This window comes from Raphanus sativus, chromosome 2, assembly GCF_000801105.2.
Source record: "Raphanus sativus cultivar WK10039 chromosome 2, ASM80110v3, whole genome shotgun sequence".
Classification (NCBI taxonomy): Eukaryota; Viridiplantae; Streptophyta; class Magnoliopsida; order Brassicales; family Brassicaceae; genus Raphanus; species Raphanus sativus.
Window position 1 is genome coordinate 14957932 of NC_079512.1, and position 72089 is coordinate 15030020.

General features: G+C 35.1%; 2 protein-coding genes and 3 long non-coding RNA genes across 6 annotated transcripts; 1 reads left to right on the top strand and 4 right to left on the bottom strand.

Moving 5' to 3' along the window:
- Positions 1-2285: 2285 nt before the first annotated feature.
- LOC130498941 (uncharacterized) lies at positions 2286-3377 on the bottom strand. Of its 2 annotated transcripts, XR_008937961.1 has the most exons (3): positions 3260-3377; positions 3085-3160; positions 2286-2631 (listed from the first exon to the last, which is right to left on the bottom strand). It is a non-coding gene; the product is annotated as an uncharacterized LOC130498941 (long non-coding RNA). The 2 variants fall into 2 exon arrangements; XR_008937960.1 differs by lacking the exon at positions 3085-3160.
- Positions 3378-3473: 96 nt separating this feature from the next.
- On the bottom strand, positions 3474-4163 carry LOC130498939 (uncharacterized). Its single transcript, XR_008937959.1, has 3 exons — positions 3938-4163; positions 3680-3848; positions 3474-3539 (listed from the first exon to the last, which is right to left on the bottom strand). It is a non-coding gene; the product is annotated as an uncharacterized LOC130498939 (long non-coding RNA).
- A 34828-nt stretch (positions 4164-38991) lies between these two features.
- Positions 38992-40532, bottom strand: LOC130499862 (uncharacterized). The gene is made up of 2 exons (XR_008938718.1): positions 40086-40532; positions 38992-39516 (listed from the first exon to the last, which is right to left on the bottom strand). It is a non-coding gene; the product is annotated as an uncharacterized LOC130499862 (long non-coding RNA).
- A 15298-nt stretch (positions 40533-55830) lies between these two features.
- Positions 55831-60027, top strand: LOC108840036 (2-oxoglutarate-dependent dioxygenase citB). The gene is given in 9 exon segments (XM_056999940.1): positions 55831-55872; positions 55874-55999; positions 56084-56279; positions 56354-56452; positions 59076-59127; positions 59249-59370; positions 59454-59551; positions 59638-59696; positions 59807-60027. Coding segments are annotated over 9 exon segments (855 nt in total). The 3' UTR covers positions 59868-60027.
- A 6353-nt stretch (positions 60028-66380) lies between these two features.
- LOC108842881 (U-box domain-containing protein 13) lies at positions 66381-69138 on the bottom strand. Its single transcript, XM_018615927.2, has 4 exons — positions 68690-69138; positions 68433-68549; positions 67918-68364; positions 66381-67835 (listed from the first exon to the last, which is right to left on the bottom strand). Exons 1-4 carry the CDS (start codon positions 68960-68962, stop codon positions 66687-66689), a joined length of 1986 nt encoding a protein of 661 aa, XP_018471429.2. The 5' UTR covers positions 68963-69138; the 3' UTR covers positions 66381-66686.
- Positions 69139-72089: the final 2951 nt, after the last annotated feature.

Sequence of the window (72089 nt, forward strand, 5' to 3'; positions counted from 1 at the left end):
GTAAAAACCCCTAAACTAAAGATTTACCAGTAGTACTGGTAATTATGACCTGACATGGTTTAATTCAATAGATAAAGTTAGTTTAAGGGTTATTTTGCTAAATACTTAGTTTGGGAGTTTTTATCCAAAACAAACTTAGTTGAGGGTTTTTTACGTTAAAAATCCTATAATTCATGAATTAGTTTATTTAAGATTTTGTATGTACACTCTTATATAACTCTCTCTTAAGTATGCATATGTATCTAACCCGAAAAAACAAACTGAAATCGACCTGGAAATATAGGCGCAGTTTGGATCCAAGTCCATGGTAAAGTACATATAATTTTTTTTTGGACTCGTAGATCTCTTTTCGAGTCAAGATCATACTCGAGACCTAATCGGGTACCCAAGTACCTGAAATGTTTTATTATACTGGGTATATTGAGTGCTTTAGATATGTCTTTGGTATTAAAAATACTTCTAAAGTTTCGGGTTCAGATTTTCGATTTTAATTTCGGGTTTCAGGTAAAATTTAATTTAAAAACAAAATATTTTGGGTATTTGGAAAATTGGCTTTTTAATTTTCTCGGATCAGAACGAATTGTTCATTTTGGGTTATAGATTTAAACTGACCCATATCCAAAAGAAATCAACCAAAGTTGAACCAAAAAAAATTCAAAATACCTAGTTATATTAAAAAAAATTGAAACCACAATTAATCAATCTGTACGTGAACCGAAAATCCAGATACTCAGACCTACTCTCTTTTATTATATCTTGTGTGCATTTTGTTAAATTTATATTTGTTGAGCTGATGAGACTTAAGATTTACTTGATATAAATTTGGCTAATTCAATAGTATAAATTTGTAATGTTTTTAGTAGTTTTAAACTTATCTTAAATAACAAATTCTGTAATAAATACTTTTTACAAAAATTAATTTAAAAAAAAATATATATATATATATATAGATGGTTTGATTTATTAAATTTAATTATGTACATTTTTGGAACTATGTAATTCAAGATGACATTGTGTAATATGACGTATGAGTATATTAAATTTTAGATGAGTTTTGAAGTCTATTAAAGTTAATAAAGTAAGTGGATTTAAATAGCATATATACAGTATACTCCCTTTTTAAAAAAATATTTTGTAACAACATATGCTGTATCTTGATTTTTTTAAAATAAGGTAAAATATAAAAATATTCAATTTTTTAAAAAATAGATTCCTTTAAAAATAAGGTTCTTAGAAGACATAAGAAAATTAGGATTGTGCTTTTTTTTTATATATTCGTTGTTGCAAATTAACAACATGATAAAATATACAATCACGACTTCAAATATCTTTTGAAATTATATAAAACGTTTCAATATCAATCTACATATATTCAAAATAACTAATATATGTAAGTTTATTAAAATGTTGTGACGAAAATGCTAAGTTTTTTTATATTGTTGTGATGAATATGCTGACTCATTTAAATAATAAATATCTAATACATAGTTCGTCAAAGTCTTGTTATTATGAGGTATAGTGTTGGTTTATATTTAATTTTTTTTTTTGAACTTGGTTTATATTTAATTTCACACCATCATTCGTTACAAACATTTTATATAAACACTATCCCGCCCTACGGGCGGGATATACTCTACTTGTTATCTAGATTTTTATGTTTTGTATAATTTTATGATTTTTGTGTTGCGGATTACATTTGCAAGAGATGTGTATCATAATGATTTTTGTCTTTTATAGAATTTTAAGTGATAAGAGATATCATGTTCATTTTACCTAATATTCATTTCAACTTACCACCACTTTGTTGGTTATTAAATTTAGGGTTAAATTTATTCATACAGTTATTTATTTAGGTAATCCGAATTATGTAAATGCATTACGGTAAAATACTTTTGACTCACCGAAAGAAAAAGAAAAATATGAGAACTGATAACTACTTTCTGTAAATGTACAGTTTGCAAATTTGTTCTCAGCGAACATAACCAAGGGATATTATATGTAGAACTAAATAGAATGAAAAGAAATACTACACAAAATATAAAGTTCATAGAATACTTATAAGAAATTCACAACATTGGATTTGATGGTTTGGGTTCTTGAGCCCAACACATGGACGTCGGATCGCCCGGATAATGGGTGTGATTGGTTGGGTTGTAGGAGGTGGTTTTAACTTTAATTTTTACCTACAACCTTTGAAATCATCAATCATGCTTTATATTTGTTTTTAAAGCTACAGCAAAAATGTAGAGAAAATGACTGTAACTACCTTATTTTCTAAAGCTCCATTATTTTTGCTGTAGGAAATATGTTGCTGCAGCAATATATTTTAAATCTACATCACTTAAAGCTAAATCAAAAAATTCTACAGCTTAAATCTTACAGTAAATTTTCTACAGTTACAACCAAACCAATCACCCCCAATAGCTAGGACAACTTCGTTTTGGCCAATAACTGTTCTATGAAGTCTCTGCACCGTATCCAGTTCACAAAAAAGTCTTTGCACCGTATTGGGAGACGTATAGATTCATCAGACTTAATCAACCAGGATTCATGTCCAGGTGGAGACAATGTAGATGTCTGATTCAGTGGCCGTATGTCCTCTTTATTCGCCAGCTTAAGTATCTGAATTAACTAAAAAGGAAAAAAAAAATACATTTACTGATGATGTGAGAAACATGTAACTATGAACCTGAACATGGCAAAATCGAACAAAAGACCCATCTTCATCAATAAAGTAGATCACTTTGTCAGGAAGAAACCGATAACTATTCAATAAGGAGAAGAAACTGATTTGAGTAAATGCTACAACTTTAGCTAAAAATCATGTGTTGGCAAGGGACTATATGACCTTAAAGCATATTGAGAATTTTTTATCTGTCTTAAGACAAAACACATATGCTTAATCTCTTATCTGCCTACCAACCAAGTAGCCTTCATGCATGTGCTTAAAACTTCCTGCTTTATGGTTTCATTTTCTTTGAAATATTAGAATGTGTAAGGATGTCAGCGAGAGTATTGTACGGGTTTGTAGATTTTCAACATACGGTCAAGCTTTGAGCATTGAACTAAGAAACTGGAGAATACCCTTATCAAGTAAGCTTTCGAGTCCTCTCTCAAGTACTGTATTAGGTTCTACCTATTCATGAGCACTGCACCAAATCTAAAAAAAATAAAATATTAACCAGACCCAAATAGTAATTAATCTAGAGCAAATTAAGAGACATATAATGCAATGTATTAGAGAAGACAAACAAATTACCTTTAAAAATGACAGAAAAATCGTGAGCTACATGCTTCCTACAAAACTCCAAATGTCTGAATACTTCTATTTCACATCTGCTTGAGCAACATTCTTTTAAAAGTTTGTAATCCAAGCCTGCAAGGATAAGACAAAACCAACAGTTCCATTTGATAATTTTAGTTTGTCTCCAATCTGAAGTTTTAATTTAAAAATATATGATGGAAATTCACTTGCCATAGCTGTTGACCCTGACCAAAAGCTCTGATCTTATGACACGTTCAAGATTTGCAGTCTTGGCCTGCAAGGATAAATAAAACACCAAAAAAATATAAAGAGGTTTAACAAAAATTGATAAACAACAAAAACTCAAGAAAGTAATTGAACAATAATAAAAAAGGAAGTATGAACGATTAGACCAAAAACCATAAAGAAACATACAAAGAAGCCACCGTCAACGGTTATTCGCCGCAAGAAATATTCGGTGGCACAAAACCACCACCGAGAGGCAAGAAGAGGCTCGAGCTTCCAACTTCATAGAGAGATATCAGAACAGACCAGAAAACCTTCAACACGGGTAGAGAGTACCACCACAGAATCACCGAGGCATCTGACACAGAGAGATCCGAGTAAGACCACATCGGCGAGAGATATAAGAGATAACAAAGAGTAGATGAAATCAAGGAGAGGAATACTCACACATATTTATACAGAACAAACACCACTTTTCAGATCAAAGGGATTAAACACGAAGCCTTTACTCGGAACGTTTCAGATCATGGGAAGAAACGCAAACGGCATCAAATCACCGTCGCACGAAGTGGAAGAGACGACCGTATTAGGGTCAGAGACATCATCCATTCTATCGGGCCGGACACAGTTTAAATTTTCACAGCCCAATCTCACATCACACGAATGAAACCCACGACGGTATAGAATAAATGAAACGGGGAGTTTCACTCATCTGGACAGGTGTCAGCACGACATCAACTGAATTAGTGACCTGGCATCCGACGTGTCGCGCTATGAGAGATACACCGTACTTTATAGTAATAGATTAGTGATAAGTGGTTGATACAAAACGTACTACATATTTTAAAGGTAATAGATCGCCGGTTTAGATTATAACATTTAGTCAATAAAGAGTAATAGGTTTTATTTAGATGTAGGAGAATTTTATTTGGTTGCTATAAAATAGGTTAGTTATAAGATTTAGTTATATATAATAGGTTGGACTAAAAAAATGAAAAGATCCAACAATTTTGTTTAAGTAGATTTTTTTAATACTTCTTCCAATTTAATAGTATTAACTAGATTTTGATCCGCGCTTAGAAAGCGCGGCTTATTTTGGGTCATAAAAAAAGTTGGATATGAATTAGTATTTTGGGTTTATTGTATATTATCATGTTATAAAGTGGAAATTTGTTTAAAATATATAATTTTATAAATTAGTTTATTTGAGATTTTGTACTCACATTCTTATATGAATTTTTCTTAGACTTGTACATTTTATCCGGTCCCAAAATAATGTTGAGAAACAACGCAAAATACGGTTTGGGTCCAAGATCAAGGCAAAATACATATTGGATTTTTAGACACGCGTGTTTCTGTTAGAGTCCAAGTATCCAAAATACCTAAAATGTTTTGTGTATTTTTTTGTTGTCATCGACTTGTATACACTTATATGGACTCTGTAAAAATAAATACAGAAAACATTTTAGATATTTCGGCAATTCAAATACATTTTCAGTATTAGAGATAGTTTTTTTAAAAAATTGGGTTCGTGTTTTGCAGTATAGTTTCAGGTTTACGTAAAATTTCGAATTTTTAAAAATATATTTCGGGTATTTTGAATAAAACTTTGGATATTTTGTGTTCTTCGGGTAAGGTTTTGGGTAAAGGTCTGTGTCCCTTTGGGTATTTAGATATTTTCGGATATTTATTTGATTATCGGATATTTTTGTTTCAAATTTTTCAGATTTTGGGGTAGTCTGAATCTTTTTGGTCCTAAATACGTGAACCAGTTCAGACCTATTACGTATCCAAATTACATGTATTTTACAGGTACTTGAATTATGGACTCGAACTGACCTATATCCCAAAGAAACCGACTTGAGTTCGAAATATTTTTTTCTTAAATATCTAGTTGGGTCCAAATGTCATGGACCCGAAAAAATCTGATCCAAAGGAAACCTATTTGTACTCGATCCAAAGACCTGAATCCACAAACCTATTATTTCTCAATATATTTTGTATCAATTTTATAAGATTTATATTTGTTGAGTTGGTGACACTTAATATTGACTTGGGAGATTTTCCGCTAATTTAATATTATTGATTTGTGTAGTTTTTTTTTCTTGAACAAAAAAATATTTGTAAGATTTTAATAATTTTAAAACTTATCTTACTAAAAATTGTTATTATAGATAATTTTTATAAATAATAATTTAATATAATATATATTTTTGTTTTAACAGATGGTTTACTAAAGTGATTATCAAATTTGATTTGTAAATATTATGAAATTATATAATGTAAGATGACATGGTACTAATTAATGTTGTATGATATATGTTAATTTATTTTTATAATTAATATCTGAATATTGTAGGTCCATATTGAACATAAGAGATGGTGTATAACGTATTTCTAATTGTATAGTTATTAGAAATTATTTATTTATTTAGATACTTATAAAGTTTTTATGTTTCTAAAGAACTTTATATTTATGTTTACCGATTTGATGCATTGTAGTTCACATTATAGGAGATGTACGTCTCATAAAATCACTTGGCTAAAATTGCTAAATGATGCATTAATTATAGAAAAAGACTTGGCTATGTAAGATATAAAATAACTTGTGGCAGGAGATAGTTATGTAAAATAATTTTGGTACATAAAATATATTTGTCACATAATATATAAATGGTGCGATATTTGAGATTCAAGATTTCTTAATTAGTGGGATTCAGAAAGATATGAAATAAGTCATTGTTTAATTACATGCTAGTATATCAAATTCAAATACGTTATTATATTAGTAATGACCAAAACACTATTAAATAGTTAATGAAAGAGTCCAACAACCTTTTAAAATAGATTTTTCAGAATGTTTTTGTTTTAATAGTAGAGATTATGTACCTAAATTGTCTCAGATATACTGCTATGAAACCGCGTCATAATATAGTAGCAAATAAGCGACTGTTTTCTTTTACAAAAAAAAAAAATAAGCGACTGTTTTGAGATTAAACGAATTTGCAACTGTTAATTTTAGTTGCAACATAGTCGCAAGTACAGTATTTGTGAATTTTTGTGACATTTTTAGGGGTGGCAAAAAGTATGTTTTCTTGTAGTGGCAAAGCCCGACTTGATTCTCAGCCGACTTAAAGCCCAAGTCTCATGTATTTACAAGAATATCTCTGGCCGAATTTAATCTAATATTTAAGTGTTCTGTCGTTGTTCTAAGCAACACACGCTTTCATACTTTCTTAGAGTTTTTATTAGTTTGGAGAGAAGATCCAAGATTCCTTAAGAGTTGTGTTGGAACTCCAGTTTTTATACCTTATTCGATTTATGCAATTTATATTTATGATTACTTTGTTTTACTTTGCTATGTCTAAGTAGTTCATCCTGGTAGATTTAGGGTTCAAGTAGGTTATGAATGATTAGCCCAACTATAGAATTTCTAAGGTAATAGACATCTTTCAAGGAATTGCTTGTAATTCTTGTGTTTAGTAACTAACTAGAACTTTGAACTTACGATTGTGGACGACTACGACGGTAGGTTCTACATCAGAATAGATTTTCTTGAGTTAGGATTACTAGAAACAAGCGACAATTGATTTAGTTAAGCCTAGTGAACCTATCGTTAAACTCAGTAACACTTGTCTAAGAGACCATCAATCGACGCTCATACCATAGCATCGATCGATGCTCGATCCATATCAACAAGAGATAGCTGAGATATCAGAATTACTCAATAGGATTGATTCACATGCGGAAGATGGAATAAATCATCATTAGAATTTGAGTTCTAGGATTGTCACCCTAAGTATTCTATATCTCTATAATCCTGATTACCTGAATAGAAACCCAAGATCTAACACTTTATCATAACTGTTACAAACCTAAATCAATCAACTGAACAACTACCTTTGTTGACCCTGCTGTTTACTATTCTCATAATTTACCTACCTTAATCAGTGCTGATTTGGATTTATTGTATGCCATAGCTCATTGTGAATTCGATCCCTAAGTACTACCACTGAACCTCTTATTTGAGAGAGTAAATGTCACTCATTAGGGTAATTTGACTGATATCAAATTTGATGCTGTTTCCGGGGATAATTGATCGACATTAGATATATATATATATATATATATATATATATATATATATAATGTTTTAGAGGCTTTTTAGCATATTTACAAGTTCATGTATGATTTAGAGTAAGGTGGTGATTTTGGAGCATTTTGGAGATAAAAATAGAAAAACTAGTAGCTGACCCTCGAACTAGCCAAAAGGCCGACATTCAGAGTCAATCATGTATCGATGGACATCATCTGTCGTCGATCGACGATGAAGCGCAGAAAGCCCGACATGATTCTCAGCCGACTTAAAGCCCAAATCTCTGACATTAACAAGAATGCCCCTGACCGACTTTAATCTAATATTTAAGTGCTCTACTATTGTTTTGTTCTAGGAAACATACGCTTTAATACTTTCTTATTTTCAATGCAAACATATCTAGGGTTTTTAGTAGTTTTAGAGAGAAGACCCAAGAGTCCTTCAGAGCTTGTGTTGGAACTCCAATTTTTCTACTTTATTCTATTTATGCAAATTATATTTATGATTATGGTGTTTTACTTTGCTATGTATGAGTAGTTCACATAATTAGATTTATGGTTCAAATATGTTATGAAGGATTAGTCCCAACTATAGAATTGCTAAGGTGATAGACATCTTTCAAGGAATTTCTTGTAATGCTTGTGTTCTAGAGTAGCTAACTAGAACCTTGAACTTAGGATTGTGGACGACTACGATGGTAGGTTCTACACCATAATAGAATTCCTTGAGATATGATTGCTAGAAACAAGAGACATCTGATTAAATTAAGACTAGTAATGTAAGACCCAAACCTGGATCCCTTGATCCAACCAGTCCGGACTCTTACCTAAATGTCTAAGTGTAATTCAGCCGGTTAGGTCCATTAGTTTCTAAGTCATTTTTCAACATTTGAGGTTCATAAATAAACAAGTACATTGCGGAAGCATAGAAGAAAATATCATTTCATATATATATGTCAATGTGATCCATACAAATCATTCTTAACACACAAGTTGCACAATAGGCTATCATAAGTTCAATCTAACTAGACACACATCACACATCCATCCATGGCCAGGTCTTCAAGACTCCTTGGCTTTGCCACGATCACTGCTTGTTCCTGAAACCAAACCCACAACACATGAATACATTTATCAACCGATATCCTAACATCAGTTCTAACAATACATGGTTCCGGACCCTAAATCACATCTCTGTCCCAAAAGTGACCACTCTAAATACTCGACCAAAAACTAAATAAAATTCATGATAAATCATGGTAATTCTAAACTAAGAGAATGGTCCAATTGGATTTCCCAGAACCGGCCTCAATCATGGTGATCTCGGCCATGAACAGCCAAACCGTGCCATAAGGGACCATCTCTAAATCAATGATATAAATTCATTCTTTCACTTTGATAATTCATTATAAATCCCCATTAAGAGATATCAGTCGCCAAATCCCCATAAATCCCTTGGGAACTATAAGATCGGTTCACACATGCCCAACCAAGGCCATGGAGAGATTACTCTGATCTAACCAAGGCCTGGGGGTTTTCCCACGAGTATAAACCCACGGAATACACCAGAATATAGTAGGAAAGAGATTGACAAAGAGAAAAGAAGTAAAAGATGCAACCAACACAACATGGTTCAATCGGCCGGACCATATAAACCCATGGTCTTGGGCGATAACCATCCGGAGTGCATCACTAACCTTAGGCGTGCGTTCCTCTGCAGCCCTTCCTTCTCTGATTCCTTCCTCTTGTCCTTCTCACTTTGCTCGCCTGCCATAGCCTTGCCTGAATCTTCCCACTGCCTGAATCCCACCGAAATGACCGCCGGTTCTTCTCTCTTTTCTTTCTTCCGATTGCCTTACCGCCGGTTCTTCTCTCTTTTCTTTCTGGTGTAATTTTGGCAGAGGTTTGCCTGGTATTTCTCGTCCTTAAATCGATGTGCAGAGACTCCTATTTATAGGGAATGCCATCGCCAACCACCTTTGGGCGAACGGTTGCAAGGTTTTGGGCGAATGGGCGCATGTGCTTTCATTCACATCCCTTCGGCCAAACCGTCCCCAACTGCTCCCAACCGCTCCCCTTGATCGATCTTCACCTGCCAGCACTTGATCAAGTGCCTGGCCTACTTGCCAAGCTCCATGGTCACACCGGCCCATGTCACCACCGAGCCGGACCCATAACCGCTCATGGTCCGGTCCAACCGCCCAAGTGCCAAACACTCCATCCAGCTGAGATGAGCTGATCACTAGCTTCTCCAGCTGAGTGAGCTGAATCTCCAGCTACTGGAGCTGTCCTGGTCTTGCCTGAGCTACTGTGAGCTTGCCCCACTCCTTTCCTAGCTGCCCGAGCTTCCATACTTCAACGGCCAGCTACCAAAACACTTGCCCAACTCCTTTGAGCTTGCCTTTCCTCCTTTCTGGTTAAGTCTCAGCTTCCTGATGCACTTAACCACCATTTTGGACCATGATACGCTTGCCCTTAGGTCTCATGACCTGGCTGGTGCTTGTCCTCGCACCATGGTCCGTTCTGATGGCACTATCTAGAACTTCGAACATGACAAGTAAACCTATCGATTAACTCGCTAACGCTTGTCTAAGAGACCATCGATCGACGCTCATACCATACCATCAATCGACGCTCGATCCATATCAACAAGTGACATATGAGATATCAGAGTTAGCCAGTAGGATTGATTCATATGTGGAAGTTGGAATAAATCATCATTAGAATTCGAGTCATAGGATTGTCACCCTAAGTATTCTATATCTCTATAATCCTGATTACATGAGTAGAAAACCTAGATCTAGCACTTTATCATAACTGTTTACAAACCTAAATCAATCAACTGAACAACTACCTTGTTCACCCTGGTGTTTACTATTCTCATAATTTACCTAGCTTAATCATTGCTGATTAGGATCTATTGTGTGCCCTAGCTCATTGTGGATTCGATCCCTAAGTACTACAACTGAACATCTTATTTGAGAGAGTAAAAGTCATTCATTAGGATAATTTGAGTGATATCACTCTCGTCCATTCTTTTGATTCTCTTGCTTCTCCATAGTGTAATGGCTCATTATTGAGACATAGCAACAATCTCTCTTGTTCTTTTATTGCTACTAGAAGGTAATCATCCAAGTATTTAGAGCGGGCCGTGATACTTCTTCCTCTATTTCAGGTTTGTAGCTCTGTTTTTTCTGTATCATCTTCTTCTACCTCCGTTTGCGAACCTTTGATCCCTTCAAGTATGTTCATCGCAGGATCCGTATCGTTTGTATCACGGCTGTCTGAAATCCCATGATAACCATATATACCAAGTGTGAGAGAGAAGCCTCATCGTGACTCTGTTCGTGGCTAGTTGATATCTTTTGTTTTTGACACATTCTAACAATGTTTTCTATAACCGTTTTTGAGTATTTATCGAGTCTTTATAGTACTTTTCGAATCATTACAGGTATGGATTTTAATTGGATGGGAGGTTGACAAGTTGAAGTAAAAGAGGCAGAAAAGAGTGCAATTTGGAAATTTTCATGCAGAACAGCCTTATGGCTATTCTCGATCGAGCAGATCACCCCGAGTGCATGTTCCAGCGGTATAGATTTTTATGGAAACTTCAAATATTTCTAGATTTTACCTAGGGATCCTCCTTTTTCCTTCTGTAGCCGCCAGAAACGTGCAAGATTTTTTTCTTATTATTCTTTACAAACTACACTAGTTTTAAGAGAGAAAAACTCATTGGAGACTTTGGTGCTGTTGGCGGTTTGCTACTTGATAGGAAGAAGACTCCATCTTTCTCATCATAGAGAAGATTATCATGAACCCTCTTTTTGTTTTTGTTATTATTATGCAATATTATTCACTACCAATGTCTTTGATATCTTGTGATATGGCTGAGTAGTCGGCTTGCTTAGTCTAAGGTGTTAGGGTGTTATATTCGTGATCTTGACATAAATAAGTTATAAATCGATTGAATTCATTCGCTGGTTTTCTTAAGGCTTGCATTAAACTAATCACTTAGTGCATGAACCTAGGTTTAATCTATTCATCAAAAGTGTTATAGGTTGCTAGACATAACTTGAATGAGCATCATATCTCTAACTAGCGAAACTAGATGTTAGGGTGTTATGTGAACATATCGGACTTGATCTTAATGTTTGTCATCGTGTCTCATTCCAAACGACAGTTTAGGTACTGAGAGCGATTGACAAAAGGTGAAGCACCATGACAGTGGGCTGACCTATCTTGAGTGATACGAGTTCTAGACTAGTGCTAAATTGAACTTGGATAATTTTTTAGCTCACAACTGTTTAACAAACGATCAAACCCCCTTGGATAGTATTCTTAATAATCTGAAAACCCCAATTCAAATTGTTACTTGCTTTCTAAGCTTCAATCAATTTTAAAACACCCAAATTGTTTTAGCTTAATATTGATCCAATAAAGATAAAGTGTAAAGTTAGTCTCTGTGAATTCAATTTTAAATTGCTACATCGACATACCATTCGATTGTGGTAGTGTGCACATTAGGTTAATCGTGTGCGTATACATGTAATATCAATTTGGCGCCGTTGCGACGGGGACCAACTTTTTACCTTTATTTTTTGGTTATTATTTAATCTAACTACTCTAACTTGCTTTACCCTTTTTGTTGCAGCTAATACTCCAGGTGTATGACCAGTATACATACTAGGAGAAACACACAAGGAGAATTAGTTACGCTTATCAACCAGGAGCTAGCAAGGCTAGAAAGATAGAAAAGTCAACAGACAAATGACAAGGAGTTCTTACAATCCTTATGCCCAAGTAGTATAAGAGAGTGTCAATCCAATCCTAAGTCATCTTGAAGCTATGAGAATGAAAATCAATACTTAATCTAAGTGCAACAAGTTTAGTGAAGTGATATGATTCAAGAACTAGACTAAAATGCAATAAATTAACGAGCTTTCTTTCAGTAAGTAACAATATGACCTATGGGACTAGGTGTTTGACTTTAGATGATCAAGATCCAATCTAAAGGTGGCAAGCTATCAATCAAACAATTTCCTTATACCTAGACAATAATGCTAAACAAGTTCTTTGTCAAGATAAATGCTCACTTGCTTTAGTAAATCAAACATCACATGTCTTTGGTTCAATTAACTCAAGCAATCATTAAGAATGAGTCTGCTAGCAATCTAAGCTTCCAACATCAAATGTCTTTGTTTAAGCAAGCAAAGATCTATGAAGAGCTGGTTCAGACATTTCAACATACACCTTGTGGGCAGAAAATGTCTAATGCTCTAGATTAGAGAGACCAACTATAATCTAGCATTAAGATAACTCAACAAGCAAGGAAATAGATAGATCTAACACTAAACACCTTAGATATTTACTTAATCACCCTAATAAATCTAACCCATGAATCAAAAATGGATCTACTCACTAATAGACATGATAAACCCAAAACCAATGGATGAATAAAGGTTAATCATGCTTAGTGATGAAGAGATCTCAACAAACACAAGAGATAAAAGATGAAAAGACCTAAAGATTCAATCTTTCTTCAAGATCTCCAACTGTTTAGAGAGAAAACAAGATATCCCCCAAGAAACCGCTCCGGACATCATGTGAACTACAACCGGTTCCCTTGACTCGCTGCACTTACCCGCTCCAGCACTTGGCTTCAAGACTTATTCAGGTGGAGAAGGTGAGCGGCTTGGTGTTATCGATGTGTGGCCCCGCTCTAATGTTTGTTGTAGATACAACGACGTGTTGACGTCGCTGTACTAGACTTGTTGCAATACTTTGTGATGATCTGGATGTTCAGACGATGGTGTCCTGTTCAGAGCGATGTAACCAACCCACAGTGAATGACCGTGTAACGCCCCGACCCACCCACAGCTAATGGGCCACCCACGCCCGCTCTCGGCCCGTGGGCCCCATCCCATCCGACGGTCGTTAATTTTCCGAAGGCTCGAAATCATTGTTTACTGACCCTGCAATCACCACCCGACCTTTCCCCTTGCTTTGGCCTCACTCGCACGGTATCGCGAATCACTTCCCGATAGATCCCCCATCCTTTCCTTTCACTACTCCAGTCCAAGCACGCTTAACTATGTAGTTCTAAACGGATGTGTGACGGAAAAGGTAAGTCAACTTTGGTGACATAAGTAGCAGCCAAATCAATTCTCGTAAGCCTTTTCACATATCACAACTCGGGATGTTACAATTTTCAAAGCAACATCCTCGTTGCACCCCACGACAGGTCTCAAGGCGCCTATCAGGTCAGAACTGAGATCACTAACCAGCTCTGATACCAATTGTAACGCCCCAACCGCCCACGGCTAATGGGCCACCCACGCCCACGGCTAATGGGCCATCCACGCTTAACTTTGGAGTTTTAAATGGATGTGTGACGGAAAAGGTAAGTCAACTTTGGTGACATAGGTACCCAAATCAATTCTCATAAGCCTTCTCACATATCACAACTCGGGATGTTACTGACCGCTCCAAGGTGCGTCAAGGTTACAGCTACGTCTTCAACCCACAACCTACAGTCGCTCCTGGTTCAACTTCCTCAAGGGCTTAGATAGTGTCCAACGTTGTGCACCTAGCGATTGCGGCTCATCCTCCATGGCGTCTAGTCTCAAATTTCCGCCGCTCATCCGCTGCGGCTCCTTCTCCACGAGTCTGCAGCTTCTCTCAGTTACGGCAAGACCAATCCCGAGCTCAATTGCCGTCGTAAGCTCTCACCAGTCCTTATCCTCACCGTCTTGCTCTGAAACTGCCGTGGTAGCTGCCGGAATCGCGTCAACCAATCCGGCGAGAAGAAACACGAGCAACAATGGTGGGATTTAGACTATTTTCACATTAGGTCCTACATCTTCTGAATCTTTCACTTCGGCCAGATACTTTCATTAGTTGCAGAAAATACCTCTCTAATTGACCCCCAGACTTTTGATTGTGCAACTAGACCCAAGCGAATATTTTGTATTTGCAACACTGATCCCTGCAGTCTTGTAAGTTTTTGTTTCTACCCCAAATAGTCTTGATTTGCAAATATATCCTTTCAAACTGACCCCAAACCTCCAATTGGTAACTCCAACACCTAATAAAGACTTATGTTGCAAACAAAACTATTAAAGTCTAAATAAAATTATAAATTATAATATATACACTAAATGATAGTTAAAACCATGCAAATTCATAAGATATCACCAAAGCCGACAAACACCACATGGGTGATCATAACCATTGATATTGCTCAAATTATCCTATAGCAATATTACTTTCATTAAAAGAGGTCAATTGTAGTATTTAGGGATCGAATCCACATAGACTCTTGGATTACACAATAGATTTTATAGTTTTCGAAATAAAGCTAGATTGAAAGGTTTTTAGAATAGTAACTTAAATGTAAGCAGGAAAATCGATCGATATCCGGAAGTGTATATCGATCGACGAACAGGACAATTGCTCGATTTCAGATTAGGGGTTTGTTATCAATTCAGGAAAGTAGCTAGATCAAGGTAAACCTTTAGGTATGACAAGTACGTTGTTTTTAAGGATTTAAAAGGGTTTTAAATAAGATTGTTCTCGAACTCAACTCTTAGGAACAATCTAATGATTGTCTAATAGCTGGATCTCAAGACAGCCAGCTGTCACTTTCTCCATCATGAGAAAACATCGATCGATGTAACTTATGACAATTATCCTTTCAGTAAGCGTTACCGAGCAGGTTGATAGGTTCTCAGATTAATTAGGGCAATTTTCGTTTTTAGCTAATTAATAAGATCAGTCTAGTTTATTTTCAGGCAATTCACCATGATGTTGCTTGCGCAAATTAAACAAAGATCTAAGTCAAGGGTGATCAGTTCCTTTACTTAGCATTAAGTGCGACTAGAATGAAAGAACTATTAGAACACCCTAACAATCATATTATGATCAGCAATACATAAATCAACATTTGGTAAATCTAAATCTAACAGTAAGACTACTCAGACATTTTCATAAGAAGCATAATTATGATGGTCTGAATAAAACTTTTAATAAAAATAGAGTAAGAAAACAAAAGGAGTTCAAGATCTTCTCTGTTTATGCAGCTCAGATCTCTCTCTCCAGGATAGTTACCTTTTTCTCAGCTATTACTTCTCTCCTTGGTGATTACTTTGGTGACTTGCTTGTAGCCTCCTTTATTTCTTAGATTTTTCTCTTCTTAGTACTCCTCTATTTAAATGGTACAAAAACGCTAAAACATGACCTAACAGGCGGCCAGGGCATATTATGCAATTATGATATATTTTTGGGTAAAACTCGTAAATCTTCTAATCGTCATTAATCGCGATCAGTTCGGTATCGATCGATATGGTCGATGGCCAATCGATCGATTCTTGTGATTCTCCATCGATCGACATTGATGTTGAAACATCGGTTGATACTCTCTTCAGTGGTCAGGGTGCGAGTATGATGAAATATCTCCAAAAAGGTGTCCAAATGCTCCATAATCATCATTTTATTCCAATGAGTACCTAAACCTGAATATCTCTAAAAGAGCTACAAAATGCATATAAAACCTTTGAAAATATATGAAATTTATGGGTTAAATAGGGTAAAATATAGAGTATATCAACCATCAGGATGATCATGCTGCAACAATGCAACTGATGCAACAGAAAATGCAGTAAATGTAGCAGACCATCCAAGCTCAGCAAGCAGCTGCACAACAAACTTCTCTATTCGTCGCACTGCAGCAGCGGGAATAGCATGCACAATCTGTTCTAATCAGGCAGAGAAACGTTCTGCGAAAATTTTATACTATGCACTCTGCCATTGTTCCTCTACCCTATCTGAGGCAAGACTTTGAGAACAATGGAGAATTCATGACTCGGACCACTGTTGGAGCGTTTAAGCTGATTGAGAATATGGTTGCAGCTCAGATAACATGAGCAAAGAGAACAATCGCTCCAAGGAAGTCAACAATGTCGACACCCAGAAGATTGATGTACTGGCAGCCAAGGTTGATCAGCTACTAAATACAACCAAGGGAAAATCTTCATCATGGAGGAATCTACTGTTGAGAAGATTCATAACATTCAAGAGGTTGCTCCTGAGGCTGAAAATAAAGGGAACAATCAACAAGAAGTCATCTACATCAACATACATGGGTATGTGCAGAACAACCACACACAAGGGATGGGGTATCAGCAAAGCTTACCGCAGAACTTTCAGGGTAAAACCTTTATTTTCAGTCAGGCACATAACCAACAGCCGAAGAGCAACCAGCAATATGTGCTCCAGCTGCTGCGATTGGTCCGCAAGATGAGCTGAAAAAATCTCAATATCATGATGCAATAGATGCTCCAGAGCTAGCAGGTTCAGGTGAAGGTTGTGAATCAGGTTACCACAGATGTTGGGGTCGAAAACGGTTATATCAAAATCAACGGTTACGGCTACTATCTCGGAAAAGTTTATTAGTAGAAATCGTCGACCGGTCAGGACACAAAGACGGATCGACGTAAGTCAATCGATCCGTCTCGAAACAACTAGAACAATGCACTTTCGTCTAACCTTCAGTACAATCTCTTATAAACCACGGCTATACTGCCTCTTACTCTATCTCAATCAAAGTTATCTCAATCAGAATTATCATCGGTACTTTACGATTAAAACCGCGAAAGATCTATTTTTACGTAAAAATCGTAATAAACGCGATTAGTCGCAATACGCCCCAAAGGGGCCTAAAACGAGACTAAGAGCCCACTTACGATTCTACCAGGAAATAGCCCATCAACACTATGACGGTTTATGCCTTATCCGCATGAGAAGATAAATGTGAAGTTTCCGAAGATAATCATGAAGATCGAGAAAAATGGAATATTTCCTAGATATGGCAAAGTCGGCTAAGGGCATAATGGGCAAGCGTAAACCGACCTTCGAGGGAGTATATAAGGAGTTGTAGGCAAGAGCCATCAAGAAGGACATCCAGAGCAAACTTAGCACTTAGAGCATTAGGCAACTTTCTGTTTTTGTTATACGAGCTGCGACTCAACTAGTTTCTGTAGTCTTAGGTTATTATAACTAGAAATCTCTCCGACAGCTCTCGTAGCCGAGGCTTCTACCTTTGTTGTAAACGCCCATACGCAGATTCGGAAAACCACACCTTTCGCTCTTTTTACGATTTCTTATACTTTTCTCGTCTTTACTTTCATTTTCTGATTGCTTGGCGTGTGGTTTAGCAAATATCCGGGACCTCTGAGAAATTTGAGTTTTCTTAACTTTCCTAATTTAAAAGGAAATTGACAGTGCGAAATTCGATTCCAACAACAGACATTGACACCATGATGGACAGCATATTCACCGAGCTGAATACAAAATATAATATTTTGAACAACCATATAAAGAGGTTTGATGTTCAGCTTGCTCAAACTGCTGGAACTGTTAAAATGCATCAAGAAACTCTTTGTGGAAAGAGTGTGATGAATCATAGGGTTGAGCACTGCAATGCAACAGAGCTGAGTTGCGAGAAAGCTGAGGGGAAATAAACGGAGCAGCTATTCGCTGAGACTGCTTTAGACGCATAATACTACAAGAAATAAAGGCTTTGATAGCAATAGAGGATAACGTTTTTACCTTTCTGCTATAGTTGATATCCGCTTTAGGTTTAGATAGCGTTCGTATATTTTGAAACACTATCATAAAGTGGTATTTTTGGAAACTTATGATAGCAAATCTTTAATAGCAAAACATAATTAAAATGCTATGTTTAGCTCTTCGAATCCCTAAGCCCTAAATAAGTTTTTAAACCTTAAACTCTAAATATGAACCTTAAAACTATAATACATTCATACTATAACTTCAATTCAAAATTTATTACTTTAATTTTAATATATAACTTTTTGACAATTTTTTTTTTAATATATAACTTCCAAACACACAAACCTTAATTCTTTAATCGAACTCTATACCCTAAATCCTAACATATCAAACATATATAAAACATACATTTATTAAATAAACGTCAAAACTTATTTTTAATAACCTCACAGATTTCAAATCTAAATCTTAATCACAAAATTATATATAAAAATTCTAACCTTTAAACTCTCAATTCTCAAAACTACGAACCTCCAAATCTTAAACATAATCATTTACACAAACTACTTATACAAACCCTATTATGAAGTTTATATAATCATATAATCAAAATTTATATTTCAAATGTTAAATTATAATATCTAACTTTTAAATTTAAGAAATTTCTAAAACAATTAAAAATAAATGTAAAAACAATTTTTTTACATTTTTATGGCCGTTGATTGATTCTAATCCAAGGGATAAAATTATTCTTGTATCTATCTTAAACCTTCTCTCTCATTGGTTAATTTTTATTTTTTTTAAGGATCACACTCTTTAGCCATTGATAGTTTTTAATCTGAAGGCCTAAAATCATTCTCTCTCTCCTTACTCCCGATAGATCTGCGATCTCATATTTTTATGGAAAAAAGTTTCGAAGCTACACGACGTTTACACTAATATGGTGGAAACCATCTGATGTATTAAAATGTGTTAATAACTACACGAAGTTTATGTTAATACATGCCACATTTACGAAGTTTATGTTAATATGGTGCCAACATCACAGTCGGGTTAAATTGATCTAAATTTAAGTTAATGGAGTCAATCCGTAATTTATTAAGTTTAATAAATTTAATAATTTTTTCAAAAAACTGATTTATTAAGATTAATAAACCTAATTGATTTTATTAATGAACTTAATAAACTTAATAATTTATTGAATTTAATAATTAATTAAAATTAATAATTTACTAATTTTATAAATTTAATAAATTTGTTAAACTTATTAAAACTATTACACTTATTAAACTTAAAATTAATAAAACCAATAAATTATATATTTTAATAAGTTATTAAGTTTATTAAGTTAAGTTTTAAAATTTTATTAAGTTCAATAAATCATCAAGTTTATTATGTTTCTAAATTTATTAATTTTAATAAATTTATGAAGTTTAATTAATTTATTATGTTTAATAAATTATTATGTTTATTATTTTATTAAGTTTAATAAATTTATTAAGTTTAATAAATTTATTAAGTTTAATAAATTTAATAATTTTAATAAATAATTAATTTTATTAAGATTATTAATTTGATTAAGTTTTATAAATTATTAACTTTATTATTTTTTAAAAAATATTTGTTTATTAAATTTATTTAATTTAATAAATTTTTAATTTTATTAATTTATTTAAGTTTAATAATTTTATTAATATGTTTAATAAGTTTAATCATTTTAATAATTAAATTTATATATTTAATTTTCATAAATTATAAAGTTTATTAATAGGTGTAATAAGTTTAATAATTTTAGTAAGTTTATAAATTTATTAAATTTGTTAAGTTTAGTAAATTATTAATTTTAATTAATTTATTAAATTTAATAAATCATTAAGTTTAGGAATTTCTTAAGTTTATTAAGTTCATTAATAAAATCAATTAGGTTTATTAATCTTAATAAATCAGTTTTTTGAAAAAAATATTAAATTTATTAAACTTAATAAATTACGGATTGACCCCATTAACTTAAATTTAGATCAATTTAACCCGACTGTGATGTTGGCACCAGATTAACATAAACTTCGTACATGTGGCATGTATTAACATAAACTTCGTGTAGTTATTGACACATTCTAATACATCAGATGGTTTCCACCGTATTAGTGTAAACGTCGTGGTTTCCACCGTATTAGTTGTAAAGGTCGTGTAGCTAGGAAACTTTTTTCCTATTTTTATTCTTTTTTGTTCTACAATCTTCTTCGTCTACAATTTTACGCCTCTTTCAATATACTTGTCTCTGTACATTCATGGAAATAACACGAATACAAATAATTTTGATTTGAGTTTGGGTCCAGGATTTGAGGGAAGAAGAATATTGGACTGAAGACGATGACGACGCCTCTGTACAAATAGTCTTGGAAACGAAACATCTCTGCACCTGGCCTCTGTACGCCTCCTCTCAAGTTCCGACCAGGAAGACAATAAGCAAGCTTCGTGGAGAGGAGACGATGACGACGAAGGTGGCTGGATGCAATGACGAGTACGCATCCTTTCTGCAACTTGACTATAAAATCCCACAATGAAGAAGAAGAGTCATGGAAGAAGACGACGGCGAAGGTGGTGGTGCCGCTGGTGAGGATTGGAAGATGAAGAAAATGATGAAGGCGGTGGTGGTGCAGTTGCATACATTTAGTTAGTTATTATTTATTAATTAGGTTTAAGCTTGGTTTAGGTTAAAGCTTGGTTTATGTTTTTGGTTTATTTGGTTTAGAACCTTTTTATTTAATTAGTTTTTTTTTTGTAAAAACCAATTTAATTGTTAATCAATTTAAATAATAAAGAAAATTTAAATATATATCATCTTTAAGTTTTAATTATTTTTTATTTTTAAATAATTAAAAGAAAAAAAATTAAAAATAAAGAAACTTTACGTAAATAATAACAAAGAAAATACGCTATTAAGGAATATTTCGTTGCATACCAAAAAGCGCTATAATATCTCTATATACTAAAGCGCAAGTCGTCTTGCCAATAAAAATCTGACAAGTGGAAAAGTTTTCAAAAATAAAAATAAAATATTAAAATCAATCGATAATCTCTTTCTGTTTCCTTTTTTTCTGCAACTCCAATTAATTCAATTCCTATTTTTTCTCAAAAAAGTATCCCACGTTCATATCTAACTGTTTTTTACTTTTATTTATAACCTGCCTTTTTCTCAATATCTTCAAATTTTCAAAATCGTGACTATGAAACTCTTTTATGTTCACTGTAGTAAAGAACTTCTCTAACTTTTGTTTATATTCCCAGATTCCTTAAACTCCATCAATTTATCAGCAATGAAGGTATAACAATGTATTTCTCTACTTTCTTTTATTTATAAAGTAATTTTCATATCTATTTTGTAGCATATTTTTAGGAAAATTCTGTTATCTATTTGCTACAGATGAAAATGCAATAACTTTTAAAATAGGGATTTTTAACTCTAAAACCCCTCAATTAAGTTTGTTTTAGATAAAAAACCCCAAACTAAGTATTTACAAAATAACTCTCAAACTAACTTTATTTAATGAATTAAACCCCCTTAAGTCATAATTACCAGTACTACTGGTAAATCTTTAGTTTAGGGGTTTTTACATTAATTAAACATAGTTGGGAGGTTTTATCATTAAAATAAAAAAATAAAAAAATCCAAAATATAATAACATTATCTAAAAATTAGTAACTTTAATTTTCAAAATTAGCATTTTTTAGTTTTATAGATATGCGAGTCTGATATTTAGTAATATTATTATATTTTGGATTTTTTTAATGGTAAAACCCCCTAACTATGTTTACTTATTGTAAAAACCCCTAAACTAAAGATTTACCAGTAGTACTGGTAATTATGACCTGAGAGGGTTTAATTCAATAGATAAAGTTAGTTTAAGGGTTATTTTGCTAAATACTTAGTTTGGGGGTTTTTATCCAAAACAAACTTAGTTGAGGGTTTTTTACGTTAAAAATCCTTAAAATAGTATCTATATTTGCTGTAAATAAGAAATCAGAAATCCACCTGTGAGTTTGCCGAAATACTTTCAAACAACGACGGGAAATCAGTTTTTAAATATTATCCCAGTTTATTTAAGATATACTTTACAATTAGTATTTGCATTTGTTGCACATATTTTTCCCTTCAAAGCTCAAGTTTCTGTTTGTGGCTGATAAGAAACAAAATCGGAATGAAACAAGAAGAAAAAAAGGTAGTCAATCGAGTTTGAACTAATGATGAAAAAAACCACAAATGTGATTATTGAAGCATTTAAAATTATATTCTTTCTAAAATCAGTTCAAAAAAAATATATTCTTTTCATAATTATTTTCTATTGAAACTCTCTGTTTATATCATGTCTCAAAATGTCAAAAACTTTTAAGTACATTTTCAAAAAGAATATTGTCATAATCTATCATAATTTTAAAGTAAAAAAAAATCTACCATAATTTTGTTTTTTTGTTATAAATAGAAATTTATATCTTATAGAATATTTATTTACAAGACAAATACAAATACAAAGAAAAACAGAATGAATATAGTACTTTAACTATATTTTATGTGTTGGTATATATATCAATGTCCAAATTTAAATTACTTGCAAACATCTATCGATCCTAAAACAATATAAGAAATATTTCAGTTACAAAAAAATATAAGAAACATTATTTTACCAAAAAATATTATTTTACCTTTTTGTTTAAAATGCCTCACTTTATGGGCAATTGCTATCCATAATTATAGAATATATAATTAAATTTTATTTTGATTGATAACTATAAAATTAGAGTTTTATCATGAAATAATTTAAATCACAATCATTTGAGCCGTGCATAGGCACGGGAGTAACACTAGTATAACAATAAGATATCAGCACAAAAAACCGATATCTAATGTGTCTTATCTACTATGACGGATGTGATACATCGTTTCATAAACCGTTATCGTATCATTAGATAGTGTTTTCCATCCGCTAATAAAAGCCATTTTTCTTGTAGTGGAAAAGAGAATAGAGCAGCCTGCTTGCTCTGAAGTTACTGCTCCCAGGGACCTGCTGAGACTCCACCTATTCGAGTCTATGTTCTTAAGATTCCTTATCCAAATCCACCTAGACATTTGATGGATCCTATTAGTGCAGAGCAGCTGGCTGGGTTTAGGAAGATGGTGATAAGGCTTCCTCAAGGGATCTCATTTGAACATGCTTGGGAGATTCGACTATTGCATATGTTCTTCAGAAATTGCAGAGAAATTTAAGAGGAAATTAAGGCACTCTTTACTGAAGCATTGATACCATCACTGAAGGTATTTCCTAAGGTTGATGACCCCGAAAGTTTGCTTTTCCACGTTCCATTGCTGAAGTGGAATTCAAGGAAGCTCTTTGTGACTTTGACTCAAGTGTAAATTTTGTCTAAAGGAAACTATAGACGAGCTAGGCATTGTTGATGTTGAGATTTCTCTGGTGACTCTAGCTTTTGCAAACTCTTCCATGGCAGTCCTTTATGGCACCATTCAAAATCTTCCTGTCCAAGAACAGGACTGTATTCTCCATAGCGAATTTCATGTTGTTGAGATGAACAATGATCATGAGATGCCTTTCATCTTTGGAAGGATATTAATGGCTATAGTGGGAGCAATCATCGATATGCATAATACGAGAGTCTCCTTCTCAAACATCAACAAGAAGGTTTTCTATAAGGCTGTCCCCATCATATTTTCCACACTACACGCCTCTTGCATCTCAGTGGTCAGTGAAGAAAAACTGAAAGTTGTTCCAAAGAATGAGCTTGGTAAAAGCAGTGAGATCAAAGAATTCATGGATGGAGATCCTCATACTTATACCAAGAAACTCAGTGGGGAGACAAAGGTGAATGAAAGAGTCCAAAAGAAAAGGGTCAGGGGTGATCCTACTATGTGGACCTGGATTACCTTGGCATTATCTCATTTGGTTCTCCATAAGCTTTTGGCTTGTCGAGGTTACACTAGAGTGATGTCTTAACACATCACATCGCTCTCGGTGTCTTAACACATCACATCATTTCTCATTAAACTCATTGATATATGCTGACCCTAGAGCAACCTTACTCTCATCAAAAGAGGTCAAGTTGTAGTACTTAGGGATCGAATCCACATGGAGCTAGGTAACACACTAGATCTTATTGTAACTAAGCTAGGTTGAAGATACCAAAGCAGTAAATTGCAAGTAAACTTAAAACTAGTGAGCAAGACAATTACTCAATTGATTGATTGGGGGTTAACAGATATGATGAAGGCGTTAGACTTAGGATTTCTATTCAGGTTATCAAGATTATAATAGTATGAATGCTTAAGTGAGATGCTTGCATGATATTAAAGAACCCAACGGTAACAATAACCGTACCACTGTCATTTTCTGGGTTGTCTATTACTAGATCCAATGATTCACTCCACGCGCAGGTCATAATCAGGAAGGCATCGATCGATGTTTTGTTGAACATATCGATCGACATAGCCGTGCGTCAATCGATCGATATCTCTATAGGAGAATCGATCGATGCGCCTCTAGTAAGCTTTAAGCACGGGTTGATATCAATTTGCAAGGAGTTTGCTAGACCGGGCTGTCGCTTGCGCCTAGAAAATCCTAGCTCAAAGAAGATAGATCCAAGGATAGTATCCACTGTAAAAAACTGTGTCTACCTCCTAACACTTAGGCAAGACATAAATACTAAATAATTAGGTTAAAACTCGTCAGGGGTATCTTGGTCTGGAGTCTTGGGCTTCAAGTCGGTTGTGACCAAACTGAGCTTCTGCGTGTTTACCATCGATCGATATCACAGAGTGTGTATCGATCGATATGTATTTCTCCGTGTCGACCTCGGGTGGTCGATATCGTCATCTCAGGTGAAATCTCTAAAGTGCTCCAAAATGCTCCAAAATTACCATATTTCCTCCAATTGCTTCTGAACCTGTAAATATGCTATCTAGACTCCCAAATGCCTTAAATCTATCCTAAAACTCTTATATACCATGGCTAAAATGGGGTCAAATTCATGGTATATCAACTCCCCCAGACTTATCCTTTTGCTTGTCCTCAAGCAAAACTAACTGGTAGTCTCTCTGAAAAAATTTTGAAAACGGCAAGGACTCAAAAAGTTTTAGAATCTCAGTCATATTTTCGTAGTAGTGCAAACCAAGTCATAAGCATCCTAATTCCAAAAGTACATTATACCACATATCCTAGTATATCCTTCCAGACTTATTTAAAGAATCTGATCCCATGTATGCCAAGCCCCAAGACAAGCAAGTCAAGTCAGTATTAGGTTGGAGGTTAGCTTTGGTTCCTTCAAACTCTCTCAGTAAGTGTAAACATAGTTGACAGGTTGATCCACTTTAGTATCGATGGTACTTTTGTAATCAGTAAATCTAAGACTGGTCTAGAAAGTGGTTAAATGACAAGTAATAAATCAAATTAGATCATTATCCCCTTCTTGACTCAATAAAACCTTTTTGAAAACATTTTAAATAAGACTCATAATAGTAAATAATCATTGGTAACCCTCCCCCCCTCCAGACTTAAATTACACTGCCCCCAGTGTAAAACAGACGGAGTTGATAAAAACCATATAATATAAATGCGAAATTTAACAAGTTAGAACATTATACCTGACCGATACCACATCGATCGATGTAGTTAAAAGCGTGTCGGTCGATGACTTTGTAGTGTCGTATATCGATGTTGACTTGGTCGCGTCGGTTGATAGAGATGGCAAACGTCTACTCGGATATTTTTTTTTATAAAACCTGCATAAATATAAAGACGAAAAAATAAATACTGGTAATTAATAAAGTTAAGTAGAATTACCTAATAGTGGGTTGCCTCCCACTCAGTACTTTGTTATAGTCATTTAGCTTGACTTTGGAGGTTGAATGGAATAGTGTTGATGAACGAAGTTGCTTGCTGGATAGCAAACATCTCCTTCATCTGTGGACTTTGTTGCAATGAAGTTTCTTGTGGCATCATCTAATCTGGTCCATCTCTTTTGCATATCTTCTAACTCATCTGTTAGCAATTGTAGCCTCTCCTCAAAGTTCTCAATGTTGAACTGATGCTATCCAAGCTTATCATAAGCATACGCTGATAGATCTGTCAGTTCCTCATGTATTGAAAATAGCACACCCATGCTGTCCGTGTTGGTTTCCTGTCGGACTGATGGTGTATTAGTATCGAATTATTTTGTTGTGTCGATGTCGATTGATGTCGTAGTGTACTGACCGATCGGTGCAAGTGTTGGCATGTCGGTCAATTTGGATGTTGAAGGGCGAGTTGCAAGTTGTCTCTGAATAGCCTTGATATCCTTGTATATCCCATCTGTCCATGAGTGCAAAGTATTAATGCTGTTGTCGAAGGGGAAGTAGATGTCATCAAACTTCTTGTAGTATTCATCTTCTGAATATTGTAAGGCTTCGTAGATCTCATCTATCATCTTGTCTTCTTCTTCCTCGGTGTAGGTAGCTTTTCCTTATTGAGTGTCTGGATCCTCTGATGTATCTATGTATCTCCAGCTTCTCTTCTTTCTCTGATAGGTATCATAAGCTCTAGCTCCATACTTTGTCTTGTAATGGAATTCGGTATTCCATCCATTGTTCCAGCTCGTATCCATATCGATAGATGTGTTATCATCTGTATCGATCGATGGAGACTGCTTATGCTGCTTCTCCTTCTTGTTGCGAAGCAAATCCAATTCTTTTTGCAGTAATTCACCTCTCTTGGTTACCCAGTTAAGGTTGTTGTTGAGGTTGCAATAGAAAACATCAAGCTTCTCCTTTAAAGCTTCTGCTTCCCATTGGTTATCCGTCTTGATGTTGTTGTATATCTCCTCTTTGATAGAAGTGTATAGTGTTGGACTCTTGTCGTCAATCGATGTTACGTTGTTGATGTCGATCGATGCATGTTGGACTCGGCTGGTGTTTGCTGAATATCGAGCGATGTACGAGTATCCGTATCGATTGATGGAGATGTCTTCTGGTGAAATTCGAGTTTTCTCTAAATCGTGTCCATCTCCTGCTGCAAAGCATCTGTTTGGGTGGCTAGTGCATCCATATCATCACTCATAGGGTAGTAGGAGCTACCAATTCTTTCTTCAAAAGAATGTAACTTGTCTTCCAATGTTGTAAAGCGTCTATCGATCGATTTCTTAAAACTGGTATCAGTCGATGTGTTGTGTGGTATGTCGGTCGATGGGTTGTGTGGCATGTCGGTTAACGTCGATGGTTTCTAGGGTTTCCATGCTGGAGATTTTCTTGTTTCACGCTTCAGTATGGTGATAACGTCGCCTGCAAGGTACTCCATGGTCTTGGTCAACCATGTGATCCTGGTGTTGAGTGGATGGTAGACACCATCAAGTTTGCACTTGAAATCATTCATTGAATCCTCTTGAATGGTGTAGATTTCATTGAGCTTCTCATCTATCTCTTCTCTGCTGTAAGGATCTGAAATCTGATGGTTTAGATTGAATGAACTCTTCGCGATGCTCTGGTAGGCAGATGAAAGAGTGTTCATGTAGCGAAGCTCTCTGCATGATGTCTCTAATGTGGAAGCTGGATACTGGAATGACCTTTCCTGCAATGTTTCGTGCACTTCCATACATGTATCTGTACACTCCATACTTATCTCTCTGGTACTCGGGAGGTACCTTATCGATCGATGTGGAGGTGTTGTCGTCGATCGATTCCGCAGATCTAGTTGGTTTATTTGAAGTTCTGTTCTCTCCTGCAGGCTATTTCAAAGTCTGCTTCAGCTATCATTCTCTGATACTCTGGATCATCACGTTGCTGGACGAATAGATTGTCTGGTCCATTGGCCATAGCAAGAATATTTGCGATGTCTTCTTTGGATGCTTGTAGAATACAGCCATCCATAGCTTGTGCATTGCCTTCTGGATCCCTGAAAATACCAAACTCATCAGGTGTTAGATATCAATAATCTAACTTATTATCATTATGTAAATCGGATGGTAAAGGTTGAGTATCGATCGATGCAAAGGAGTGCTCGTCGATCGATTTCATGTGGTGTTGTCGATGGGGAAGATTGCAACTGAATTCTTCTCTATATGGCTTAGGGTTAGAAGGTGGCTGATGCATCTTGTCTGCTTCTAGGGTTTGTGATATTTCTTCTACCACGTGACTCCTTTTATAGTAGTAATCACCAACCAAATTTCCAATTCTGATATTTCCATTTTTCTCAACGTCGGTTTGACTCGTACCAATCGATGTAATGTGATGCATATTGATCGATTCTTGTATATGCTCCCCTCGTCTTGGACGTATATCGATCGATATAGACGGTGTAGTGTCAATCGATTCTAGTAGTATGGTTCCATCTGATGGAAATCCATCTCTAGCGAGAACTCCTTGATGCTCTGTAGCTCTTTCTTCCTTGTGGTTCCCATTGAACTCTTACACATGTTGGGAAGGTGTAGTAGCTTCTAGGGCAAAAATTGGATAGCATTGTGTTGGCCAATAATCTATTTCCTTTGAACAAGCTGTATCGATCGATGCATAATAGCTGGTATCGATCGATGCATAGTAGCTGGTATCGATCGATTTTCCTTTGTTTAATCTTGAGATCGAATTGAGACTGGTGCCTTCCTTGTAGGGTGTTGAATGTGGTCTTGTTGGGATGAATGGGTGGGAAGCATATCAGGTGGGCTCTTCATCTCCGCGATGGAATGAATATGGTGTATCTCTTTTGTAATCCTCATCATACTCTTCTTCTCTGCGAAGGAATGAGTATTCAATATCTCTTTCCCCTATGTAATCATCATCATACTCTTCATCTCTTGTTTCCACTGCAAATGTAGACTGGTAGTAGTCTTCATCCCAACTCCAACCTGAATAGTCACCTAGAAAGTAATCAACTTCGTACATAGGTGTACTATTGTTTGATGTGGAATGAAAATTGTCGCTCGTATCGATCGATGTGATGACTGATCAACGGTATTGATCGATGTCTCAGTGTGGGTGTCGATTGATTCCGAGTACTCTGTCTCATACTCGTCTGCACAGTAGCATGTGGCTTGACAACTTTGACTAGATCATAGTGAATCTTCGGGTTGATGAGTATCAAACACATCTGGTTGGTCTGCAAAATGCAAACGGCTCCCATAGTAGCTAAGAATGCTCTTCCAAGTAGTAGAGAAGAATTCCAATTCAACTTAATGTCTATGACATGAAAGTCAACTGGAATTAGGGCATTACCAATCTGCACCTCAAGGTCTATGATGATTCCTCCTGAGTTCCTTCTAGAACAATCCACAAAAGTAGAATGATTCTTTGAAAGGTTCTAAATTTAGACCTATTTGGTCTGCCATAACCTTGGGTAGGATGCTGACTGATGCTCCTGTATCACACAATGCATGTGGGAATTCAATACCTTGCACTAGGCATGAAATTATGAATTCTCCAGCTTCACTCTTCTTCTTTAATGTGATCCTCTTTTTCATCTCCTCTCTGATCTGATGAAAGATCTTCTCAATATCAGCTTCTGTCACCCTTGTTTCTCTGAAGAATATCCACAATTTGTGTGTGAAGTATGCTTCTTCAAAGGGTCTCTCTGTTGGGATCCTTAGAACTCTCTTCTTGAAGCTTTCCAACTTTTTTGCATTAACCTCTCTTTTATAGTGCTTGAGAACCTTCTCTTTCCTTTCCTTAAGGTTCTCTCTGCACTTTCCTTTTCTATCTCCATAGGCTCTGATGTATCCTCAATCTCGTCTGGTGGGTTCTCTGAAGGTTTGGGTCAGGGCCTGAAAGCATTAAGTATGGTTACGTCTATCTTTGGTAACCGCACTCGGTGTGTTGTGGGTGCATATCGATCGATGTTGGGTTGATCAAAGCATCCCTCTTGAAGTTTCTCATGTTTATTCACTTGCTAGAAATCATCTACTGTGATGTCATTAATGTGGTGTCTTATGATCTCTTCCTCTCTCCTTTTGATTAAGGCTTCTTGCCTCTTAATAGCCTCTCCTGTTTGAATCACTTGTGTCTCTAACTTCTTCACATGAGTGCTCAAGGTGTCAAACTTTGCATTCAGGCTATTGTATGCAGCATCTATCTTTCCATTGAAATCTATGGTAAACTTCTGCTGACCCTCTAGAAATGAATCAAGCATTGCTTCAATTTTTCTCTCTTGAGTAGATGGTGGTGGATTCTGGTAGAAAGAATTGTTGAGATTCTTGTTGTTGCCTTAGTTGTTGTTGCTGAAGGGTTTCTGATATTGTGAATTCTGATTGTAGTTGCTTCTTTGACTGTTGCCATAGAAGTTTATGTTTCCATTCTGGTTTCCAGACCTCTGTAATCCAGCTCCTCCAATGTAATTCACTTCTTCTTCATACTTCTCCTCATCAGTCTCTATAGCTTCTAAATCTTATACAAAGCTAACATGCTTCCTAAGAAGCTTGTTAACGCTGTCCAATGTGGCTCTCACATCATCCATCTGCTCCTTTCCAAGGGCATTAGCCGATTTCTTTCTCTCGTAATCAGTGTTCTTGGTGTTGTTTATAGTTGCCAAGTTCTCTATAAGTCTCACAGCCTCTTCTAGATTCATGGTGTTGAAGTTTCTTTCACTGGCTATGTCTACTGTTGTCGGATAGTTCAGATTTAATCCTCCGAAGAAAGTGCTGAGCAGCTGCACCCATCCCTGGTGTTGAAGTTTCCTTCGTTGAATCCGTGGTATGGACAATCTCTCTGATAAGACTTGAAAAGAACCCATCAATGTCTGAAAGGCTCTGTAGGCTTCGGCATGAATGGAGAAATTTTGCTCCTTAAATCCGCCTCATCAAAGAAATTAATCAAGAAGGCATTCTTGATATCATCCCAGGATGTAAGAGATTCTGGTGATAGTTTCTTAAGCCATTGCAAAGCTTCTACAGTAAGAGAGTACTTGAAGAGCTTGCAAAGTAGGTTGTCAGCTGGGACTCCATTGGCTTTGATAGCAGATATGAGACCCTAGTACCTCTCTAGATGGTCCATAGGATGCTCGTTGGATGCCCACTGTAGGGTGTCTGTCCCAAAAGTGTGTAGTACTGAGGCTTCACCTCATAATCAGCCCTCTGTATGTCGGGAGGACGGATGGCAGATTTGTTGGCTTAGTATTGATCTGGACGGTTGTAGTCAGCCAATGATCTGTTTCGGATGGCTTCTTCTGCATCTTGAGCAGCGGCTGCAGCAGCCTCAGCTTCTAGATTCGGGATTATAGCCCTCTGATCATTAATCTTCTCACCTGCTGCATTACGCAGTTGACCTTCTTGGTCACGCAGGTCTCCATTATCGTCTCGCATGAGTATCAAAGTCGCGACCATGTTCTGTGGCTCAGTATTGATCGCTATGCGGTTTGCGGTATCGGTCGATGTCAGATGAATGATGTTCGTCAACGGGTACTGAAAAGTATTGGTCGATGTCAGCTGAATGAGATCGGTCGATGTTGGTGAGCTAGTATCGGTCGACGGTGTCTGAAACTCGGAAGATGGTTGTTGAAAAAAATCGGTCGATAAACAAGCGGTGGTATCGATCGATTTAAAACGACTCTGATTGCGGATTGAGCGTTCTAAAGCAGCTGGATCAGTAGACAAAAGTTCTTTGCTCTTTTTGCTTCTGGTTATGCTAGGCATGCACCTGAAAAGTCAAGAAAAAATTTATCAGTATCAAGTAGTAGAGAAAACTTAGACTTAAATAAAATATAATGGCGATCAAAGTTCCCCGGAAACGGTGCCAAATTTGACACGTGGTAAAATTACCCTAGAGCAACCTTACTCTCATCAAAAGAGGTCAAGTTGTAGTACTTAGGGATCGAATCCACAAGGAGCTAGGAAACACACTAGATCTTATTGTAACTAAGCTAGGTTGAAGATTCCAAAGCAGTAAATTGTAAGTAAGTTTAAAACTAGTGAGTAAGACAATTACTCAATTGATTGATTGGGGTTAACAGATATGATAAATGCGTTAGACTTAGGATTTCTATTTAGGTTATCAGGATTATAATAGTATGAATGCTTAAATGAGTTGCTTGCATGATATTAAAGAACCCAACGGTAACAATAACCGTACCACTGTCATTTTCCGGGTTATCTATTACTAGATCCAATGATTCACTACACGCACAAGTCATAATCAGGAAGGCAATGATCGATGTTTTCTTGATCGTATCGATCGACATAGCCTTGCGTCAATCGATCGATATCTCTATAGGAGAATCGATCGATGCGCCTCTAGTAAGCTTTAAGCGCTGGATTGATAACAATTCGCAAGGAGTTTGCTAGATTGGGCTGTCGCTTGCGCCTAGAAATCCTAGCTCAGAGAAGATAGATCCAAGGATAGTATCCACTGTTATCATGTATAGGTTAACTACTCCTATACAAGCATTAAGAACAATCTTCTAAGATGAATATCACAGCTCAAGTATTCATATTTGGGACTAATCCCTCAAAACCTATTTGAATCATAAATCTAATAAATGTGTTTACTCAGACGTAGCTAAGTAAAACATTATAACAATTAAATAAAATTGCATAGAATAAATAGATGACTAGAAATAAAGGTGTTCAAGAAAGCTCTCAATAGTAACTCTCTTCCTCACAAAACAACTCTCTATCTAAAACTGTGATGTAAAAAACCGTATTTGCCACCTAACACTTAAGCAAGACATAAAATACTAAATAATGATGTTAAAACTCGTCAGAGGTATCTTGGTAATTAGATTGAGTCTTGGGCTTCAAGTCGGATGTGACCAAACTGGGCTTCTGCGTGTTTACCATCGATCGATATCACAGAGTGTGTATCGATCGATATGTCTCTCTCTATGTCGACCTTGGGTGTTCGATATCGTCATCTTGGATGAAAACTCTAAAGTGCTCCAAAATTCTCCAAAATCACCATCTTTTCTCCAATTGCTCCTGAACATGTAAAGATGCTATCTAGACTCCAAAATGCATTAAATATATCCTAAAACCCTTATATACCATGGCTAAAATCGGGTCAAATTCATGGTATATCACTCATCATGCTCATTAACTCATTCATTAGACGTCATCCATTCTCAGTGTCACAAACAATACACTTCACATCCATTACTCATTCATAACATTCATCTCTCATTCACATCTAAAACCAAATGCACAATTCACTATCACCCTTGGCGTGCAGTTTCTTTTTCTAGCAATGTAGCTTCTCAATCATCAGTCATCACATAAAATCATAACAACCAATCACACAAGCAATCATTTGTAATCATTCATTCACATCAACACAAGGCAGTCTATTAAGTCCTTCAAAACAATGTGAAGGTTCTTATGCATCATGATCGATTCATGTAGCAACCTAACATCCATTATGATCTAACATCCTAACTTTCAGACATGGTTTAATCAAACCTTAATTCCAACATAGAGGAGTATACAGGCATTGAGGGAAATCGGGGTTCGAATAACCTCACCTAAGAATAGATTGGATCAGGAGGTCTGAAAAAGTGAGATTTGGATCGCACTGAAATCTAAAAACTTTGATCGTGGACTGCTCCCACCACCACCACCACCACTCGGCACCAGCAAGGAGAGAGAGACAGACGGGGGCAGAGAGAGAGAGAGAGAAAGGAGGCTAAGATTTCCAGGTCTCTGAAAATCTAGGCAGGCCTTTGTTACAAGTTTGTGAATTGAAGAAAGGGAGAAGTGAATACTCTATTTATAGGAGAGGGAATGGAGAAACCCTTAAACTTTTCCTAATCGACCGTAGAGAAGCCCATCTCCTTTTAGAAATTTTTTGAATCTGGTTTTGAGATGTTACACAAATAGTTTCCTTCTCAAAGGTTCTATAATGCATAAGTTAGAAACTAATTGATTGATGATTTATGAAGTATGTATAGGATCTGGTGAGGAATTTTTTCTGTATATCAAAGATCATATATGCTTATAAGTTATAAATGTTGAAACAATTTGTGGGAAAATTGGCCATTTCATACATCAACAGAGTGTCGCGGTCCTGATAATTAATACTTAATATTTTCAAATTTCATACATGAACAATCAAATTTAGGTATATTCATACTTTGACCATGTCTCTGTTAATCAAAGATCACAGATGCTTATATGGAGTTAACGGGTTGCTGATGTAGCAATTAAAAGATTAATGTGACTTTTATGTTTAAATTATTAAATAGTTAAAAGATACATATTTCAAGTTGGTCAAAAGATTAATCAAACCTGGGCTAGAACAATTACTCATCCACCACTTAACCACTGTAAAAAATCCGCTATATGTGTTTCGATATTCATAATTCTCTATTTATATCTAAAAATCCGACCAGAATTAAAGCCCCACCTGTCATATATATACAAACCCGAGTTTTTGTTTTACGATGAAATGCTATTCTATTTCTCAAACTTGAGGTGGTCTGGGTAATCAGACCGGAATAGAAAAACCAATAAGATAAAGAGATCTATGGAATGATCTCGCACTTCTAGCTAAAAAAATCTGAAGTCCGGTTTTCCGTTCTTGGAATATGGGTGATATTGAAATCCAGGAAGCAAATCGTCAGCGTCTCTATCCTTTCTAGTTTAGTTGCAAAACTTGGTCAAGCCTGGGGCTCCTTGATCATGGTAATCAAGTCCTTGCAGTCCGTACCGAAGCTCTGGCATGTGGAGTGCTGAAGCATATTTTCCATTTGCAGTCCGTACCAAAGCTCAGGCATGTGGAGTGCTGAAACATATTTTCCATTGCCCATCACAGTGCTTCCAGCTGTATGCAAGGCAGACTCTCTTCGATCGCAGTTCCGTGTTCCCATAATCTGTACTTTTCCCGAGCCATCCATCCATGCCCATCCGCATCCAGTAAATTGTGTTGTAGGTGTCCATGATCCATCTATCATGCAGATATTTCTCAATCTTATGACTTGAGGTTCTTCAGTGCTAACTTGTGTGGGTAACGAGACTGTCTCATTTGCATTGAACCATGATTGACATTCACTCTCAGCATATCGAACTAGCTCCAAAGAATCTTTGTCTATCCCCTTAAAAAGTTTATCATTTCTCGCCTTCCAGATATACCAAATTATCCAGGGATAAGGATCCATGTCTAATTCAGGCTCCACAATGCCGTTATTTCTCTAGAATAGATAGTCCATATTAGCATATATGCTCGGGAGAGGGAATATTCTGTGGTTTGTAGGTGTCGTTGATAAGGACCAAGCCGGAAAGGCTGGTGGACATTCAAAAATTGCATGAGTTACTGATTCGCCGGGTTCTCCACACCCTCGGCAATAGTTATCACATCTCATGTTTCGCCTTATCAAGTTTTTCGTTACCGCCACATGACCAGTTATTAGTTGCAATATAAGATGACAAATATTTGTAGGGACTCTTAACTTCCAAGCAAAGGCTTGAAGTTTTGTTATACTGGGTTCTATCACCTCCTTTCCCTCATCATCCTTCAGTAGGCTTCGAGCTACCCAATATCCTGATTTGACTGTGTACTGCCCATTCTTAGTATTGTTCCAGCAGAAAGTATCCCAACGATGAGCTGAGCTATTGGCCAGACTCCTTATGTATGGTATATCATTGGGATCGACATAGTTCTCTAGTAGCCCGACATTCCAGTCCTTAGATTCATGATTGATCAGATCGCTTACTCTCATGTTTGGGTGCAGGGCTGGGGCCATGGGTTGTGCTGGCCTGGCAGGTGTTGTAGGGATCCAAGGGTCTTCCCACACCTTGACCTCATATCCTAAATGTATCTTAACTTACAGGCAGCTGCAATACTAGTCCACACATATGATGGACTGCTTACAGAAATATTTCGCAAAGGTGAACTCATTATGTAGTATCTTCCCCTCATTACCTTAGCCACCAGAGAATCCAGGTTCTGCACTAATATCCATAGTTGCTTTGCTAGAAGATTAAGGTTAAACTCATGGATCATTCGGAATCTAATCCCACTCTCCTCCTGTGATAAACAGACTTTCTCCCACTTTGCCCAGTGAATTCCTCTCTTTGGGGGGGTTTGAACTCTGATATATCATGGATTTCACTCATTTTCTACCATGGTATAATAGTATTTTTATTATATAACTAATGTGTTTTCTAGCCTGTTAGGTATGTTTTCAGGTTCAGGAGCATTTCGTGATAAAGTGATGCTTTTGGAGCATTTTGGAATACAAGAGATAAAACACATGAGTTGACCATTCAAGACTAAGTCGGAAGTCAACATTCGGATAAGAATCGATCGATACTAATCCAGAGTTGTCGATCGATGTAGCTGAGAAGATCCGCGTACTAGAAGATTATAATCGATCGATACACATCTAGTGTTGTCGATCGATACCGAGGACGAAATGGTTTAGCCGGCTACTTCACCAAGACTTCACCAAATTACGAGATTTCCCCTGACAAGTTTTTAACCTAATGAAAATGCTTAAAACCCCTGCTAAGTGTTTTTGACGGCAAGCTTTCAGCAAGCAAACCTTTGTAACCAAAGAGAAAAGCAGAGAGTGTGAGAGAAAGTTAGAGTTTTATATGTTTTGAGAGATTGGAGAGATCATTGAGAGATTTGTGATTGAACTCCATTTGTTTTCTATTCTCTATCTAATGCAATTATTTTATCTATCTTGTGTTATGAATTGCTTAGCTATGTCTGAGTAGTCTACTTGTTAGATCTAGGGTTTAAATAGTTTTGTGGGAGTAGCCCCAAACTATATTTGCTAAGTTGTGATATTCATCAAATAGATTGCACCCTATGCTTGTTCTAGAGTAGCTAACTAGAGCATAGATCACTAGGATCTTTATATCTTGAATTATCTGTTTGAACTAGTTGTCTCCTTGGAGAAGAGCTAACCGCCCTCCTTGAGACCTGGTGTTCATTATCGGCTCACGCCTAGGCATTTCTAGAAGCCGTCGATCGATATCCCAACTGGACAATCGATCGGCGCTGCGAAAGGTGTATCGCTCGATATCTCTAAAGGACATCGATCGACTCTTTTTCTGGTCAACAGACGACAGTTGAGATCAGAGATATAGATTATTTAACCAGTGAGACATCACTGAGTGTTAAACGGCTGAGTTCTTTAATATCATGCAAGCAACTTATTAGGCATTTATAGATATTATAATCTCCATTCCTGAATAAAAGCCCTAAGTCTAGCACTCTTCTTTATCATTTAAACAACCATCATATTGTTAGTTAGAGCAATTACCTTGCTCATTTAGGATTGTCATTTACATTTCATCATAAAAACTAACTTTACCTAGGATTGATTAGATTTAATTGGTTCTCTAACTCCTCGTGATTCGATCCCTAAGTACTACAACTGAACCTCTTATTTGAGAGAGTAAGCTCTATAGGGTAATTTGAGCAGTATCAAACTCCACCAAAATCGTACAATGGCACTTGTAAGATTTTCACATATCTCCAACAGAAGAAGGAAACTAGACATAACATATGTCGCAAGAACTAGTAGGATAGACTAATCAATACTTCCTTTCCACCTTTTGAGAGCCATCTGTCCATCCATCCATTTACTTTATTGACACGTAAGCAATCCGTTAATTCCACATATGTATCCATAATCTTTGACCAACGGAGATACGGTCAAAGTATGAATATATCTAACTTTAGCCCTGTTTTTTTCACAGACGCGCAGCGTCAGCGACGAACTATCAAATTTAACAAACAAACCAAAAAATTTTAAGGGTAGCGTTGTTATACACTTCCCGCCGGCGACTGACGCAACCCATCTTTTCCGTGCTTTCTTCGCCGCTGTAAAATACAGCGTCTCTCGCACATATCCTGATGTGTGGCTCGCGTCAATTGTCGTCATCCTTTGACTCTTTAATTTAGTTTATTGCTGACCTGTCAATTTTAATTCTCTTGTATTTTGTTGACGTTCGCCGCCGCGTCTGCGTCTTCTAAACGAACACGCCTTTTTCATGTTTGAAATCTAAAAATATTAAGTGTTGATGTATGTTTTTTAGCAGATGATCAGAGTGTATATATTGATCGGTACTATAATCCTCTGTTGATGTATGAAATTGCCGATTCCCAACGGTTTGTGTATGCAAGAAGAATGAGACTGTAATTTTCCTCTTCGTTGTTATTCCTATATTATACGATTAAAATTTATTTATCTTCTCTAAGATGCAGTTTTCTCTCCTTTCACACAGAGAAGATAAATAGATTTTCATCCTATGAAACGTGTTTGCATATATTCGGTAGGTAAACTGTTGTGATCTTCTTACCACGTGATCGGCGTGGAATAAAGGTAACAAGATCTGTCCCAACTAATACCAATTATTAAAACAGCAATCATATAAACAGGTTTCTATCAACAAATTCAAACAGCTTCAGTGTAGACAAATACGCTACGTAAATTAATAATTCAAATGTCACTGAGTAGTGGTTCATTCTAGGAATGGGCCAAGAAAACATAACCGAACTCAAAACAACCGACCACATCAAACCAAAGCATATGCTTAAATCATTTGGTCCAGGATTTTTTAAGCTAAATTGTTCGGTTTCGTTTGGTTTTAAACTGAACCAAAATGAAAACCAAAATGTTTTTAGTTAGATTAATTGAATATACCAATAGTATTAATATTAATATATTTAAACATTTAACTTAAACAACTCAACAAAATTCCTTTTTTTTTTTTGCTTTGGTTAAAGTTTTCTTAAACCCAAAATAAACCAAACAGAACCGAACCCAAACCGAACAATAGTTCATTCACAAAATTATTTTTTATTTTTATAGTATTTTTATCCACTTTATTTTTTCTACACAGTTTTGATCAATATTAGGATTTTGTATATGATGGGATATTACAGCAAATTGCTTAGTTTTTATTTCAGTCACAGAAATTCAGCCCTCACATCTCCCTCATGCCTATTGTTTTCATTTCCACCAAACCTTCATTGTGACGATGATATTTTTTCATTCTTCGTCAATGTCGATAGAAACTCGTCAACTCCTTCTCCACCAAGTCTGGGACAATGTGGTCGAATGAAAAGAGAACGTTTTGAAGACGCTAACACGTTTCAGGTATGATCCACCAGCTGTGTGAAACTAAGTCTCATTGCTCCTAGACACCTACGCGGCCATGTTTTCGGGCTCATTTGCATATCCGGAAAAAATGTCTATCCATGGGATTCTCCTACTCTTAAAGATTAGTCTGGGCCTTTTCATAAACCCGAAATACCCCAAGATTAATCAATAAACAAAAAAATCTTTCTCCACGGATCTCATTTCTAAATCTTTCATTTGCTACCAACTCCATTTTTGTCTGCCAACTCCATTTTCGGCTTTAATCCTCAAACGAACTCCTTTTAATCTCATCTTTGTGTCCTGACAACAATTTATTAACATACTAAAAATATAAGTTAATTGTTAACGATTAATTCATGTTATCTTGATGGAATCAATAAAGTTTTTTAAAAAAATATGTAACAATTGTAAGACCACTAACAAAAATATAATAATACTATACATACTTGTGAATATTCGTTATTTGATATTAAATCATAAATCATCAAAAAATCTCATATAATGTACCAACTAACAAACTTTGTATCAACTAAAGTAACATCTAGAAAAGAATGTATCAGTCTTTACATTATGTAAATGAAAAATATAATATAACATCTTATCAACCATTTATCAATTAGCCACAATTTAATTGTAATAGCTAACAACCTATGTATCGATTAGGAAACCATATATCAGTTAATGACAACTATTTTATAACATCTTATTAAACATTCATCAATTAGTCAATATGTTTGTGACAAATAATAAAACATGTATCTTAAACAACAACAAAAAATGATAATCCGCTAAAACAAAAATAATATTTAGTCACTAATAAAATACTGACTAGCATATATGTTATCTAAATAAAAAAAAACTTCACTAACTCTTATTCAACCACCATCTGAGTGATGTTGACAAATTCGTCAAGGCCGAGAAGTCACCCCACCAGGTTGAAACAAGACCACAACGCAGAATTGCTATTAAAATTGGAAATTGAAGGTGGATCGTGATTTGGTGATTCAGAATGAAAGTGGTGATATTTGTGAGAGATGATGAGGTTAGGATTATGGTGTTGATGGAACCAGAGTAAAAATAATATTTCATAGACAAACTTGGGATTTACGATCCTAGGTAAGATCGGTTCAGGATCATTTTTGGTGAGTAGTGTAAGATGTGAATATACACAGGGAGTTAGATGACGATTTATAGATTTTAAATTAATTGATGTTTGGACGAAGAAGAGATAGACAACGGTTCAGAGATTAGAACATTGGGAAGAGAGAAGATAGTGCTAAGAGAATTGCGGTACTAATGGGGTTTAATAAAAATGAATAATTAAAGAGGTAAATGGCTAATTATTGTTGGATTTACTTATAGACTTTCTAATTATCGCTTTTATCTACAGTGTTGTGAAATGTATTTATTTTATTATGCTACAAATTTATGCATTTATATTATATAAAATATTTATGAATTTTTAAATTTGGATGTTACCAAATATAAAAATGTAAAAATTAGTTTATCTTTATTTACCATTATATTACTACATTTGACTTTGATATCTAATCAACCCTTCAATCAATTGTTATCAAAGCAATGTTTGCAAAATTGTCATTCTATATCTTCTAACTCATCAAAAATAAATAAATAATTAAATTTTTGCAAATGAACAGATTTACTTTGTTCACGCTTTATGTAACCATTTACTTATTTTTGATTGATTTATTTTCTTCAGTCACTGATTTATTTAAGTTAAGATATACTTATTTTGGTTTTCACAGATTTTTTTGATATATTTGTCACTTTTGACCACTATATTATTTACTTTCAGAATTTAATAAAGATTTGGTAAATTTACATCCTTTTGGCCATACATTTAGTTAATATTGACAGATTTATATTAGTATTTAATAGATTTATTTTTACTTTGTCTACAAATTTAATTAATTCTAACATATTTGATTTGGGATCAATAATTTTTCAACATACCTATTTAGTTTTATATGTGATTTGATAGATTTTTGTAGATTTTGTTTATTCATTGGTTTTAAATTTACTTATTCACTACATAAAAATGGTTATAGAAAACCATAATAAACCATTTAACTTATCAGCCAATGTAAATAAATTTGATTTAAACCAAATAATGTATTCCTGGCTTATGGCTAGGGCTGAGCAAAAAATCCGAACCCGAAAAACCGAACCCGATCCGAAAAAGTAGCATCGAACCCGAATCGAAATTGATTAAATATCCGAACGGGTTCAAAATTTCGGTATTTAAAGAACCGAAACCGAACCCGATCCAAACCGAAATATTTTGGGTATCCGAATGTATCCGAAATAAATTTATATACTTAAATATATACATTATTTTATATATAATGTATATTAAAAATATTAAAAATATATAAGATACCTTTAAGTTTTCCAAAATACTCGGAAAATAGATGCAAATAGTCAAAAGTAAATGTTTAAAATAGCTAAAGTATACTGAAAACACCAAAATAGTAAAATATCTATTGATTCTTTATCCAAATATTCAAAGAAAACCAATTTATATGTTAAATTATGGTATTTTGACATATATGTTATGAAAATTTATATGTAATATATTATTTTTTATAGATTTTGAAAATTTAAAGTATATAATGAATTTTAAAAATTTAAAAACATTTTAAATGGGTTATCCGAACCCGAACCGAACCCGCAAAGATCCGAACCGAACCCGAACCAAAATTTAGAAATATCCGAATGGGACTGAAATCTTTGACTCCAAAAACCCGAAACCCGAATGGACTGAACCGAAACCCGAATGGGTACCCGAACGCCCAGCCCTAACTTATGGCACACTGTCAATGATTGGTTGGAATTCATCTAACTTCATTAGTTTTATTTATCTTTAAATCATTGAATCTAATCAATTATGATGTAATTTAACTTTTAAATGTGAAAACTTTATAAAAATTCTACCAACTTTTCCTAATCATGATGTAACTCTTTTCATAAATCTAAGAAAATAATAGTTTGTTTCTTCGCAATCCTATAGTTATATTATTTTAAGTTGTAGAACTTATAAAAAATCATCCATAATATTAAATAATTACAAAACTGTAGATGAATTTTAGTAATATTTTGAAACTGACTTTTTCTATTATTTTAAGCATTTATAAATTATTTTATATATTTCGAGTATTTCTATAAACTATTAAGTCATTTAAATAACATCAATGTTTTTATATATTACATTAAATAATAATAAAATTTAGTAATTAATAGTTTGACTTCATATAATTAATTACTTAAAATTTATTTTATTTATACATCATATATCTTATATGTTTTATTTCAGAATATCTAAAAAATTAAATTTTCTGTGGAAAAAAAAACTATCACAAAAATTTACAGTTACATTAACTTACCCACAACAAAAAATTTGGAACTAAATTCAGACGTATAGTCCAACCAATCATAACGTAGATGATTACTTCTTCTTCCTTTGTTTTAAAGTTTCTTCTTTTTTAATTCTTTTTAAAGCTCGACTAACACCTAGTTGCTTTGGCAGCCTCAAATTAGTCATAAATGTATCTTTTATCAAGGGGGATTTGGCAAATATGCATCAAAACTTGAGCTTAAATTGAAAACTGTATCTTAAATTGAATCAAATGCAAAAATTGAATCAAATGCAAAAGTAACCTAAAAGCCTTGTGAAATTACAGCCAATCCCTTGTGACCAAACAAAAAACCAGAACTCATTTTACGAATATAGCTCCAGTAAATCTTCTGAGTCTTCTGAGATATTATAAGTCGTCCAGACGACGTCCAGAGAAGTCGTATGGTGTAGTTGATCTTAAAAATAATTTATAAATTTTGTAAAAAATATTTTGATAAGTGAAAAATTAAAATCATATAATTATTAACAATTTAAAGTAATATAAAATAAGACATAATAAAATTGAATTATTTTTGACATAGATGAGTGAAAGTAGTGAATCATGATATTCTTTGGTTTAGGATTTGGCAACATATGTTGTAGTATTATATATATTCTTAGGGTTAGATTTTGGAAAGCTTCAATTTTTTTTTGAAAAATAAAATTTTACATGTATATGTTTATTTCTATGTATATTAAACACTTTTTAAGTTTAATTTGATTTTATGAAGTGTTTAGTTAGTTAAGTTAGTTTAGGGTCAAGACGCCTTACAGGAAAGTCGTTAAGAAGACTTCTCTGAAAGTCTTCTAACTCCCGTTAAAAATATTGAAGTCTTCTGGACGACTTACATAGTAAGTCGTTTAGGAAGTCTTCTATTAGTAGACTTACTTAAAAGTCTTCTGAATCGAAAATATTTAATCTAATTGGATTTTTTGTCTCTTTATATAAAGAAAAATTTACAAATTCTCTCTCATCCTCTTAAATTGCTGCAACAAAAATGTAATGTTCTCATTCTAAAACTCTCCATATGATACTTGCTCAAATTACCCTATAGTAATATTGTTCTCATCAAAAGAGATCAATTGTAGTATTTAGGGATCGAATCCACAGGGAGCTGAGGAATCAGTAGATCTTATCTTAACTAAGCTAGGTTCGAGATTTTAAAAAAAGTAAATAAAAGTAAACAGGAAACTGGTTTGAGTAGGACAATTTGATGCGGCCATCAAATCAGTGGTCGAACCAGAGTTCAACCAAGCTGCCCAAACCGGCCACTTTGGAGGCACCAGCGATAGAGGTTCAGTAAAAGAAGGCTATCTCGACCATCAGAAGGAGATTTCTCATGAAATCAATTTTAAAAGAAGGCTAACTCATCAAGGAATCCCTGAAATTTGGAATTTCAAGAAAATCTTCACGGATCAAGAAGTTATGGATTTTATAAGTCAGCCCATCTTCTCAGCATCCAATGGGGCAGATCAGCCATATTTCGGTCCATACAAGTCTAGCCATGAAGAGGTCTCGACTGAAGCCTTTTATTATACTAAGGAGAGCCTTTTAAGAGTCCAGACCAAGAAGAACCAAGACCAAAATCCAATCCAACCAGAAGATATACTTGGTTTACTCAAACTCCCAAAATCAGCCAAACCGACATCAATTTTGGAAAGCTCTCAACCAATTAATTTTGGTCCGACCCAAACCTATTTGTGGAAACCAGGAGATACTCTAAGCCAACAAGAAGACATCCAAGACTCTATACCATGCACCAGCAGCCAGAGGATCAGGCTGATTCTCATGCCATCAGACTTACCATATTTGGAGCAAACCGACATTAATGTCCAACAGCTCTTTTCTGCTCAAACCAGGAACGTGATCAGCTCCTATCCAGCCATAAAGAAGATTCCCAGGAAGCTCAGTTATCCCTTGAAACCATCCAGGTTCAAGATTATTCAAGCTCCCCCTTTGCAAGCAAAATCCCCACAATCACTCCAACGGCTAGTTTCTGATTTTGTGTCTTTGAAGATTCATTTCCTTTCTTTTTACTTTATGCACGTTTTGTTTAGTTCTCTCTGAGCATTATATAAGCTCTCTTAGTCCTTCATTTGTAGTCACCCTCGATCTTAAGAATTTATAAAAGTTTGTTTAGTTTTTATCAAAGTTTGTCTTTGAATAAAATCGATTGTCTTTAGGATTTAAAGTGTGATTCTTTGTTGTCCTATTGATTCGTTTAGCATAGGTTGTTGTGAGATTCATCAGCCAGTGTTAATCCAGATTGAGAGAGTCAATCAAACCCAAGGATTGAGAGAGTCAATCGTCATCTATCCATCTCCATCATCCATCATCTATCTTCAATCCATCAAACCATTCCATCCTATCTTTATCTTTTAGTTTCTGTTCTATTTTCATTATTATAAACTCATTGTTTTTCCTTTGTTTCCAGGATAGATTGGACTTCAGTAGGATAGCAAGTCGGCCATCTTCTTCATTTTCCCATCCGATCTCTATCTTAACCGATAAGATCGACCCATCGACCATCTTACCCATCGACCAGCTTCCCAGCCTGTAACACAATTACTCAATGATGATTTGATTTGGGTTAACAAGTATGATTTAGATAGCTAGACTTAGGATTACTATTCAGGTTATAGAGGTATGAATGCCTATGTGAGATGATTGCATGATATTAAAGACCCACCTAAGCAATAGCCCAACTGTCGTTGTGACTATCTATCACAAGAATCGATGAAAGAACTCTGTTGTGAGTCATCGATTAGGGCGTCGATCGGTGTGCTGTCGCCGATGTCGACATGTGCCCCGCGTCTATCGATCGATTACTTTATAGGAGTATCGATCGATGCGCTAGTAGCAAGATTTAAGCGTGTGGTTGAATACAGTTCGCCCAGTAATTTACCAAGTCAGCTGTCGCTTGTTCTAGGTAAATTACTAGCTCAGCGAAGATAGATCCAATGATTGATATCTCTGTATTCATGTGTTGGTTAGCTACTCCTACACAAGCATTAAGCATGATCTTCTAAGATAAATATCGCATGCTCATGTAATCATATTTTGGGCTAATCCCTCATACCTATTTGAATCATAAATCTAACAAGGGTGTTTACTCAGACATGGCTAAGCAGAACACAAACATAATCATAAAAAGCTTCATATTTAGATAAAATAAAAGGTGTTCAAGATTGCTCTCAATTTGATAATCCTCTTTCTCACCAAAAAGAAAAAATTAAATAAAACTTTTGTAAAAATCGTGTATGTGCCAAAACACATAGGCAAGACTTAAATACTCTAAAAATTAGGTTAAAACTCATCACGGGCGTTTTGGTTAATATATGGTGTCTTAGACTTCAAGTCGGCTGTGACCAAATCCGGGCTTCTGCGGTTAAGTGTCTCCTTGTCGACCTCAGGTGGTCGATATGGTCCTCTCGGGTATGAACTCTAAAGTGCTCCAAAATCATCATATTTCTTCCTTTACCTCCTGAACCTATAAAAATGCAATATAGACCCAAAAATAGATAGAATATATCCTAAAATACTAATATACCATGACTAAAAGTGGGTCAAATTCATGGTATATCACCAACCTCTCTCTAATCTCTTTGAACTTATAAACACCAAATGTTATATCAATTTATTGTTTTTGTCTCATGTCTTTCTCACAAATTTATCTTGTTTTTGCAGGTTTTTCATCACATGGTTCTCATCTTCCACTCATTTAAGGGTTTATCTATTAATTTTAGATATGTATTTTTGTGTTCTATAAAGGTAGATCTATATAATATTCCACTCATTTTCTCTGTTTTTAAGTCATTTGAACGTTTTTGGATATGCAGATATTTCAAATCTGGATTTGGATATGTAGGTTTTTTTTGGATCTGGAAGACTTCTGGAAAGTCTTCTCAGAAGTCATTTAAAATATAATGCCTAGAAGACTTCGAAGAAGTCTTCCAGACGACTTCCAGGAAGTCTTCTAGGCGACTTCTAGGAAGTGTTCTGAAAGAGTCTTCTCACATGTCTTCCTTTCATAACAGATCTGAGCGTTTTGGTAAGTTTTTATGTCTGATTTTTTCTTCAAATGGTAACCTCCTGTTGCATAAATTTCTTACATTTTTCCCAAACTAAAACTCTCCAAATCCACTCTAATCTCTTTGACTTGAAAACACCAAATTTTATATGAATTTTTCAAGTTTTCCTCATGTTTTTCTCACTAATCTATCTTTTTGTTGCAGGTTTTTAATCAGATGGTTCTCATCTTCCACTTGGATATGTACGTTGTGCGTTCTATAAAAGTATATTTATCTAATCTTTCACTCATTTTCTATATTCTTAAACCATCTGAACGTTTTTATATATGCAGGTTTTTCAAGATCGGGATTTGAATATGCAGGTTTTTCAGATCTGAAAGATTTTCCAGAAGTCTTCTCGGTAGTCTTCTACAATATAATGCGCTAGAAGACTTCCAGAAAGTTTTCCAGAAGACTTCCAATAAGTCCTCCAAAAGACTTCCAGTAAGTTTTCCAGAAGACTTCTGGGACCAGAAGACTTCCAGTAAGTCTTCCAGAAGACTTCCTGGCATCTTTTTCTATATCAAGTGGAGTCAAAGCTTGTCTTTGTAGGGGACTAATCTATAAAAGTTTTGTTTATGGTTTGTTTTGTGATTTGCATGTGTAGTTTTTTTGTAATTTTAAAGATATATTAATTAAAACAATTTGGTAAATATGTTCATTTCCATAATATTATCTTTCCAAAATTACTTTACTAAAATGTCAGCGATGAATACGATCACGCACTTATCCAAGTATTCCTGAAAACATGTTGTTCATTAACTTCATAAACACTGCTGGCGCGTTAGTCAGTCCAAATGGCATCAACAAGAACTCATAGTGACCATAGCATTTCCAGAACATCGCCTTCCTCTGCTATCGGGATTTGGTGATATCCGGATGCCAAATCTATCTTTGAGGACCGACGCTCCTTGTATTTTTTCCAACAATTTGTCGATTCTCGGTAGAGGGTACTTGTTCTTGATCGTCACTTTTTTCAATCCACGATAATCGATGCAAAGTCTGCAACTTCCATCTTTCTTCTTTACAAACAGGACAGGTGCTCCGAATGGTGAGCTACTTGGTCTAATGAATCCCTTATCAATTATATCCTCCAGCTGCTTTTTCAACTTGGCCAGTTTTGCTGGTGATAAACGATACAGTGCCTTCGATACTTTTGCTATACCAGGTTTTAATTCTATGGTAAATGCATCACCTCTGTATACTCGGCTACAACTAGAATAGTGTCTAAGTCGGTTTCCATATCTGATCCATTGATGTTGATAGTGGCGAAATATGCTTCACTGCCTTTCCCCACAAATTCTTCTGCTTGCATCATCGATATGATTGCTATCCCCGTACCTCTCTTTATCCCTTGAAAAATGATCCTTCCTTCGGTCCAAAGGAACATATCCCACGCATCTTTGGGCAATCCATCACGGTCTTGTGATACGTCAACCAATAAATTCCTAAGATCACCTCGTAGTGGTTTAACTCCATCTCCACCAGATTTCCTTTAAACTCAATGCCTTCTATGACGATGGGGACATCCTCATACGCTTCAGTAGACCTCAATAACTCGGTTCCTGCAGTTTATGTTCCTTTGGCGTTCAAGATGAACATGCCCTTGAATGTCCAACACTTAGTCAAGGTCGGAGACACAAAATTATGTGTTGCGCCAGTAGCAAACAAGGTGTGGGTATTTACTCCCCCAACTAAAACCGATCCTACACGATTAGAACTATGTTTAAGTCGACTATACTTGGACCAAACAAGAGTTATAAGTAAACTTCTAATCAAGAGGAGACATGAAACATACCGGCAATCGGTTCTCCTACCTCGTGATCCCCGACTACAAAGGCTTGTCCACCCACAGCTTGCCTTTTTGGTGGTGGCGGTAACTGCTCATTGCGCCCAGCTCTATCCTGTGGTGCTCCATCTTGTTGTCCTCCATGTAATTGTAGCCGGAAATCCCTTGAGATGTGCCCTCCTCTACCGCAACAGTGGCATCGAACATTTGCAGAGAGGTTGCATTCCTTACTGATGTGTCCTAGCTGGTTACACCTATAACATATTACTCCTCCTGATTTATTTGCTACAGGAGCTGCGTTTGCAGCCTCCCTAGTTCGCTTGGCTGTCTTTAGATGAGTGCTAGTTGTGAGCTTGCTTTCCTCCTCCAATCCTATCTCCTAGGAAGCTGCTGTCTCGAAAAGTTAAGCCAAACGGTCATACTTCCTAAGAGTACACATGTTCTTCAAATCCACTCTTGATCTGTTCTTGAATTTGCGGATCAGGTCTCACTCTTCCATACGCCTAGCTAAGAATCTCCTTAGGCGGTTGAATCCCTCCTTATAATCTTTCACCAACACGTTCCTTTGGCGCAGATTCTCAAACTCACTTTCCATCATATCTGTAGCTTCAGGAGGGACATATTCACGGTTGAACTCATCCTTAAATTCCTCCCAAGTCAATTCATAGCGTCCTCGCGCTAATTCCACCACACCTTCCCACCAGATCATGGCTTCATCTTTCAGGTAATGAACAGCTAGTTCCCTACGAAACTCGGCTGGACACCTTGCCAGATCCAAGTTCTTCTCCAGCTCTCTCCTCCAGTTATCTGCAGATGTGGCACTGGCTTTACCACCAAAATGATCCATCTGCATACCCTTCATGTACCTCATTACTTCCCAGTATGAGGATCCTTGAACATGAACAGGCACAAAAAAGGGAAGTGGTTGACGGTTCTGCACTCCCACGTACAGTACATTCCATGAGCATCAGCCTGGTTTGGTGCTTCATCAGTGGGTTCTTCACGCATCTGATCTCCAAAACGCTCATGGTACCTTTTTAACTCAGCCAACATTTCGGCATACCCTACTGGTTGGTCACTATGCTTACTTCCCCTCGCTGAGTTTCCACCTTCAGTCTCAGTGTTAGTTCCATTCACACTTCCCACGGAACAGTCGGGCTAGCTTCCCGAACCACACATGCTGCAACGCCTCTTCCTCTAGCGGTTTTTCTTCCTCTTGGTGCCATTCTGTTCACGCAAAACTAACTCTTAGATTTTTTTCCTATTTATGAATGACTTCAAAATAAAAGAATGGTCTCGATGGTGCTATAAACTCTACTTTTAAAATCTCCATTTGTTATTGCTGAAAAATCAAAACAACTTTAGAAATACAAAATTTTTTTAAAGATCTTAAACTTTATTCCAATAGAAACCAGACAAAAAAACGTTTCCACCTCTACAGCTTCAGGGGTTAGGACCGGAGGCCCTATAGGCTCTGATACCACTTGCCACACCCTAATCTCGCTTAACCGAGATGGCATGAATTTCAATTGCCTTCGTTCACAATAAACACTTAAATAGGCAAATGCAAATCTCATTCCCAAAGATTGAATCCAAATGTCTTACAAAACCGTACTAGAACGAATAGGAAACTCTTAAAACCAAATCACCAAGTCTTAAAAAGAAATAACTTAAAGAAAACCCAACATCCCGAAATCCAGCACCGCAACTACTCCTGCTCTCCCTCGAACTCACCTGAAAACAAAAAGGAAGGTTGAGTATTTTAACAAATACTCAGTGAGGGAAGCTCTAGGAGCCCCAAAATCAATCACCAACAATCATCACACAACATAGCATAAGCATCTAACTTAAACATCAAGAAAAACAATAACAAGCAACAAGAAACGAGGATAAACTCTGCGATGCCAACATGAGGCTACGCCACCTTGATCGTCCCCGCGCTTCTCATGTTATCGGGTGATAGCTCACCACCTCGATCGGTCCCATGAGTTCAACGACTACATGCCATTACACCACCTCGTTCGGTCTCCGCATTATCCGCGCCACCACACTCACATGATCACGCTACCTCGTTCTGTTCCCGCGCAATCCATATTACAACACTCAAATGATCACATCACCTCGCTCGGTCCCCGCGAGATCCATGCTACAACACTCACATGATTACGCCATCTCGTTCGGTCCCCGCGAGATCCATGCTAAAACATTCTCATGATCACACCACCTCGTTCAGTTCCCGCGAGATCCATGTTACAACATTCTCACTTCACAAACAATGAATCATGCCACCTCGTTCGGTCCCTGTGAGTTCAACGACTACATGCCATTACACCTGATATACCATGGATTTTACCCGTTTTTAACCATGGTATACTAGTATTTTATTATATATTTAATATGTTTTCTAGCCTGTTAGATATGTTTTCAGGTTCAGGAGCATTTCGTGAGAAATTGATGTTTTTGGAGCATTTTGGAGTACAAGCGATGATATACCCGAGTTGACCATTCAAGACTAAGTCGGAAGTCAACATTGCGATTATAATCGATCGATACTCATCCAGAGTTGTCGATCGATGTAGCTGAGAAGATCCGCGTACTAGAAGATTATAATCGATCGATACACATCAGTGTTAACGATCGATATCGAGGACGAAATGGTTTAGCCGACTACTTCACCAAGACTTCACCAAATTACGAGATTGCCTCTGGCGAGTTTTTAACCTAATGGAAATGCTTAAATATTCTTGCTAAGTGTTTTTTGACGGCAACTTCGAAAGAAGCAAGCTTTTGACAACTCAAGAGAAAAGCAGAGAGTGTGAGAGAGAGACTAGAATTTTATATTGTTTTGAGAGATTGGAGAGATTTCTCATCTCCTTTTGTATTTCTACTTATTTCTATCTATCAATTCTTTCATCTATCCATTGTCATGAATTGCTTAGCTATGTCTGAGTAGTCTACTTGTTAGATCTAGGGTTTAGATAGGTTTGTGGGATTAGCCCAGAACTATAATTGTTAAGTTGTGGTACTCATCAATTGGATTGCACTCTATGCTTGTTCTATATTAACTAACTAGAATATAGATCACTAGGATCTTTGATTATCTTGAATTATCCATTTGAGCTAGCTTGTCTCCCGTTGAGAAGAGCGACAGCTCCTCCTTGAGACCTAGTGTTCATTATCGGCTCGCGCCTAGGCATATCTAGAAGCCGTCGATCGATATCCCGACAGGTGAATCGATCGCCGAGCGAAAGGTGTATCGATCGATATCTCAAAAGGATATCGATCGACTCTTTTTCTGTGTCAACATACGACAGTTGAGGCCAGAGATCTAGATTATTTGACCAGTGATACATCACTTGAGTTAAACGGCTGAGATCTATAGTATCATGCAAGCAACTTATTAAAACATTTATAGAAATTATAATCTCCATTCCTGAATAAAAGCCTTATGTCTAGCACTCTTTATCACATTTAAACAACTCATCATATTGTTAGTTAGAGCAACTACCTTGTTCATTTTAGGAATTGTTACTTTTATTTCCATCATATAAACCAACTTCACCTAGGATTGATTAGTAGATTTTATTTAATTGGTTCCCTAGCTCCTCGTGATTTGATCCCTAAGTACTACAGCTGTACCTCTTATTTGAGAGAGTAAGCTCTACTGGGTAATTTGAGCACTATCAACACCACCTCGTTCGGTCTCCGCGTTATCCGCGCCACCACACTCACATGATCACGCTACCTCGTTCTGTCCCCGTGCAATCTATATTACAACATTCACATGATCACGTCACCTTGCTCGGTCCCCGCGAGATCCATGCTACAACACTCACATGATCACGCCATTTCGTTCAGTCCCCGCGAGACCTATGCTAAAACATTCTGATCACGCCACCTCGTTCGGTTCCCGCGAAATCCATGTTACAACATTCTCACTTCACAAAAAATGAATCATGCCACCTCGTTCGGTCCCCGCATGACTCAACAAGAAACAATGCAATGCCCGAAAACTCTCCAACACGTTGCACCGACACCCATAGGCCTTACACCATTCTCTAACCCATACACATTTCTCATATATATATATCACCCACATATACCATAACCTCAATCAATACAACCATCACATACAATCCTCATACATCATTCAACCTAGCAATAGATCTATGTCTTTCACATATCAAGCATCAAGATATATATTATATGTATAGGTAGATATAGTTATGATCTATGGAAAACATGTATGTATGAATGATCAACCTAAACACTTCTACCATTATGAGGGAATGATAGAAGGAGATATAGATTGCAACAAGCCCTCACCTTAGCCTATATCTGCGAGATAAGATAAGAAACGATGTAGATATGTATCCAATGGATCCTCACGAACCAGATATATAAGAACAAGGGTTGGTTTCTATCGGAACCCGAGATCAGAGATCTCAAAGGAGAAATAGATAGGAGAGAACTAAAGGGAAATTTTAGGTTTTCCTTACCTTCACTAGTTTCTAGACCTAGAACAAAAAGAGAAGAAGACTCAAGAAAACGGCGAGAAGGACATGTGCACGACACGGCGAGATCTCCTCTCCGGTGAGGCTACGCAGTGGTTGGTGGAGGTTTTGGGCCGCCTCTAGTCTCTCTCTAACTGGCGGGGCTTTGCTGTGTTTTTAGTCTCCGGTGAAAATCTAAGGAGCTATCTCCTTTTTATAGTACAAGAATTGGAAAACCCTAGATTTTCTCTACATGATCCATAACATCTCGGACTTCATCATTAACAATTGGCCCGGGATCCGGGATGTGACAACTAAAGTACTTACGGGTTGTAGAGATAAACCTGATTCTCAGAGTTAGGGCCTGACTGGTTTCCCCGCTACCACCCACAAACGCAGCTTTTGCGGTTGGTAGTGGTTGAAAGCGTTTCAAAACAATCACACAAACCGCTACTAATCGTTTCAACCTGCTCTAAACCTCTTAAAATAAAAAGTTGGTTCTAGTTTGCATTTGCGGTTGCGGTTAGATAAAAAGTTTATAAAATTAAAATTTTGAAATATTTTAAAATTTGACATAAAAAATAAAAAATGGAAATATTATAAATAAGAATATATACACACTTTATATATTAATTTAAAATCAAAAATAATATTATAATTTGTTTTATAAAAACTTTAAACTAACTATCATTAGATTTTTTTAAAAAAATTAATATACATACATATATAACACTACAAGAAATTGTTTAATTTTTGACCACTAAATTGGAAAGAAGTTGGTCAGAAACAAGCATTTTCGTCCAAATTATAACCTTCTAAAGTCGTCAAAAATCTTCCGTCAGAAATCAAATTTGGTTAGGAAGTGGTCAAAAAATATTTGACCATATAAGTGGTCAGTAGCGTGGTCGGGAATTTCGTCATAAGCTGGTCACAACATTTTTAACCATTTCCTGACGTGTTCCTAACCTTTTTGTTTTGACGAATTATTGACCACTTTGTGTCTAACGTTTTTGATGATCTTCTGACCAGCTTGTGACAATTGTTTTTGACAAATTTCTGACCACAGTTTTTTTTGTAGACTACTATTTTTTTATTAATTAATTAATATAGAATAACATATTAATTAGTATATATAAAAGAAATTTGAGATTTAAATGAAATGAAAAATTATTCTTTACCAGCAATAGCTTCATGTACATCTTTTGGTAGAAGTCCTGCAAATACAAATGGAAGTAGTCGTTGCATGAAAATATGACAATCATGACTCTTCATCCCAGATAACTGTTCCTCGTGACTATCAACACAATTTCTCAGATTGGAAGCATATCCGTCGGGGAATTTAACGCTAGACAATATCCACTGAAAAAACTCTTCCTTCGCAGTTGCATTCAGTCTGAATGTGGGAGTGGGACCTTTTCCGTTGGCCATAATATGTAGCTCATCTCGCACACAAATACTAGGCAAGTCTAGTCTAGACTTTAAGTTGTCCTTTGTTTTCCCTTGGACATTAAAAATTGTGTTCATGATGTTATCAAAGAAATTTTTCTCAATATGCATGACATCTAAGTTGTACCTTAGCAAATGAGTTTTCCAATATGGCAAATCCCAAAAAATACTTTTTTGTGCCAGTTATGATACTCACCACAACCATCGACTGGATCATGCCCGTTTCCACCGCATTCTGCAGTTGTATATGCTCCAAAATCTCGAAGTTGGTCCAATAAATAGCGACCATCTAGCTCTGGTGGTGGTGCATCATGAACAACTTTCCCCTTTGTAAATAAAGTCTGACTCTGACGATAAGGATGTGAACTCGGTAGAAACCGCCTATGACAATCAAACCAACATGTCTTTCGCCCATTTTTTAACTGAAATGCATCAGTACTATCTTGACAATATGGACACGATAACCTTCCATGTGTTGTCCATCTAGATAACATTCCATATGAAGGAAATCACTGATAGTCCACATAAGCACTGCACGCATCTTGAAATTTTGTCGGCATGAAACATCAAATGCTTCGACACCATTTGCCCATAACTCTTGCAACTCACAAATCAGTGGCTGCAAGAACACATCAAGAGATCGTTTTGGATGTTCTGGACCAGGAACAAGTATGGTCAGAAATAGAAACTCTCGTTTCATGCACAAAGAAGGGGGCAAATTGTAAGGTGTGACAATCACGGGCCACAATATTATAAACATATTATTATTATTAATCATATTATATTAATAATTATTATATTTTATCATAATAGTATGTTTTTATATTTTTATAATGATATAATATTTTTATATTGGTAATTTATTAATAAACTTCTGCAATATCTTATAATTAACCAGTCGCTACCATTCATAGATCGCTATGCTACTTTGGTTGTTCTATTTCGGTTTGGTTACCCAAACCACCTCAAATTTGAGTAATAAAATAGTCTTTTGATGCAAAAAAAAAAATCAGTCGCAAATATTCCGTAAACGAAACAATTTTTAAACAATGTGTCAGTCATACAAAACACTAGATAACGCTTGAAACTACAACCACCCGCATCCGCAAACTCCCACACTCGCAACCGCAACCGCTGCGTTTAAACTAGTCGGACTCCTTAGTAGAGAAGATCAAACGCGATCTAGAAAGAAAAAAAGTTTTTAAAAAAATCTCGACAAAATATTAGTTTAGTTTTATTATACTATTAGTGGTATGAGTCATCTTTTCATTGTTCAAGAAAACAGCAAATTTATAGCCTTATTAAAATCGTCTTTTTATTGAATTAATTTTATTATCTTTTTGTTTGCATATTCCTGCAATTATATGGCTACCCTGCAATTATATAGCTACCCACTCGTCATGAAAGGAAGCAACGCAAAAGACATTTCAGTCAATTACTCAAAACAAAGAAATGAGCGAAATGCGGACTAAAAATCAGGTGGAGGATTCTATTATCCAAGAATCATTGCTTACTTGCATTGATCTCGGAAACTCTGATGTTCACCAATCAGCTCTTTTGCTTAAGAAGGTGTTCGTCCATTTATTTTTATTACTTTTCTTTTTCCATTTTGTAAGAAACCATTGATTTTATCAAGGGAATTTATTGTTTCAGGCATGTCTGGATAGTGGATTTTTTTATGTTATAAACCACGGAATCAGCAAAAAAGTCATGGAGAAGGCTTTCGAGCAGAGCCAAAAATTCTTCGCTCTTCCTTTGGAAGAGAAGATGAAAGTGTTGAAAAACGAAAAGCATCGTGGCTATACACCTTTGTATGATCAAATCCCTGATCCTGAGAATCAGATTCAAGGTACGTGTAATTAGTTTTTCACTTCAAAAAGTTATGTTGAGTGCTCTCATATCTTGTCTTCTTTTTTGTTTTAGGGGATCACAAAGAAGGTTACTACATTGGGTCAGAAGTTCCCAGAGATGATCCTCAGTGGGATCGGCCATTCTATGGCCCCAACACGTGGCCTAATCCTGGTTAGTGAGGTCATTTTTATTTGCTAGAGCATTTCCAAATAGAGGATGTTAATTAAGTTCTTATCATAAAAATAACTAAAAGACAGGAAATAAAAAGATCAAAGTTTCTTTACTAACACTAGCGGGTGTTAATTTTTATTTTTTTATCTTTGTTTGTATTAAATGTTATACATGATTTGTAATGTATGTACTAATATAACATTTTGAAATAACAATGTGTTTAATTACATTAAATAATATTTTTTTTGCGTTCTACCGTAAATTATATGATCAATATTTATTGGACATCATATAAATAAATCTAATATTTTCATAATTAGATTTATGTATAAAATATCTTGAAAATAAAATTTATGAATTAAAAGTAAGAAAGTAGACAAATATGTGTTAGTATGTTATTAAAATTGATACAAATTGATACATTAGTTATAAAATTTGTAATAAAAAAAAATTGTAGGCAATTTATTCCATAGAATATTCGATTTATTTAGTTGTATACATAGTTTTCAAATTAGTGAAGGTGTGTTTGTGTACGTATTGTAAAAATATTTTATAAATCACGTTATGAGTATAATGTTTAACTTTAATTATTTCTTAATTAACTTTATAATACTGTATTTATACCAAAGATTATGAAAATACTGAATATATGGATTTAAACTTGGTCAGCAAAATTTTCAAAAAAATGTATAGATTTTTTCTTGAAAATTTTAATTAGCTAAAATAGCTAGAAATGTGATTTAAATTTGTAATATATATTTATTTGTATAAATGATAATATATATTTCAAACTTTACCCGATTAAATAATTTTTAAATATGACATTTTTAAACACAATAATTTATTTGAGTAATTTTATTTTGTCTTATAAACCATCAGTTGTATTATCCATATTTTTTAGATTATGACTCGTATATCCGCACAAATGTATATTAATTTTTATGTATCAAAATTTTATGATAATATATAATAAATTTGTTGTATATATTATTTAACATATATGGTACTATATATTTTATATTTTCAACATTTATCATACAGAACTTACATTGGGTTATTATTTATATGAAAATATATGTAACATCTATATTAATATATTATATAAATGATTCTTTTAAGTGTCTTTTATTTTTAGTCATTACTAAAAAGATAAAAATATAATTGCATAAATTTAAAAACAATATTGTTCATTAACTATTTAAAGCTGGATTTATTAATTATTTTTAAAGACACACATATATAATAATAAAATAGGAAAAGACAATGACTACAATAAGTTAAGTTTATTAATTGTTGTTGCCATACTTTTTAATTATAATTCAATTTTGGAAATGCATTAATTAAACAGAAAAAACAAAGAATTATAGAATGTGAGTACATGTTGAGTTAAATATATAGTGGAGATACAAAACTCTAGAGGAGAACAAATATCTTAACCACATTTGCAAGCCATATCAGGCACAATAAATTCAAAGAAAATTTTGTTCATTGTGATTTATGGTTAAAAACCTATAATATAGTAAATTCAAAGATTTGGTTGGTATTCGGATTTAATTAAAAACTTAATATCTCGGATAAAAAATAGGAAAGTGCAGATTTTGTGGTTGTTTATGGTATGTTTTGATTTGACCCAAAGAAATAGCAAGATTAAGATTTGCTTGCTTTTTATGCTTGAATTTGTAATCCAATTAAAATTTTGAATGTACTTCTGTTTGAATTGAATTATAAATACTAAGATTTGTGATTGTTACGAAAATTGTCGGTGTAATTGAGTTTGACCTCCAAATTTTCTCACAAGTGAATTAGGAGTATAATATTTTGGGAGGTGATTATTTATATATAAAAGCAATGACTCGTACATCATATCAGCTACAATACTTTCTTCTACTTTGAGATGATAGAAGTAAAACCTATTGAAATGGATCCTTATTATGAACTATTATATTTAACGTATTGAATTATTCATAAAGTTTACATAATTTTTCTGTTGGTTTAGGTTAAATAAAGTAGAAAAAGTATCATGGACATGTAAACTATGCTATATTATCAATAGTGGAATAGAAATAATATTCTACGTGGAGGAAAGTCATACACTTTTTTTAATTAAGATTGATCATTTATGGAAAATATTTAATAGCTGGAAAAGACAAACATCTTTTAAGTAAGCTTAATTAAATTTTCAGTGGCATTGAATTGTAAATATTATGCAACTTATAGGGTAAGTCTATATGTGTACTTCTGTTTTAATAGAGTAGATGTTTAAAAGAAACCCATCAAAACTTGTAGTCTAAATGTTTGTCTCTTATTAGTTAAGATTTAAAAGTAAAATAACTTTAACTAATTAACTAAATTTATCAAAAGATTAATATATTTCATTTCAAGAATTCTATATTTCATTTCAACCATTAAGGTTGTTCTATACCTATGGGTTTTTTATGATTTGAAATTGGTTTAGTTGAGAAAAAATAGACTCTGGTGCTCTGGTTTATAAGTTTATTCTCTTTCCCGTTTTAATACTTCTCATTTTTATTGTATATACTTAGCGTTTCAAAAACTTTAGTGCAGCAATGCATACAAAAGTTAGTGCCATTCTCTTAAATAGAACTTATGTCTTTTCCGGCAGATGTTTTGCCTGGGTGGCGAGAGACAATGGAGGAATACCATCAAGAAGCACTGTAATTCTCATTTTTGTATTCTTTGCATTGTGTTTTTCAAGTGTTGCGTTTGATTCCTCTATCTATAGAGTTCAAATTTTAGTTCCTTGAGGGTTTGCTGAATGTTCATCTTCTGTATCAGGAGGGTTTGTAAGGCTATTGCAAAACTATTGGCATTGTCGCTTAACTTGGATGCAGATTACTTTGATAGCCCTGAGATGCTTGGAAAGCCTATTTCAACTTTACGCTTGCTTCACTATGAAGGTGATATATATTTGAAACAAAATCACTTAAAAATTTATAAGCATTGTATATATGCCAACCTCAATGCTATGATTACTTCTTAGGAAAATCGGATCCCTCAAAAGGAATATATGGAACTGGAGCACATTCTGATTATGGGATGATTACACTCTTAGCAACAGATGGTGTAATGGGACTACAGGTAATGATTTGCGAATCAGAAAAATTCAAAATCACATCTATTATTTTATGCATATACTTTTGAAGCTGTAGTATAAACCTTGACAGATATGCAAGGATAGGAACGCTAAGATTCAAAAGTGGGAATATGTACCGTCGATTAAAGGGTACAACATGAGAATTTAGTTTCCCGCTATACCAACCCTCCTATGTAAAATTGTTGTTCCCTAATTAACAGTTTTGGTGGACTTATATGGTTTATTTTCTCTCTCTATAGAGCAATTGTTGTGAATCTTGGTGATATGATGGAGCGTTGGAGCAATGGTCTTTTCAGGTAATATATATTTCTCTTTGGGCACACTTGATACACATTTTATGTCATTGCAAGTTAATGTTTCTAACTGTCAATTTTTTCACGAGCCTTTTATTTTTTTCTTTACGTTAAAGATCCCACATTGCACCGGGTTATTTTAAATGGACAGACTCGATATTCCGTAAGTCTTTTACTAATTTCCACTTTATAGTGATGTTCTTGTCAGTGTAATCATTTTACAATAGTGTTATTATGTATACCGTCATAGATTCCATTTTTCGTGGAACCGAATCACGACTGCATAATAGAGTGTCTTCCAACTTGCCAGTCCGAAAACAATCTTCCCAAGTAAGGGTTTAAACTTTTTATATTCAGAGATACGGTCTTTCATACTGTCTTAAATAACTTTATGGCTGTGTTTAATGAATAGATATTCCGCAATCAAATGTTCGGCGTATCTCACCCAACGTTACGAAGAATCGCATTTGAAGTTCAGCAGCTACAAAAAACAAACTTGAGTGAAGTTTGTTGTCCACCCCCTTTCCACTATCCTTGGTTTTCAAGTTGCGTTGATTGTCTTTCCATATTATTAGAGTCGCTTTCGGTTTGGCTTGTTCTGTTGTTCACCATGGTTATATCTATTAAAACCTATGGAGTTGAGATAATGTGATTAATAGGCTCCTTGTTTTTTAAAAAAAACTATTTGGTTCATTCACCTGAAGATCAACTAAAATTAAGGATTTACCATACCTGAAAAAGAAAATATAAATTTTACCTTTACAACATTTTGTAGTAGAACATAGTTCACCTTTAGTATCTTTCTTAGTACCCTTTTGATGTGATCATCTTTTTGATATCAGTCAAATTATCTTAAAGAGTGACTTTACTCTCTCAAATAAGAGGTTCAGTTGTAATACTTAGAGAATCAATCCACAGAGAACGTGGACACATAATAAACTCAATACAGTCGCAATTAAGCTAGGCAAATAGATTATAAAGCAGTAAATAAACTAAAACAAGTTGAACAAGGCAGTTTTTCAATAGATTGATGAGTTGATTGATGGAAGGTTGATTGCTAAACTTAGGGTTTCATTCAGGTTATAAGAACTATAATATATAGATGATAAGGGTTTGAACCTAGAACTTGAATTCAATAATCAAGTAATCCAGCCCTCGCATGCAATTACTAATCAGATGTCTAAGTCATATGTTCCAGTTGTCGTGCATGAACAAAGAGCGAGCGTCGATCGATTCTATGGCTTGAGCGTCGATCGACACTACTGCAGAGAATCATTAACGCTTTATTCGGTAATGTTCAACTAAATTCCTAGACCAACTCTCGTATGCGCCTAAGTATCTAATCCAACAGGATTCACGTTCCGTTAATTGATTGCACTCTCGTACCTCTCAATTGTCCTATGATTCTAGGTTGAAATAATCAGTCACACTCTTGTGATTTTCTAATTACATTAGATCCTAGTATTTCAAGCCACCATGGTGCAGTGATCTACGGACCCTAGTGAACACATTATCAACCCGCGCTAAAAGCTTACTAGAAGCATATCGATCGATTTTCTTATAGAGATATCGATTGATACGACGAAAGGCATATCGGTCGATTCTCCTATAGAAATATCGATCGATGCATTCCTAGATTTCTACAATGCAAGTTGGAGACCTTGGATCTAGTAATAGATAACCTAGAAGACGAAAGTTGATCGGTTATTGTTATTGTTGAGCTCTTTTATTTCATGCAAGCGTCTCATATAGCATCTATATCATTATAATCCTGATTACTTGAATAGAAACCCTAAGTCTAACGCCTTGATCATAACTGTTAAATCCCCAAATCAATCAATTGAGCAATTTTCTTGCTCACTGCTTTAGTTTACTTGCAATATATAGTCTTTAAATCTTTAATAGCTTAGTTTAATAAGATCTAGTGTGTATCCCATCTCCTTGTGGATTCGATCTCTAAGTACTACAACTTGACATCTTTTGATGAGAGTAATTGTTTCTCTATGGTAATTTGAGCAAAGCTATCACCGTTGATCGACATCAAGGGTGCACCGTGAATCGACATTCATTCATCTAGCGAGGCAGATAGACGACTATTCAGTAAAACGGGCATAGCTTCTGCTATATGATGCTGATTGACCTCAAACCGGTGGCATTGGAAAGCTAACTCAAAGTTATATCTTTTGTAAAAATATAGAATCAATCAAACTGTGGGAAGGTCTTCATACATAGCTAAACATCTGACGCATATGTACAGTTCTGCACTTCAAAAGACTCCAAAATCACCAAAGTTCTCCAAAACGTACTTAATCCTGAAAACACTCTAAAATACTCTAAAACCATATAATAGACTCAATAAATATTACATACCATTGTCTTAAAGAGGTAAAATCCATGGTCTATCACTTTTAACCACCAAACTAAGACTGAAAGTACACATCATTGTGAAGTAGTATATAAAGGATTGAAGCCACATCGACTAATTAAGGTTTTAGAATGCCTCTTCGAGAATAGAGTAGATGTAGAAATAAAAGGATATATTGTGTGTTTCAAATTGCAGTAAGATAACTAACATAAATAAAAGGATGAAAGGTAATGTATTAAAAGTGGCATGCATCAGGTGATTCTCTAGAAAAAGATATCATGAGACAACTGCTAGGGAGGAAATTCATTAAATATCGTTTTTAAATTCGAACAACATGATTATATTAACTTTCTCCGAAAGTGCTAAACATTATGTAATAGAATCCTAGAAACTGATGAATAGCATCCTCCAATGAATTGTTAGGATTTATACGAAGGTCCTACAGATATGATGAGCCGATACATAATAAATTATGGATCGCTTCCAGTGTTGCCCCATTGTGTACTGGTACTTTTGATCCCAGCTACGTTAATTTCACTATATAAGTCATCAGACTCCTGTGTCCCTTCAGAAATCTTCAATACACATGTCCTCGATATTCCTTGTTGGATGTAAAGTAAGTAGAGTTTCATGAACTCGGTTATTAACTTATGGAAATTGTAAAGAGATTTTGCTAGTATTCTTGAGAACCATGTGAGAGCGGAGTGATTTCACTCAAATTACCCTTATAAGTGAATTACTCTCTCCTGATCAAGAAAGCTATTCAGGAGAAGAAACTGCATGGATACAAAGCCTCCAGAGGTGGACCAGCCATATCTCACTTGTTTTTGGCTGATGATTCTCTGGTCTTTTTCAGAGCAACGGTTGAAGAATGTAAAGCATTGAAGGATATCCTTAGCATCTACCAGAGAGCATCAGGACAAGAAATCAACTATGGCAAATCTGCCATAACTTTTCCAAAAGGTATTCCCCTAACTGATCAACAAACTTTAATGACTACAATAGGAATTGATAAGTTAGGAAGCTTTGGAAGGTACCTAGGTTTACCAGAAAAGATAAGGAGGAGGAAGAAGGATGCTTTTGAGTACATTAAGATGAGAATCATAAATAGAATGGACAGTTGGTACAATCGTTTTCTTTCCCAAGCAGGGAAAGAAGTACTTCTAAAGGCTGTCATCACTGCTTTACCCACTTATGCAATGTCATGTTACATGCTCCCAAAAGGCCTGCTGAAGGAAATCACATCATGTATTCGAAATTTTTGGTGGTCCTCTCATAAGGACAAGCATAAAATTGCTTGGATAAGTTGGGATAAGATTACAAAATCCAAAATAGGAGGAGGATTAGGAATCAGAGATTTAGAAGACTTTAACATAGCCCTCTTAGCTAAACAAAGATGGCGTTTAATAAAAAATCCACAGTCTTTGTTGGCTAGAGCTTTTAAAGATAATTACTATCGCCAATCTGATTTCCTAGAGGCAAAAAGTTATTCTACTTCTAGTTATGGATGGCGAAGTATAATTCAGACTCAGGATCTCCTCAGGAAAGGGCTAAAATGGATAGTGGTGAATGGGGAAAAGATTAGAGTATGGAAAGATAATTGGATTAGATCAAAGCCTGCTACTACTCCTGCAGGAGCAGATTCAACAACTAACACTGAGCTCCGAGTTTGTGAGCTTTTTGTAGATCATACAAAAGACTAGAATGTCCATCCAATCAGGAGCTTGTTCAATGAAGATGATGTTGAACATATACTTCACATACTATCAAGTTTATTAAAGCATCCTGATAAAATCATATGGCCGTGAACCAAAGAAGGAGATTATAGTGTCAAGTCTGGATATCACCTTCAAAGGCTAATATCAGAGCAGGGGCTTGCACAGGATCAGCATGATACAAAGATTCCTGATGAAGTTAAGAATTGCTGCTCTGCCTTATGGAAATTAGATATTTCCCCAAAAATTAAAACATTTTCGTGGAGAGCTGTACATAATAGTCTGCCTGTTGCAGAAAATATTAAGAGAAGAGGAATGAAGGTTGATCAAATCTGCCAAACATGTGGGGAGAATCTGGAAACACTTACGCACATGATGTTTTAATTGAAGAGTCTCAAAAGAAATATGGGCGATGGCTCCTACTCCCTTCAAGGTACTTGATGATGCCTCAATCTCTTTCATACAGTACTTTACTAGTTTAATAAACACTGTAAAGCAAGATCAACAAGGGTTGCTAAATTTTTTTCTTGGTTGGAGAATATGGAAAATGAGGAATAGTATCTTGTTCCAACAAAAAAGGCCACATATACTGCAGGCTATTCACGGAGCTATTAGAGAACATGACCAATGGAAAGAAGCAACCCAAAAATCAAATCAGATTGATCAAAACACCAGGCAGTATAGGCAGTATAAACAGCAGGCTGTGAATATACAAGAAGGAATCCCACAAAGACAGCCTTTTACTGCCTCACAGATGCTTCATGGATAAATGAGAAAGATTTAGGAGGAATTGGGTGGTCCTTATACAGCATAGAAGGTACCCAAAAACTCCAAGGATCTTCCTCAATCAAACCCACAAACTCTTCATTAGAGGCTGAAGCAACAGCGATGCTTATGGCTGCACAGCAACTATGGAAACTGAGGTATGAGCATGTTGCTTTTATAAGTGACTGTAAACAGCTTGTAGATGAGTTAAATCAGTGCTTAGCTGAAGAAACCATCAAAACTGCTCGTACCACTGAGGCTTCCTCCATGGTAAGAGACATTTAAGTTATGGCAAAGTGATGCAGCGCAAGCTACGATAACACAATGAATCCTATTTAGTCTGAGAATACCTAGGATCAAAGTCTTCTTGATTCGTTGAGAACTCTCGAGTTCTAGCCGTAACAAGGAAATAAAAGGGTTTCAAACCTCTCTTTATAAAATATCAATATCAATAATCTGAATACAACTCTATGCCTATTTATATGAAAACCAAATAACCTAATAACTATTAAAATCCTTAAGATAATTATAACTAATTAAAATAAATATCAAAACAAATAATAAACTAGATAATTAAGATATTGAGAATATATCTAAATATCTCTCTGCATCATTCTCTCCGAGTTGGAGAAGATTCGTCCTCGAATCTTAACCGTGGTCTTCAATCCCAAAGTCTTGTCGATAACAAACATAATTGTCTCTTCCTCTAATTTTCTGTCGATCATATCCTTCAAATAAAAGAATATAATTCTTTTGCACTACAACTTTAATCTTCGTATCTTCCGTAGAAAAACAAAAGAATTGAATAGGGTTGAAGTGGCTGCCACCGTGGACGTCTTCTCTTGATATCACGGTTTGACTTTGATTCATAATCACGTCCTTTGGTAATTGATAGTTGATGAAGTTCATGTTATCTTGCTCGTAGATATCATAAACTGGATCACCAATAATATCTATGTAACCGATCTCTTCACTTTCGAGAAATAAATTCTCCATGATTCCAGAATCGAATTTTGATTAAGAAATCAAAACACTTTGCTCTGATACCAAACTGATGCAGCGCAAGCTACGATAACACAATGAATCCTATTTAGTCTGAGAATACCTAGGATCAAAGTCTTCTTGATTCGTTGAGAACTCTCGAGTTCTAGCCGTAACAAGGAAATAAAAGGGTTTCAAACCTCTCTTTATAAAATATCAATATCAATAATCTGAATACAACTCTATGCCTATTTATATGAAAACCAAATAACCTAATAACTATTAAAATCCTTAAGATAATTATAACTAATTAAAATAAATATCAAAACAAATAATAAACTAGATAATTAAGATATTGAGAATATATCTAAATATCTCTCTGCATCACAAAGGCTTGTAATTTTACCTTTCATCATGTATCTCGATCGTTAGTTAACAGTGTGGATGTATTAGCTAAAAATGCAAGGCAGAGTGCCAAACAATATGTAGTCACTTAGATGTTTTAATAAAATTAAAATGTTGACGAAAAAAATATGTCGGCTCTATAAAAATGTTGTGCATATGTTCAAGAAAAAAATAGAATCTTGTGTCTATGCGTATGTACAGGAAGATTATGCCCAGGCACGTCCCTTCTCAAAGACCATAAAATATAATCTTTGATTAAAGAGCTATATCTTTGAAAATGTTAGATCGGTTTAATGTTTAAATTCCCATTTCTGTATTAAAATAAATAAAATCTGGTGAAATGATTACAAACATTGGAAGTGTTGCAATGATACAAGTTGACGTGTATGTATGCATATTTGCTACTCTCCTCAGGACCGGATTGCTCCGTCCTTGCAAAGGTGACACCATAAGTTAAAACATGTCGGACAAGGAGGCCATAGGCTGCTTTTGCCGTCTACATTGGAGCCTAGCTCGAAGGAAGACCGAGTAGGAGACAAGAAAAGAAAAGTGGGAATAATAAAAGACCATACGGACCAAAGCCAAAACAAGTCGTTTAAGTATCAGCAGCTTCTGCGGTGGATGCTGAAGGTGTTGGTTCAGCTTCTTCTTTGTCTTCTGCCCGTGCTGCCGTCTCCTTCTGCTGTTCAGCTAGCCGGCTTATACGTTCAAGCAATTGAGCTGCTTTTCTTTTCCCTCTATCTGTCCCGTTTCCAGCTAAATCTATCAATGGACCCATAAGACCGAGTTTCTGTGCTTCGACCAGATGTTGTGAGTCACTAGAACAGAGGTGGACTAGAACCGCAGCTGCGTTCTCTCTGTTTCTAGGAGATCCAGTTCTGATAAACTCCACAAGACTCGGGACTGCGTCGGATGATCCTATGATTGCTTTCCCTTCGGGATGGCTAGAGAGAATCGCCAGAATGGCAAGCGCCTCGTCGACCATTCCGCTTCCTGGCTCTGTTAAGAGTCTTGTCAAGGTGGGAATCACGCCTGCGCGTATGGCCTTCCCTTTGTTTCCTTGATATATGCAGAGGTTGAAAAGTGCAGTAGCCGCATCTTTCTTGCCTCTTTGTGTACCTTCATTAAGCAGTACAACGAGCGGTGGGATTGCTCCCAAGGAACCAATAGTCACCTTGTTCTCGTCAATCACGGAGAGACTGAAAAGCGTAGCCGCTGCATTCTCTCTAGCCTCCATGCTTCCTTTCTTGAGCACTTGAACTATACCAGGGATAGCTCCAGCAGAGACAATGGCTCCTTTGTTGTTCTCACATATGGAGAGGTTTAGAAGAGCTGTTACTGAATGTTCTTGGATACGAGAATCAGGAGTTGCGAGGAGGCCGACGAGGAGAGGTATGGCCCCAGCTTCGGCAATGGCCACACGGTTGTCTGCATTTCGTTTTGCAAGGAGGCGGATTTCTCCAGCTGCAGATCGTTGGTCCTCAGGGTTTCCGTAAGCCAGTCTCCACATAAGATCTTCGATCTTGTTTGCTTCTGCTGGGGAAGAAAAGGATGATAGTTTCCTGGGCCTTAAACTGCTAGGAGGTTTTGGAGGCTCAATATCATTGGCCTCACACCACTGAGCTATCAGACTGCGGAGAACGTAGTTGGGTGTGAGCGTTGTGCTTGTTAGCGCCTGCTGTGTTTTTGGACATGTCGAATGCCCAGCTTCTATCCACTTCTCAATGCAGGTGCGTTCGTAGGTCTATATTATACACAGAGGAGAACATGCTTCAATAATTAAATCTGGAAAGATTATAGAACTTTGAAGAAACTGCATCTTTTACCTGCCCTGTAGAAACGATAACTGGATCTCTCATCATTTCCAGAGATATTGGACAGCGGAAATCATCAGGAATCACTGGTATCTTCTGACTCGTAGAAGTCTGTCCATTGCTACTTGAGTTTGCTCCAGCATTCTGGTCCTCACTATTGTCAGTCTCCATCTGCACAAAATCCTTAATCAGCTTGAGTACCATTGCCATCTCCTCAATGCTTTCACCACCATCTCCACCACCGCTTGAAGCAACCATCTCGTGCAGAGCCACTGATTCTTGAGCTAGATCAGGAATCTCCATCAAATGTAACTTCTTAGCAACCCGCTGCAGGGTAGGCTGATAGTCATCTAAATCACTGCTTCTGATGCACAGTGAGTGAAGATCTTCATATAGCTCATCGTCTGATGCATCTACTCTTCCTTTGGCTCGGCGAAACTGGCTGAGAACTAACTCAACCTGCAAAACAAACAAAAACGCCATGAAAATGTGCACATATACGCTGAATATCTTGTTATACTACTTACTTGTTCTCTAACTTCATCAGAGATGTCAAGATCCTCATACGGAATCTTGCTCAAAGATTGCTCTAACTGAACTGAAACCTCCATCAATTTACTTGTCACTTGTTCCCTCTCCATGACCTACAAAAGTAGAACAAGAACATCTCTCATATCAATTGAACGTGATTAGAGCATTAAAGCTTCCACAACTTCCATAAATCAGAAACATGAAGTCTCTCAGCACAGATCTAATCAAGTAGATACCAATAATAGAGACGAACCAGATAAATCTTGCTCCCTTGGCTGCAGAATTTGAGATAATCCTTGGCGGAGGACATGGCTTCCTTCAAGGAGACCAACGTCTTCAACGTATCTTCATCGATCGGCTCGTTACTCTCCCTGATCTCCTCGAACATCGGAACAAGCAGCTTCAACCTCCTCGCAAGATTACTGCAGAGCTTCTTCACCGTTGTACGGTACTCGGAAACTGACGAAATCTCGTTCACTACATCGATTAAGCTCTGCGCAACAACAGCACCTTTCTCTTCCTCCATCGATTACGGATCCGATTCAACTGGAAGAAAAAATGTTTCCCGTTTGAGGCTCCAGTGCCGAGTTTCAGCTCGAAACAAAGAACGGAACCATTTGCAGAAGTGCGATAGAGAGAGAGAGAGAAGACGAGGACTTTTCTCCCCGACGGCGTTGGCTTGGTGTCGTCGGCTCGTACCAAGCTGTTCTCTTCTATCGGCTTAACCTCTAAACCGGAGTATTGGTAAACCACACGTCACATGTGACATCGCTTAGATGATTTTCATAATCTTTAAAAAAATAAATGGTTCTATCTAAATATATATATTACATTTTTATTAAATTAACTATCAATTTTGATTAGTAGTGCATAAAAAAAAATTATTTTTTCTTTCCTTTTTACAGAATTATCTAATATGATTTTCATATATATGATAATATAATTTTGAACAAAAAAGATTTGTTAACAGTTTTTGTATCCTCCATCATTTTTTAATTTTTATTATTTAACAAAATCAAATTAAAAATAAATTATATTTTTAATTTTTTACATCGACTACAAATTATTAAAACTATAAAAATCTTACGATAAAATTTTGTGAACAATGCTTTTACTTTTTTGTTATAAAAAGATTCAAATAATAATAAAATCATATGGAGTATTATTAATAGATATTCAGATTATATATATATATATATATTTAAATTAAACTATATACCATATATAAATACATAAATATGTTATTTGAAATTTTCATTGAAACGATATTGAGACCTGAATATTTTAATTTTGAAATTTTCATTGAATTTTTTAAAAAAAATTATACATTACTACAATTATTAAAAACCTTAGTTTGAAAATTTTGTGATTAATGGTTTAATTTTTTTGTTACATCAAATCTACAAATGTTGAGTGGAAACTTGGAAGCTTCAGTTAAATATTCATATTAAGATATACTATAAATCTATATCAATATCATTTAAATTTATTATATACAATATAAAATATATAAAATGATTGCTTTGATTTATTTACTTAGATTTATGTGTTTACTCCAGTTTAATTATATACATAATATTTACCCGCTTCTCAATATTCAATATATTTATCGTTTCATAATACGTAAATAAATACAAAATAGATAATAATATGTAAAATAATTTTTATTTATAATATTCATTCGGCGCAATGTGGCGGTCATAAGTACAAATAGAAATAATCATATTTTCAACAAATCTGTTACATATTTTTCTTACCTTAAGTACTTTATTAATTACTCTTTTCTAAATAAATCAATATCATTTATTTCCAGTTATTTTATTTTATCTTTAGCATTCTTTTTCTCACTCTTTTTAACTACTTCATTAATATTTTTACTAATATTATTTTGACAGAATTTATTTTACATATTAACCAGGATAATTCGATATGTTTGGATAAAATTGTTTTAGTTGAGACAAGAATTCAAAATAGTTAATCAATTTTTTTTTAATTTGTTTACATAATCAGTTATACATCTATATTATTAAAGTAAAATACCTAATAGCTTTTTGCCACTGCCTTTTCAAGTTAATTACATGTCTATGCCATTCGCTTTTTTTTTAAAGAAAATCGACAACTCTTTTACATCCAGCCTTTCAAATATAACAAGCCCATCTCTCACAAAATCTGTAAGTCCATCTATCTTATTAAAAGAGAAGTACACATTTAAAAATACAATTAGTTTTCACTTTTATTTACGCTTCATGCCACTGTAGTATTAATTAAGCTTCCTATTTTTATGCTTGTCTTTTCACTTCAGTTAATGAGTTTTCCAAAATTAAATACACAATTAAATAATACTTCCTATTTTAATGTTTTGTCTTTTCCACTTAGATTAATGTGTTTTCCAAAATTAAATTTGAATTAAATACACTTCATTAACTTCTCCATCTATATCTTATTAAAAGAGAAGTACACATTTAAAAATACCATTAGTTTTCACTTTTATTTACGCTTCATGCCACTGTAGTATTAATTAAGCTTCCTATTTTTATGCTTGTCTTTTTCACTTCAGTTAATGAGTTTTCCAAAATTAAATACACAATTAAATAATACTTCATATTTTAATGTTTTGTCTTTTCTACTTAGATTAATGTGTTTTCCAAAATTAAATTTGAATTAAATACACTTCATTAACTTCTCCATTAAATCAATGTCAAATATTTTTATTGGACAAACAATGCATATAAATTATAATATAAAGTTTTCATTTAACGAATATGAACGAAAAAAAATATTACCTAATTTGAACAGAAACTAGATAATATCCAACGGATTTACCATTTTGGTATCTAAAGAACCATAACCAAACCTGATCCAAACGAAATATTTCGGATATTCAAATGTATTTAAATCATATTTATATACTTCAATATGTTAGCTATTGTTAGAGTTAATATCCAAGATATAAGCTATTTTAAAGTTGTTTAAAATATTTGAAATATAAAAAATAGTCAAAAGTAAACATCTAAAGTAGATAAACAATAATCAAAACACCAAAAATACTTAAAATATATATTTATTCTCCATCCAAATATTCAAATTAAACCTATTTTAAATTTTTAATTTAGGTACTTTGGCTTACATTACTCAAATTTACATGTTATATTATTTTTATTTTTAGATTTAGGGATATTTAAAGATATATAAATTTTGAAAATTTAAAATAGTTTAAGCGGGTTATCAAACCCGCAAAGATCCGAATCAAACCGGAACCAAAATTTATAAATACACGAATAGAGCTATAATCTTTAAACTCGAAAAATCTCAAACCCGGATAGATTTTAATCGAATTCGAATAGGTACCCAAATATTCACCCCTAACTTAGTCAATATAAAACGATCAACTATTATAATTATTCTGTATAAATAAATAAAAACTAAAAGTGAAAATTAATATCCGTGCGGTCGCACGGGTCAAGATCTAGTTTACTTTTAACTTCCAAAACATAAATTAATGGTCAGCCCATCGATATCATGTGTTGATCAAACATTATACCAAGAAACCCCATATAACTGAACTTCTCTTTTTCTCAAACCCTAAAACCTGAAATGAAAACAATGACCAAGATGAATATAACACCTACATATATTTTGGTAGATACTTTAAT

What these genes read in the sequence shown, in the direction of transcription:
- LOC108842881 (XM_018615927.2), bottom strand. Translation starts at nt 68,962, where the DNA reads ATGGAGGAAGAGAAAGGTGCTGTTGTTGCGCAGAGCTTAATCGATGTA. An exon ending in AAGGGAGCAAGATTTATCTG is followed by an intron (nt 68,550 to 68,689) that starts GTTCGTCTCTAT and finishes CTACTTTTGTAG; the next exon opens with GTCATGGAGAGGGAACAAGT. An exon ending in CTGATGAAGTTAGAGAACAA is followed by an intron (nt 68,365 to 68,432) that starts GTAAGTAGTATA and finishes TTTGTTTTGCAG; the next exon opens with GTTGAGTTAGTTCTCAGCCA.